Source organism: Populus trichocarpa, chromosome 2, assembly GCF_000002775.5.
Source record: "Populus trichocarpa isolate Nisqually-1 chromosome 2, P.trichocarpa_v4.1, whole genome shotgun sequence".
Taxonomy (NCBI): domain Eukaryota; kingdom Viridiplantae; phylum Streptophyta; class Magnoliopsida; order Malpighiales; family Salicaceae; genus Populus; species Populus trichocarpa.
This window is the reverse complement of record NC_037286.2, coordinates 11,027,727-11,087,319: the sequence shown is the minus strand read 5'-3', so window position 1 is coordinate 11,087,319 and position 59,593 is coordinate 11,027,727. Positions and strand designations below refer to the sequence as shown.

Here is a 59,593-nt window from a genome sequence, read left to right as displayed (position 1 = left end):
CTCTAGGCTACTGTAGGCTTACATGATCGTTAACTTTAGGGCCCGTGAGATTAATCGCAATACGCACAAGCTAACCCGAATACTCACGTTAATAAAAATTAAAAATAAAATGGTTACATTTCAAATTATTATTAGAATAAAACACCTTAAAACGTTTAGAGAATTAAGCGATTACCGTAGTTGTTAATTATTCATAATCATAAAGAAATTATGATCTATATTTTACTACATATATCCATGTAAACCTAGAAAAATCATCAATTACCACTACAAAATAGCTAGATCAGTACGAACATATGCAGGCCCTAAATATTAGAGTGAATTAAATAAAAAAAGATCGGATGACAATGATTCACTATTATTGAATATAAAAAGCCTTTTGTCTTAATTAAGTTAACAATAAAAATTAACACGGGTTGTTTTGTGGAATGATCTGATCGTTTACTTTTATCAATAACTGTCTTGGAGAGAGAAAGTGCTGTTGAAATTACTTATTAATCTCAATTAACAAACCCATTAATGACTTACGAAGAGAAGAAAAGGACAAGTTGTTGCCAAGATTATTCTATATAAACCCCCTCTCCTTGCAGGATTGTATAGCTCCATCAAACATGTCCTCAAGACCATGCTCGAATCTGAATCCACAATCCAGGAGCTTTTTCGACGAGAGGCCGCATTGTTTGTAACCTGTAATGTCCTTCAAGGACCTGTACACAAGAGGGATGTAAGGCTGGAGAGATACAAGGAAAAAGGCCAGCTAATAAAATAGAATGGACTTTCTTCATGAATCAGAAACATATAATTATACAAGAAATGCGAACTCACTCTTTTGTTGGACTTTGAAGATCTGGGTATCTAGCAGAAAGAAATTCGGACATCCCATTCAGTGATATTCTATCTGATGAACAGATGTACCTCCCTTTCGCACCAGGATACTCGAGAAGGAAGATATGTGCCATGGCCACATCCTCCACATGTACCATATTTGACTCCATAAGAAGTCGATATAGATTCCTGTTGCCTGCAAATTTAACATGAATGTTCAAGTATCTTTATAGTCTAATGATACTGTAGCAAGGATTTAGCCCATGATTGCTGAAGGAGTTCTTGTTGATCAGGTGTGCTAATAGGGTGTTTGGCCCTGCCCAAACCGCAGAGGTTTTTTTTTTAAAATGATTTTTTTAAACTGTTTTTTAAAAATTAATTCAGTATGATTTCTTGTTAAAGAGAGTGATCATACCCATGATCATAGCCAGCCCCACGTAGAACGAGGCTGGGATTCTGGGACTATTGAACGGACCAAGAACAAGAGAAGGAATCAAAGTCACTAGATCCAGTCCATGCTGCTCAGCAAATTCTAGAGCAGCCCTTTCGGTTTTTGTCTTCGAAGCCGTGTAAGAACGGGCAGTCAATTTTAGATCCTTGAAGTAATCCATGTCTGTCCATGCACTCTCATCCACCACTTCTTGACCATTGCCACTGAACAGAATCGCGGCTGCGCTTGAAGTGTAAACAACTCTCTTCACTGTCTTTGAATTCAGACATGCTTTCAGAATTCCTAAGGTTCCTTCCAAGGACCTTTTGGTGGCTATTTCTTCTGGTTCTCTGTCAGCAAGATCGAGGGAATGAGCCAGATGAAGGACTCCCGCGCACCCTTCAATGGCCTCATTGAAACTCTCTGGTTCGTTGAGATCTGCTTTGAAAATCTGGAGTCTCTCCTTCGCTCCCGGTAGGCCTGTGAGGTAGCTGATGTCCTTGTTACCATCTGGCCATATAATGTTAAAGAAGAATCGGTGCTCATAAATGTTAGTCAGCATTAATTAGCAAACAAATCCTACTTAAATAGGTTCTCTCCATATTTGAGAGAATGTGTGTGTGTGTGTGTGTGTGTGTGTAGGAACAGGATTCATTGCTTCATGAATCATGCCTGATCACGAGGCTACTTGAACAAGGTTATGCAGTTCGAGCCACTGTTCGATCTTCTCCGGGTGAAGCTATTTTCGTGATATTTTCCATTATTCACTGACCTTTTTTCATATGTCAGTGAAATGGAAAATATCACGAAAATAGCTTCACCCGGAGAAGATCGAACGGTGGCTCGAACTGCATAACCTTGTTCAAGTAGCCTCGTGATCAGGCATGAAGCAATGAATCCTGTTCCACCAGTTACACAGACCGTACCTTTCCCTGAACACCCTTCCATTTGACTCCCTTTTTTACGCTACTATGAGAGACTATTAATCTCACCATGAACGAGGCTCAGATCTCTCATTTCCCCGTCCCCGAAACCCCCCCCCCCCCAACCCAAAACATATATAGAAAACTTACCAGGGTGAGGTCTGACGGTGGTGTTAACAGAGTAGCCTTGCTCCAGGAGCTTCATGATCAAACACGAGGCCAAGTACCCAGTGCCCCCTGTAACACACACTGTTCCTCTTTCTCCTTCCATTTCTCTCTCCCTCTCTAATGAGTTCGAATGAAATTGTGGTGGTGAGTCTTCCTCCCTCTCTGGTTCATACTCATATATATGGAAAGAGACGTGTCAACTCCTCTTTCTTTCTTTTTTTATTAACGTGGTGTCAACTTCTCTTTTTTTTTTTTTTTGATCAAATGTAAGAAGTCAACTCCTCTTTCTTATTTTTAAAAGTGGCTACCTCTTGACATTCACAATGAAGCTACCTAACAAAAAGAATTTTTCAAGCAATACTCAGCTGCTGGTATTGCATAAGCGATTCAATTTAGGGGTTCTGTTTAATAGCTAAGACTAAAGATTCCGATGGAGAAGGGCTTTCTTTTATTTATTTTTTATTTTTTTAATGAAATGTGTGTTCAAATAAATTGCTAACACATTATTATCTAAAAAACTGATTTTTTCAATTTGGCCCTCACACATTTCTTTTATGCGATTGCATCCTTTCTAAGGGAAATTCAAGGGAAATTGAGTTGAGTTTGTTGACTAAAAATAAAATTGAAAGATAGGGAACTAAAGTAGAAAATGCACCACAAACACATGATAGTTTCAAAGTTCACATAAAAAGTTTAATTTAGTTATTATACTTTAAAAATTATACATATGCGGAACCTAATGACACAGATACAACAAAAGAATAAGAACTCAGTCGCCTAGGCCTTAATAAAATGAGCTAGACTTGCTAGGCCCGGAAGCACCGTAACTTTTTTTTATATTATTTTTTTCTAATTATTTTTTTAAGTTCATACTTTTTTATATGTTTTTTTTTCAAAAACTCTTTTATTTATATTTCGATTAATATCATCCTCTCTTTTATTTTATTTAGATAACTTTTTTTAAATTATGATTATTTTTTTGTTATGGATTTAAATTTTGAAGATTCATCTGTTATTAGTTTTTTTTAATATTTTGCATTAATTAGCTTTATTCTTAAAAATAAAATTTTTATTTTCAAATAATATTTATAATATGTGCACCATGCATAGTATTGTTTTTTAATTTTATTCAATCAATTTAATATATGTGTTTATTTCTATTATCGTTTGATTGAATAAAAAAATTATTTTAATAAAAAAATTAACAAACATAACCGGATAAAATATTTCATCATGTAAGATTAAATATTTTAATCTATATCTATCTCTCGATTTTTTTGGTTTTTTTTAGTTATTATTTCTGGTTTTTTTAATTTATTTGATTATATGTATACATAAATTTTTTTTATTTTCACTTAATTTTTTTAATACTATAAGGTATTGAAAAAGTTTATGTATAGAATTTTTTTGTTGCAAAAAACAAATATCTGACCCACGAGTCAAATTTCAAGTACAATAATAAACATTAAACTTTTTATAGCTAAACTTATTTTCACGAAATGAGTGCTCAGATAATTTGTTTGCACTTCCAATAGCAAATATTATGTGGAAAAACATTGTTAGCCCCACACCCATAAACATGAACATTGTGGATTAACGTTTTGCTTTTTTTTTTTTTTTTGTAATTTGATCTTTTTTTATTTGGTTACTAAATTTTTATCATAAATTTCAATAAAAAAAATTGATATTAATATCAACAGATTTCATTTGATAAAAAAAATTATATTTAGGTATTATATGGCTGAACCTTACTTGAAAGGGTAGATATAGGGTTAAAAATTATAACGCATGGGTCGGATCTTTTTTAACTGAGCCATGTGCGGTGCGCAGACCCAAGTGCCTATCCCCTGTTTTGTGGAATGATCTGATCGTTTACTTTTATTAATTACTATCTTCGAGAAAGAGAGTGCTGTTGAAATTACTTATTAAACTCAATTCTCAACACCCAACATCTTTCTCAAGCTATTAATTATCCCTCTAATTAACAAACCCATTAATCACTTTCAAAGAGAAGAAAAGGACAAGTTGTTGCCAAGATTATTCTAAATAAACCCCCTCTCCTTGCAGGATTGTATAGCTCCATCAAACATGTCCTCAAGACCATGCTCGAATCTGAATCCACAATCCAGGAGCTTTTCCGACGAGAGGCCGCATTGTTTGTAACCTGTAATGTCCTTCAAGGACCTGTAAACAAGAGGGATGTCAGGCTGGAGAGATACAAGGAAAAAGGCCAGCTAATAAAATAGAATGAACTTTCTTCACGAATCAGAAGCATATAATTATACAAGAAATGCGAACTCACTCTTTTGTTGGAATTTGAAGATCTGGGTATCTAGCAGAAAGAAATTCGGACATCCCATTCAGTGATATTCTATCCGATGAACAGATGTACCTCCCTTTCGCACCAGGATACTCGAGAAGGAAGATATGTGCCATGGCCACATCCTCCACATGTACCATATTTGACTCCATAAGAAGTCGATATAGATTCCTGTTGCCTGCACATTTAACATGAATGTTCAAGTATCTTTATAGTCTAATGATACTGTAGCAAGGATTTAGCCCATGATTGCTGAAGGAGTTCTTGTTGATCAGGTGTGCTAATAGGGTGTTTGGCCCTGCCCAAACCGCAGAGGTTTTTTTTTAAAATGATTTTTTTAAACTGTTTTTTAAAAATTAATTCAGTATGATTTCTTGTTAAAGAGAGTGATCATACCCATGATCATAGCCAGCCCCACGTAGAACGAGGCTGGGATTCTGGGACTATTGAACGGACCAAGAACAAGAGAAGGAATCAAAGTCACTAGATCCAGTCCATGCTGCTCAGCAAATTCTAGAGCAGCCCTTTCGGTTTTTGTCTTCGAAGCCGTGTAAGAACGGGCAGTCAATTTTAGATCCTTGAAGTAATCCATGTCTGTCCATGCACTCTCATCCACCACTTCTTGACCATTGCCACTGAACATAATCGCGGCTGCGCTTGAAGTGTAAACAACTCTCTTCACTGTCTTTGAATTCAGACATGCTTTCAGAATTCCTAAGGTTCCTTCCAAGGACCTTTTGGTGGCTATTTCTTCTGGTTCTCTGTCAGCAAGATCGAGGGAATGAGCCAGGTGAAGGACTCCCGCGCACCCTTCAATGGCCTCATTGAAACTCTCTGGTTCGTTGAGATCTGCTTTGAAAATCTGGAGTCTCTCCTTCGCTCCCGGTAGGCCTGTGAGGTAGCTGATGTCCTTGTTACCATCTGGCCATATAATGTTAAAGAAGAATCAGTGCTCATAAATGTTAGTCAGCATTAATTAGCAAACAAATCCTACTTAGATAGGTTCTCTCCATAGTTGAGAATATATATATGTTCTAGGCATAACATATTAAAAAAGGTCAGTGAAATGGAAAATATCAAGAAAATAGCTTCACCCGGAGAAGATCGAACGGTGGCTCGAACAGCATAACCTTGTTCAAGTAGCCTCGTGATCAGGCATGAAGCGATGAATCCTGTTCCACCAGTTACACAGACCGCACCTTTCCCTGAACACCCTTCCATTTTACTTCCTTTTTTACGCTACTATGAGAGACTACTGATCTCACCATGAACGAGGCTGAGATCTCTGTATTCCTTCCTTGGTTAGCACATCTTTATGTATACATCCGGGCGAAGAAAACGATGCAGAGTGATTTTAACTTTCATGTCCTTATGAGTTATGTCCAAGTAAGAAGAAGGTATTGGAAACAAGTAAAAAAATGTCAGGACAAAAATCGCCCCTCTTAAGACAAAAATAGTATTTGTACATGATTGTATGTCTTTATGAGAAAAATACTTCAGGTGAGTTAACGAATATATGTTCGGATTTCTGAAGTACCTTCGGAAATGTCAACAAATTGGATCTAATTTTAAATAAATCCAAACTAAGTGATTGTTAATTACGTATCAAATTAAGTTAGCAATAGGTTTTGTTCTTTCAAGTTGTTTTTGAATCAATTTTTGTTTATCAGAACCAAATTCCCCTCATAAGATATTAATATTAATGATATTATCTAAATCAAAATTATTAACTTCGAGAAAATATCTTTCTCCCAAACTGTTCTTGAATAAAAATCCAAACCGATAAGTTAGAAGGAAACTCACATCCGAAGCTCATAGGATATCCATCATTGCTCATGATAATATGATGGGAGGCGGTCCGACGGCCGCCAGAGGTTGCCGGAGACCGTGGGCTTTCGATTGAAGAATTTGTATATTATATGATTGTGCTTGGACCGACCCCTTTGATGCGATCATTCTTAAAAGAAAACTCTCGATGTCTCACGAAAACAATGCTGGATAGGCAATGAAAAAGTTTCTTATTAATTCAATATATTAAAAATATAATTAACTAGTTTCTCATGAAGTTTTTTACCAAATTCTGAATATTTATCCAATTCTCATCCTTCCCATAATTTTTTCAGAATTAGAATATTCTTAGATCAACTTTTCTGAATTGAGATTAACTCCTCTTTTAGACAAACCATATTAAGGTATTTATAATAAAATTTCCTCTTATATTTATTTAATACTCATCCATTCTATAATTAAATCTAAATATTTTTAGATTGAAATCCTAACCGCAATGAGGATCCTAAAATAATTTTATGACTTGAATACATTTTTTTCCAGAAATTATCATAATGCTAAAAAATCTCATTAGTGTTTTATATATATATTTGCAGGGAAGCAAATCAAACTCATTTTCAAATAAATAAAATAAAAAATAAAACTAGAAGCCTAAAATGAAAACATTGATAGGCTATTTTTAATATTAATTTATTTTTTCTATTATAATAAGCTATAGGGGTTGATCTTTGTATAATTTTTAAAGATTAAATTTTTTATACTTAAAAATTATAAATATAAAATTTCATTAAAAACATCATTAAATTTGTATTTTGAGAGTTGTTAAATTACTCCACGTTATCAAACCCCAAAAATTTCCCTCTCACTAACACATTAATTACTAATTGACAAAATCAAGAAAAAAAACAAACAAACACACAGATATATATATATATATATATATATATATATATATATATATATAACCTTCCCTGTCCCCCTTCTCCCTCACAGAACACAACCATCCTTTGTCCCGTGTACCATGGATTCCACTTCTTACCTGCCCAAGGAATCCTCAAATTCCCAAATTCGGATAACCATATAACAATTCACAAAAAAATCACTCGAAAAAACCAAACCCACAGGACAAAAAAACCTTCCTTTTGTTTCCTGTCTAGATTTATCTTTTAAGTTAATTTCACTTAAAATTCAGTCTACTAGAAACCCATCAAAGAAAACTTGAAAAGTTTGAGTCTTTTTTTATTATATTATTAGTATGCATAGATCTAGAGCTGTTATGGCTTGGAATGTGTTCAAGTTTTGTACGGCCTTAAGGGGTTTAGGCTCGATCATGATCTTGTTGGTGCTCGGTGTTGTTGTCGTCACATATTATGCTGTTGTTTTGAATAATTATGGCCCTGCTTTATATGATGGTGACATTGATTCTCTCGTTTCTCTTGCTGTCTTGATCACATTCCATTCTTTGGTAAGATTTTATTAAGAAAAGTGATGTATGTTTGTTTTTGTAGAGTTCTTTTGCTTCTTAGATTTGTGCTTTTCCCTAGTTGTTTGATTTAAGTTTTCGAAAGTGGGTTTTTAAGGATGGTAGTATTTTTTTTCTTTTTTAATTTTAAGTTCAGAGAATTTAGATGGAGCTAAAAGGGGGTCTCTTGAGAAACTTGGGAGAGAAAAAAAATAAATTTTCAGCTTAAAATAGTGTTAAAACAGCAATTTGTTCGTTATAGCTGTTGCTTATGTGAGTATTTTGTCTGAATTTTGCAGCTAGTGATGCTATTATGGAGCTACTTCTCTGTTGTTTTAACTGATCCTGGTAGTGTGCCTCCTAATTGGAGGCCTGCTATTGATGAGGAAAGAGGGGAGGCCGATCCATTGAATGGGTCGGAATGTAGTGGAGTGCAGTCTGACCAATTAAATCAAAGAATCCGGTATTGCAGGAAGTGCAACCAGCTGAAACCACCTCGTTGCCATCATTGTTCTGTCTGTGAGCTTCTATGCTATGATTTCTTCTGTAGCATTCTTTAGCTTTAGTTAGTTTTTCCACTAAAGAAGATGATTTGGCGTTCTGTTTCCTTTCAGGTGGGAGGTGTGTGCTAAAGATGGACCATCATTGTGTATGGGTTGTAAATTGTGTTGGGGCCTTAAATTATAAGTATTTCCTTCTATTTTTGGTTAGTTGGCTTTACTGCCTCACCCCGCAGAAGCTTCCTATTTCAAAATTCTTGTTTAACTTAAACAATGTGATTTGCTTCTTTCTATGCCTTTTGGCAAAATGTCGGTTTTTTTAATTGATTGTTGATGTATCCCTTGGGTTATAAGGGAGCTGTTTATTGTAATGAAGATAGGCTCTTGTTTTGTTTAAATGGTAAGCATAAATGTGGTTTGATGTTCTGTTTCATGTCCCAATGGGTAGCAGAGGGAGTTATCTATGGTTCCATGTTTTCATCCAGGGCTCATCATAAGAAGCTGAAAATATGTTGTCTTACCATATCATATTGTCTAACATTTAGGAAGTTTGGGACTTAACTAGTTGTCTAAATGTCCTCCTGGTGTCTTGAGTTTTGACAAAGTTTGAACTGCCTGCCTATATATATATTAGCACACAATCTATGCTTATTTAGTGACAAATTTTGTGATCATACCAGCAACGTGCTCCTTTCCTGTATAGCTTGGATGATATAGCCTAGGCTGTTTGACAATGCGCCAATTTTTGGTTGAGAGTTTGGTTTAACCTGGCTAAGATTTTCTGTGGACTGCCAAACACCAGCATCATTAATCTCAGTGTCTACCTTTTGAACCTGATGACTCAGAGGTCATTATTTATGAGTGTGTTGTTTTCATTTTTCACTTCTTCTTACTTTCTTTCTCTTTTTTTCATTTGTAATCCAAAGGTGAAGAAATTGTCTTGATTTTAAAACATTGTTCACCTTTTGAAGCTTTGATAAATATATAATCAGATAGAAATGCTTGCTGTAAGAAATAGTTTGTTCCTTTTTATTTGTGAGGTTGTACCAAATTGTCGGTAGTCTGACTTGGAATATCCTAATTAATTGCAATCTTAAATTTTTTATGCAGTTCTATACATTTCTTGAGACAAGTCTTGTAACTTTATCTCTTCTACCACACTTTATAGCATTCTTTAGTGATGGAGAAATTCCTGGCACTCCAGGCACTCTTGCAACCACATTTCTTGCCTTTGGTAGGTTCTACTGAGCTTAGCTTTCTAACCTACTTAATGGTGAAGTCTGCAGTAGTCTAAAACTATTATTGTTGTTTTACAGTCTTAAATCTGGCATTTGCATTGAGTGTTCTGGGATTTCTGATCATGCACATATCTCTGGTATCTGCCAATACAACAACTATTGAGGTATTTTTTTTTTCCACCTAAGTTTGTGTATTTAGACCAGATGTCAATTTGTCAGCTTTTGCTTTTTTGTTCTGTGGCATTCGGCGAGTCTCTTTGCCTGCTTTGTGGATATGGTATAAGAAACCATGGTGACTCTTTTTGTAGTTTCAATGTCTAATAAAAAGCTTTCCATGCTTTGTGGACGTGGTATAAGAAACTATGATGACTCTGTTTGCAGGGTCAATGTCTAATAAAAATTGGTAGACAAGTAGGTATTTGTGGAATAGTTTAACTACTGCACTGTAGGGTCTTCATATCACATCATTGTGTTGCTTTGCCCCATGCTTGTGAATGTTCACAGCTCTGGTCTTTGGTACTCAATTTCCTTGGTTTTGTGTGGATCTCCTGATACACAATAATTGAAAGTATGTTTAGAATTGCAGCCATTTCTGTTAAAGATCTGCTGATTGAGCTGCTATTGTCTTGTTTTCAGGCATATGAGAAGAAGACCACCCCAAAATGGCGCTATGACCTTGGTCGAAAGAAGAATTTTGAGCAGGCTAGTACTTTCTACAAATTATTTTTGATGTTTGTTTCTTTTCTTTCGTGCCTGTATGAAAGCTAAGAAAGAGTAAAAATTAATGCTGTCGTTGCTTTAATGAACTTGTGATGTTATTTCCTTTTGAATTATTTCTTGGCAGATTATGTGTGAAAGGTGTGAGAATCCTCATGGCAGGATGGCTATAAAATACAATACTCGTTTCATACTCAACAATCTCACTACATTGTCAAAGTGCAATATCATAGCACTCTTTCACTGTAAATCAGAAAAACATCATATTAGCATGCCAATGTTATGTAGCCATGATAAATGCCTATTAGCTTTAAGGAATGCGTTCAAGGTCTGCAGTTATCTTAGGAAATTGTTCCTAGCGTGCTTGATATTTACCTCTTTTAACATGCATATTGTCAAGCTGTGTTGAAATGGCAATCATCAGGCCTAATAATGATATCAAGTTGTTGCACCGAGGCTTGTGGTCCAGCGGCAGAGGCAAGGTTTCCTTGCCTCTGTCACCTGGGTTCGAGCCTCAGCGTGCACGCCTGTCACCCCCGCGGTGTCTTACCTGCCTACTGGGCTTGCAGGGTGTTCAGTGGGTCCGGGGATTAGTTGTGGTGCGCGTAAGCTGACCCGGACACCCCGGGTTACCAAAAAAAAAAAAAAATGATATCAAGTTGTTATAACCATCTCCTCTGCTGAATATTCTTGAATGTGTTGTGCTTTTGTTTCAGGTGTTTGGAGCAGATAAGCGATACTGGTTCATTCCAGCTTATTCAGATGAAGATACAAGGCGAATGCCTGCACTTCAGGGTCTTGAATATCCATCAAAACCTGATTTTGATTCCCAAGAATTCTAGGCAGCAGTTGTGCATCCATGAACTAGGGTTTTTTTTTTCCTGTACAATAGATGTTCGATTGCAAATTAACCAGTATACAACTTGCAGCTGCTAATTCGCCCCTAACCATTCATTCCCACGGACATATTGTAGAAATAACCAGAGAGAGAGAGAGAGAGGGAACAGGGAGCATTGCATTGAGAAGCTGATCAGGTGAAGCAATACCTAGGTTGCTTGAATAGTGGGGATGGCATGAAAGGCTGATGTTTTATATATTGTTCTGATTATCAGGAGCTTGAGAATTGTAAGATAAGGAATGTGGATTCTTTAGTACGTGGTGCGTTGCTGATGTTTTTGCAAGTTTTGTTGTACCATTTGAATGGAAATATAGAAAACTAGTCTGGTTTGCATTGCCGGATCTTTCCATGCTTGTTTTAAATGGAAAATATACTTCAACGCTGTGCTTGTGTGCCATGAGTCATAAACTAGGCCTTGTTGAAGGAGGATCAATGATTTATCATCTTACTGGCTTATGTGAAATATGTGTAGTCTTCCCAGTCAAATTTATAGTGTGAGAGCCGTTGGTGATTCCAATCGCAATAATGTTTTCCTTACTTATTATTTGTTTGACAGAGAGTGTCTAACCCGACTCTTTTCTAGAGTGTCCTTTGACTTATAAAATCATCGGCATGAAAATGTTTGTTCTTGCTTCTCTTTTGTTACAAGTTCGCTAAAAATTGTTCTGATCGTGAAGAAGAAAGAAAAAGAAGACAATAACCAACATAGTGAAATAAATAAATAAATAAAACAAAAATTGTTCTCTGAAGACGTGCTTCAAAGGATTGAAGTAACAACTTGGTAATAAAGATTTGACATTAAATTTTGTAACAGAGGGTGTAAATAACAGCCTGTTCTTGATGTGATAACTTTGGATTTTTAAAATTTCTAAGATATCTAAAATTCGTCTTGAAGAAATTTAGTTCTGATGAATATATATTGATCCGAGAACATCATAACTATTAAAAAAAGATTCCGTAGTATAACAGAAATGAAAAGGAAAGAAGGAATAAAAGGGATCGAAAAAGAAAAAAGCCAAAAAAAAATCGAAGAGCCCGGGAAATGCAATTCAAAATTCAGACAAATGGGCCGAACATTGGAAGAAAACAGAAACTAAGTACGTGTCGTGTTCTTTTTTGAACTACACGTCTCCAGTTCTCGGTAGTTATAATTTCTCACCGCGAAAACAGAGGACTGGGCCTTTTGGGTTCCTTCTCTCCCTCTCCTCTCTGCTTAAAATGGCAGTTGGAGTTATTTTTTAATTTTTTTTAATTTATTTTTATTAAAATATTTAAAAACAAAATAAAAATTAATTTTTTTTATTAAAGATGTCCGGGTGAGCTTGTACGCACCTCGACTAATCTTACACATCTTAAAATTAACAACCATATAAACTTTCAATAGTTTTAAAATTTATAAAACTTGAATTAATAATTTTCAAAAAATAAATTTAACATCTCAGCTACATTACTCCACTCCTAGTTGAAAGTTGAAAAAAATATCAAATTTTTGATAAATGTGCAGCCAGCTACGTTGGTCCAAAAATCTCAATCGCTTCATTTTCCAGTTAACTCTCTCTCTCTCTTCCACTTTTCTTCAATTTCCCTCCTGCCAAACATAGTAACATGTCCTCGCACTGGTCAGTGAAATTATAGCAAGATTAAGCTGAAAACAGTTTTTCTTTCGGCTTTCAGTTTTCAGTTTGTTATTTTGATGATGTATTTATGTGATCAGATCATTAGAAGTTCCATTGTTTATCCGTTTTATGCTACAAGATAGAGTATGAAAGGCTCTTATAATTGTCTTCCCCAGAAAGTCGTTTCTTCCCTGTTTTTTCAAGCCTTTGTATATTACTTTAGTAATGTTGTGAAGGCATTTTACGTTACATTATCCAAATCCTTCTCTTCCTATCTTTTCATCCCAAATATATATAAAAAATGGTTTTCTTTAAGTGAATTTGAAAGTGCTAAATGATTATTGACATTTCTTGGGAGTTGCTATATTGGCAATAGCATTGAAGACGTATTTGGCATAAGAGGTTTGATGGTTTGTGGTTTGATTGATTAATTATTTTTCCTTTTAAAATTGGATCATCAAGAGCTTATTAAAATTTAAATTTTGTTGTTATTTATCTCTTACAAGAAAAGGTTTAGAACTTCATTTGCCGTACTTAAGAAAATAATTGTAAGAATCTTGTCTTCTTGTGCCCCTTGTTTCATTGGTAGAAATTGTAGTGTTCTCTGAGTAATTATGTTAATGCTCTTGTTCCAGCAGTAACATTCAATCGGCTTTTCTGAATTCATTTACTGTTTAGCTGAGTTGTGCAGTTCATGGACCTTTTTCTTTTATGCTTGGTTTTGATGACCACCAAACCATGAATCCATTTTTTGTTTTCCAGTGTTTAGGAGGATAGACCATAAAAAATGCAGAGGGAAAGGCAAGGTAGAAATGATTTCTTTGCTATGGGTGACCCTTTTGGCAATTTCCGGGGCTTTGGTTTGATGCCGAGCCTATTTGGAGGGAGGGATCCATTTGATGACTCGCTCTTCACTCTCCCTTTTGGTAGCATGTTTGAGTCTAGCAGGTATGATCCTCCAGTTCTACTAGCAGGGACGTATTGCAGACCGATAGAGCGAAGGCGTTAGTAATAGAAGAATTAGCGTCTGATGATGAGGGTGAAAAAGAAGATGTGCAAACTGGGGATGCGAAGAGTGACCATCAAAACAACATTGGTTCAAGCAAAGAGCCATCAGTTGAGCATCCTGATGGTAAAATAAAAATTATTATTGGTTTATATCTGCTTTGTGCTAGTGAATTATTGTTCTTGTGTATCAATGATTGCAACTGTGGTTTGTCTCTTAGAGAGGGAAAACAAGAGTGTGAATTATAGGAGTGATCATAACAGAACTGAAGGAACGAAGCCACAAATCCGCAGTTCCATTTTTCAGACTTGCAAAGCCACATATGGAGGTATGTATGGAGCATATTATACTTCCACTAGGACCAGAAGGACAGGCGGTGATGGAGTAAGTGAATTGTTCCTGGTCATGTGGATTTGTTTAACCAATGCCTTCTGTTTTAATTTACGATTTCTGTACCAGGTGGTGATTGAGCAGAATTTCTAATTCTTCAATGAACACCTCCCTTAGTTGCTTGCATGCAAATAATTAATGGCACACATGTATATCTTATGTGGTTGTCGCTCACCCCAGCAACACATGAAACATACTATAATTCATTTCGGTACCAGAACACTCTAAAGCAAAACAAAGAAAATATGGCTAGTTGGTCAGATGAAAATGCCACCACAGCTTATCTCCCTGCCCTGAAAATGGTAAGCAATAGCATCTTATATATCAAATCTCCTACAAAATTCTCAAGTTTTGTGAGAAGAATGTTTTGCGTACTGTTTTCTTTTTTTCTGATTTTGGGTGCTTTATTTTATAGGGAAAAAGAGAAAAGGAGCTTGATGTAGCTGAGTTCATATCAGCCCTGGCTGCTGGGAAAAATGCACAACTCGTGGTGATAGCGTCCGCTAGCATTGATGGATCCACCATACTGTCATTAGTAGCAGCTGCACATCAAACTGGTGGCAATGTGGTCTGTATTTTACCAACAAAACCCAATATTTGTGCATCAAGAAATGCTCCAGGACCTTATGCAGATTGTGTTAAGTTTGTCATAGGAGATGCCAAGATCCTATTATCAAAGGACTACAGGGGCAGATTTTGTACTTGTAGATTGCGATCTTCATGATTGCAAGGAGGTGCTTAGAGCTGCACAGGACTGCTCTTTCTTTTATGATTAGAAAGGGAGCTTCAAGACTAATAACATGGATGTTAGTTGATTTGATGTAAAGACCACATTGCATGTAACAAGCATCTGACTTGTGCTTGAAGAAGGTGGATGTTCTCAATGAGTTATTTGTGTTTTCCCGAAATTCCATATAAAAAGAATGGCTTTATTTTAAATTTTGTTCACAGAATAAATGAACAGGCTAAACCGTTTCACTTTGTCTAAAACCAAGTGTAATCTATAGAGAATCATAGAATGGAGCAGAGTGTCTGATTCATTAGTCAGGATAACAGAAGGCCTAATGTTTCTCTTCTTTCAATTTGAAATCCGAGGATTCCTCACAATGCTTTTGCACAAATTCCGAAAGTATGTTGATCTTAAAATGTCTTTTCTATAATGGCTATACGACTGCTTAATTTCCTGGAACATATTTTATGATACTTCATTTAGCCAATCAATTGCAATTGCGAGGTCCGTCCTTTTCCTACTGGACTAAACTAGAAAGTGTTTGAGTTCGCCAGCAGGACTATCTGAAGAAGTAGCTGCTATGGCATACCATACCCATGAGCCTAATGACTACCTGTAAGCCAATGGGATCATTCAATGGATGAAGCAAGATGTTGATTTCTCTTTTCATCGAAAGAACCGCCGAGTAGCTCGAGCAGCTTAAAAGCTGAAAAACAGAGGGCCCTTTTAACTTTTTTAAAAGTCTGGGAAACCAGAAAGCGTTCCCAAAGATGTACTTTCGGTGTCAAGAGAAGATCCTGCTAAACCAGAATCAGGGGATCCGCTCAACGGAAATTTCTATTTTAGGTACCGTGCCCGATTCTAATAAATAGAAGACCCGAAGGCTCTTGCCTTGTGACCTCCGAGCCAAGAATGAAGAAAGAGGGTCTATGTTAATAGAGCTAGAGGAGGTATCTAGGAGAAGCGCCATTCCCATACCATTAACAAAGTTCTTGTCTGAGAGGAAATCGGCGGGCTATACAGTAACGGATTGCGGAATGCATCAAGGGGGCGTGGACCAACCATACATCTACCCGTTGCTTAGGTCATTCACTCAAGGCCACCAGCTTTGGTAGGAGAGAGAAGTAGAAATTCAATCTAGATATGAATTGAGACGAAAGCTTGACAAGCCCATTCATTTAAGAAGGAAAGCGAGAAGTTAGTCGAGCACAACCTTCCAATTACGCAAGGGGAAAGCCCCGTGAGCAGCCACCAAGAAGAATGGAACCGTTGGTCCAAGGATCTTCATTATTGGGCTTTTAGCTTATGAGTTTAGTTTCAAATCCAGATGCGAGGGAACCATTATTCAAAAAATCCCGCCTTTGATAATTATACTAGTTCCATCTTGTGCTCGGCGGAGGCAAGGCGGATAGAAAGAAAAGAAAGAGCAGGCCTTACCCTTTAGCTAGCCCCTAGGCGAAGGAAAGAAAGAGGCTGGATAGCCGACTGATCTTCGGGAGGGGAATCCATTTTCTTTCTTCAGATCATGATACAAAACATTGAAAGGAGAGGTGATATTTTCCATCACAGATTCTGATCGTTCAGATATTAGGACATCCGCTTGAACGATTAAGATCATGACTGGGTACTTTCCTCGTGGCTGGAAGGCTTTATTTTCTTTGGAGATTTGATCAGCCGACGAGGTTAATGGAGTATTATAATAGTTGTTTTTAAAAGTATTTATATTTGAAAATATATTAAAATAATAATATTTTTTTAAAATTTATTTTTAATATTAATATATTAAAACAATTTAAAAATAAAAAAAATCAGATTTTAGAAGTTTGATTGGACTATGATAACAAGCACCAAATATAATAATTATATATAAAAGCTTAAAATTAAAACAAATCTTTTAATTAACTCTAGGTCCTTTAAACTTGCACATTTTTTTTTTTATGAAAAAGATATATATTAATATATTTATTGAATATAACACCTGATGTTTCTAAAAAAAACACAATGCATCACATTTTTTAAATTTTAATAGCGTGTTTAATTTAGAGATTGAGGTTGAGTTTTATATATAAAACCCATCAAAAAAGCTAGAGAAAAACAAGAAAATTAGCTTTTGTGATTGAGTTTTATGCATAATTACATTGTATCCAACCTCAACCTCAACCTCAACCTCAATCTCTAAAGCTAAAACAAACACATAAAGTTTCAATCAAGAATAAAATAACAATACTCATCTTAACCAACCATGATCAATTAGTGTATATGAAAATTCTAGTAGATTTTCAAATAATGAGTTTATAATAAATGAAAATTATGGATTATTAATGATGCATCAGTGCATTTTATACTACAATCAATTTTCTTTTAAGGTCCATAGCTAAAGGAACTAGAGAAAGAAGACCCAACAAAAAAGTTCAAGAGAAGTTAAAACCAGTGAAAAGAGAGTTTGTCAAGATATCAAACCCAACTTCTTTGGATTCTGCTATACGTCAAGCTCAAGCGCCTGAGTCTAACAAGATGCCAGACTTAACCCCCTTAAACTTGGCTACGTGCCAGGCCCAAACACCTGTGAGTCTGACAAGATATCAAACCCCGTATCTTTAAGCCTAGGATTACTTAAAATCCAAGCACACAACATGAAAATCTAGGATCATCATTTCTCTACACCCTAACCGTGCAAAAAAATCATCTAAAAGTCATTCATACGTTAATCAATATTGATGTTGATTATAAAAGTTGATCTTATTGACATTAATATTATATGTAGAATGACACAGGGTCGCTTTCTATAGATACGTGATACTCCCATCAACATTAATATCGTATAAGATGACACTGACATCAACATTAATATTGATGCAAGGGTTTCTCTCTCTACTTAAATGTGAAGAAGAGAAAGACTTATGACTCCTCAAGGTACAAAAATTATAAATATTCTCTGAACAGCTCAAGTAAGAGGTTCACAAGCTTCACTCTTACAACATATTCTCAGCATTTGTCATACATGAACTAAAAACAAAAAAATAAACATTTTTTTTTTTAAAATTTAGTACTCATTTATTACAACTTTTTATTATGAAAAAGTTATTCACTTAATTATCAGAAAAACCCTAAATTAATCACACCAAAAAAAATTAAGTTGCAAAAACTCATATCTTTGTATCGTAACCAACCTTATGCACCCTTAGTTATAGAAAATTGAAGATTAACATAAACATATAATCATTCTTTATTCAAATACTCAAAAAGTCAAGTTTCTTAACATTCTGGATTCCAAGCATTATCAATTATGAACATGACATCAAGGGAAAAAATTAAGAAATTTTTGAATGAAATTAAATGAGTGATGTCAGGAGAGGCATATTTTCCATCCAAAAAAGCTCTAAGACATTATAATTAAATTAAGTACAACTATATTTTATTTTAGTACATACATACTCATTTACTCTATATACTCTCGTCACTACCTTTGTGTTTCCCGTAATTACATAAAGATTTTATTCACGAAATACATGTTCCTCACCTGATTTTCGATCGATATGCTTAATCCAACGGCTAGGACCACCTCTTGAACGCTTATCCCCACCATTACTCCCTATATGAGCCATATCCAATCCTTGCCCAACAGGCAAATACGCAGTTTTAACAACACGTGTCCCTCTCTCAAGCACCCCATGCCATTTAAACCCAGAAACAGACTGTTGAAAGGCATTCTTGCACGCCAACACGGCACCTTTATGGCTCAACTTAGCAAACCTTAAGACCCTAACAAAATCCCTCCGCCTACAATCCGCCACCAGAAAATCCACCCCCACAAGCCCTGCCATCACCTCTTCTGCTTCTCCTACCAGCACCTCTGTCTCCCTCATGCCGGCGCCATGCATGGCCTTTACATACTCCGATCTTGACCCTTCATCTGGGACCACACACACATGTCTTCCACACGTATGCTTAGCCGCCACGGCTAGGCCGATGCTCGTCGCTATCGGGCCAGCCTTGGACCAGGATTCAACTATTAGCTTTGCGTTCCAACCGGCAGCCATGGCCGAGAGAAGTTCTGCTACACTCGATTCCTTAAAATCCTCACACTGCAATAAAAGTAAAAAAAATAAATAAGTAAATTACAAATGAAATTGATAGAGAATAGACATAAAAGATGGAGTTGTGCGTTTAAGGTCGGGATTTTCTTACTGTTTTGACAGTACAAACATAAGCTTTCAAAGCTGTATCTGGGGTCCAAACCAGCTTCATAATCTCTAGTTTACTCTGATCTCCTAGTATTTCTTTCAGCTTCTCTCCTCTACGTTTGGTGTTCTTTCTGTGGGGTGTTGGGAATTGAGACCGAGTTTTTGGTGGAGGCGTTGGGTCTTAAAAGGGTATGAGAAATATCTACAAACCGCGTTGGATCTTAACCCCAAAAAAAATATATAGGGTTACATATATAATCCAAGAATATAATAAAACCTCCACTTTTGGCAATTGCTTAAATATTAATCAGCAATTTAGCTGAAATAAATAATTATTATTATTATTATCTTGCATGCTTGTAATTAATTAGGATCGCTGCGAGCTTCAGACAGTTGTTGAAACTAGTGGGATCAGAAATTTTTATTTTTTATTTTTTTCTTGTTGATTAAGCAACGAAATGGATATAATTGCCAGCGGTGTTAAAGTCATCCTCACAGAATATAGCCACCTGTGACAAGCTAACCTCGCCACGAAATAAAGAGGCCAAGTTCTTAGTTCTTACTGCATAAACTAAGAAGATAGAAATGCATGTAGTCTAAAGAATGGCTATATACAAAATCAAAAATACCTAAAACTAATACGAGGATATATATCATGCTACATAATAGAAGAAAAAAACTATATATGGAGCATTCTCACTGGCTATTAATTAATTTGTTTAATTTTACTGTAAAAATATCACAAAAAAACTATATAAATATGTTATAGACTAATTAAGACCTAGTTCGCATGAGATATACCTAAATAGTACGTGAATAGTTATCAATAATAGTGAAGAAATTATATAAATTAATGTGTTATAGACTAATTAAGATCTAATTCACATGAAATATACCTAAATAGTACGTGAATGGTCATCAATAATAGTGAGAAAATTATATAAATTAATGTGTTATAGACTAATTAAGTACGTGAATAGTCATTAATAATAGTGAGAAAATTATATAAATTAATGTGTTATAGATTAAGAATTAATTAGTTGCAAGTTTATAATTAAGAGTGAAAGGTAATTAAGAAAAATTGTTTAGATTAAAGGGCAAATTATAGACACTTATAGAAAAGGAAATATCAAAACTAACACCACTAGATTGAGAAATAGCAGTTGTAGGAGTCGGTGGCACCATCAAGTTAATTAATTTTTCTCATTTTCTCTCCTCTAGAATTAATCTTCTGGTTAATTATTTGAACTCAGTTAATTTCTTAACTTATTTAGAGTCACGACTAGCTCGCTAGCTTGTGATTTTCTAAATCAGAGGCTTACATTTGCTATTTTGGCAATCTATTAATGTTATTGTCAGATTTAATCTGTCACATTAAATTTTTTCTATCTCATTTTCACAATATCTTTACTCTTTTCCTAGAAAATTAATGCGGGTAGCCGATTTATTACCCCCTATATTTTTTTTTTTTTAGTTTAACGTAGGTGTCCGGACCAGTTTGCGCGTACCTCGACTAATCTCACGGGCCCTGAAGTTAACGACGATGTAAGCCTCCAGTGGCCATCATATGAGCAACCACAGGGCTTGAACCTGAGACCATAGAGGGAGCAAACCTCTTGGTCCCAAGCTCTTACCACTGGGCCACCACCTAGATGGTTCCTACATTTCTTTCTTGATATTTAATGAAGGGGAGGAAGAGGTCGTTAGCAGAAAAAATATTCTAATTTTCATTTTTATTTTAGGCTATCGAAGCAACTTTTCAATTTCTTGTTAGCATTTAATTTCTGTCAAACTGCAAAAAAGATAATCTATCCAAATAGCACTTATTGGATGATAGGATACCAAAAAAGCTCTAAATTCAAAAAAAAAATTTGCTACAAATTATTATTTTTATGTTTTTATATTGTTTTGATGTGTTAATCTCAAAAATAATTTTAAAAAATAAAAAATATTATTTTAATGCAATCGCTACTACAATCTCGAATATGCCTTAAATAATACCAAAACAGCTAGCCTATTAAATGATACCAAAACAAACAAAAAACTAACCAAAAAAAAAAAAAAAAGTAAACAATGTGGCATACTTACTATGGATGGTACTGTGAAGCTCCTTACATGTCATTGTGAAATTTAATAGCATTATGGACTTTAATAAAAGACCAAGTTTGGCCCTTGTATTTCATCTTTGGTCGTCCCTTAAGATGTGGCAAAGCTTCATCCATGCTTTTCTTTTCTTTCTTTTCCTTCTTTTTCCTTCGTTGTCATTTCTTTTTTGTGTGAAGAATAAAACATAACATCAGAGGAGATCAGAGGAAGCTATGGGCATTTATTTACTTGTTAACAAATATCGAATTGAAGAGATTGGGAGGGGGTTTTTTGGAACAGATCTTGGGCTGGAGAGTGACCTACTGGAAAGGGATTCTGATATATTTTGGTTATTGATTTTTTGTTCATTCTTTTAAGGATATTGATAAATAAAAAAAATAAAAAGGGATTCTAATGAGTGGCAATTATTGGGTTTTGGCTATTATAAAAGTTATGCATGCAATTTCTTTAATCAATCATTAAAAAGTGTCAATCTCATAAATTAAAAAAAAAAATACAGAGAAAATAAGATGGAAGTCCAAACTAAATAAAATTAACTCCAATAATAAAATCAAATAAAAATTCAACAAAATGGGTTTGAACGTGTTCAATCTTCCTACCACAAGGTAATTAGTTGAGCTATATAATCTATGACGCAGAGCTCACCACGACATTTCTATCTATGGAAAACCAATAGTACTTTGCTGCCAATAACATAATAGATTGAAGTGGCTCTGCAAGGTCAGGTCATTTTGTGTCAATGGTGTTTGATTCCTGGAATAGAGGAAGAGAACCCCAAGGATTTGAGGGCGAAGAAAAATGCATGAAAGGGTTTCCCAATTCTCATGCGCTACAACATGCATGGAGTAACATAAACCCGCAAGAACTTTGAATGCAACTAAAACAAACTTGGTCTGCTTATTAAGAAAACAGAATACTCACTTGTTACATGACTAAATTCATTTCAGACAACCCCCTAGGATATTACAATTGGCTCGAAGGTAGGTCACAGATACGACGTTCACGGGAACTTGAGTCCTCAAGACAACACAGTGCAGTTAGATATTAGTAAAAGGAGTTTCGACATCAGCTAGTGGTTAGTGACGCATCTACAACTTCCCTCTTCTTGTCCGAAAATTGGGACAAAAAGACCATAATTTCAAATAAATTAAGCAGCGACAATAGATTCGCTTAGTTCTAGCATCACAGTTTCCGCGGTTGGCCTGTGAATAGGAGATTCATTAGTGCAACGAAGGGCTATTCTTCCAAGCTTGTCTGCCTCTGATTCTGAGAAGTTTCCTCCAAGATTTGCATCAATAAAATCTTCATACCTGCATGACTCAGCTGCGTGGAGAGTCAACTGGGTGATGTTACGTTTTCCACTGAGGATTTGAAGTACAATCATGCCAAATGCATAAACATCACTCTTTTCTGTGAAACGGCCAGTGGTTGTGTATTCAGGAGCCAAATATCCCATGGCAGCACTGGCTTTGAGCATGGAGAAGACAATGTCATCCGCAAGGAGTTTGTGCAGGCCTGAATCTGAGATCAAGGGATCATACGGTCTGTTGATGAACACTTTCTCAGCCGATATATTCTGATGAACTAGAGCATGTTTATTTCCTTTACTTCCATGCAAGTACGCAATACCTGGATAGGAAGGAACAAAACTTCAGTATAGGCCAAAGGAGTTAACATATTATGTGCTCAATACTGCACAGGTATTTTGCAACTTCATGCAAAAATCATTTGTAATGGCCATTAGAATGATCATAACTGGATCTAGATGACAATAAAATAACAGTAATTCCAGCTTCAACAAATGCATGTCTCGATAAGGTTTGCAGTCTATCTCAATGGATCACAGCCTCCATCATCTATGTCAATCATATGGTTAACTCAGCCTTTGCCTCGATTGCCTCCAAAATCCAAACCCACATAAAACCCTCATATACAGTAGTATACTTGAAAAGACATTAGTAATGGCCACTTCTAAAACTTTAGCAGGAAGTCAAGCTAACATCAAGATAAAATGAAGGAAACAGTGAGAAAACAAAACAATTACGGCAACTTCTGCAATCAAGAAGATACACTTGCCTGTAGCAATGCCATTTATGATAGAAATTCTAGCCGACCATTCAAGAACCTTCCCACTACCATCCTTTACATCAAGATACTGCACCAAATTTCCATTGGGAACAAAATCATAGATGAGGAAACACTCCCCTCTTCCTTTTGAGCAGCAGAAACCTCTCAATCTCACCAGATTTTCATGTTTCAGCGAGGTCAATATCTTCAACCCCTTCAAAAAATCAGCTTCATCAGACTTGCAACTTGTTTTGGTGATGCACTTTATAGCAACAACTGACCCATCTCTCAGGATCCCTTTGTAGGTAGCTGAGAAATTACTCTTCCCCAACAAATTCACCTCCGAGAAGCACTGAGTTGCACGCTCCACCTCTTCTAAATTAAACATGAAGCTCTCAAGAACTTCTTGAGAAAACCCACTTTTGCTTCGATCAATGGCCAAGGGGTCCCACCCATTGGAATATTCTAGGCTAATAAGCGGGGAGACACTCTTCCTGTAAACCTCCTTGGCCTGGTCAGTGCTAAGACGGCTATCCAAAGTGTCAGAAGCACTTCCAATTTTCTGTTTATGGCGACGGTACCATGAAAACATCAGAAACCCGGAGACAGACATTGCAATGAAAACTCCAATCACCCCGAATATGATACCATATCTTGGGGTTTTTGTCAGATGTGAACAGTCACTTTTACTGCAATTAGAAGGGTTTGCAGACTCTGGGATGTCCTTTGGCAAAGCAACATTAGGTTTGGAAGGTTCAGGTTTATTAGGATCAGAAGTCACACATGTTTCAAGGTTAGAAAACCCAACGCCACATAAGTCAGGGTTGTTTCCATATTGAAATCCAGTAGTTAGCCTCTTCAAAGCTTCATTTTCAACCACAAAAACAGAAAAGAAAAGAAAAAAACAAGTCAAATCAGAAGTCAGTTCCACCCTTACTTTCCTTTGACATCAACAAGCAAGTAATAGAAAGCATAAATTAGGATATGCTATAGTTGAAGAAACCATTTTACCTGGAGGTACATTCCCGGAGAGACTATTGTTACGAATGTCTAGAGTTTTTAGCAGAGGAGCTCTAGCTAATTTTACAGGTATCGGACCAAAAAGGCCATTAAAGCTCAAAACCAACGTTGACAAGAACTCCAAATCCCCCAAGCTCGCAGGAATTGCACCAGTTAGTTGATTATATTGCAGAGCAAGGACACTGAGCTTCTCCAGAGATCCCAGTTGTGTTGGTATACTCCCAGCCAACTTATTGTAGCAAAGCTGCAAAACTGTACGCGGAGAGCAAAATTAATACTCAGTTGCAAAAGATCCCCCATTTGGTAGCAGTAGCGTCCTTGAAATTCCATAAGGTAGCTTATGATAAGATGTGCTAAAGCAAAATAAGCAATAAATCAAGAAACAAACTTAAAGTTCTCTACAAGCTATAACTGTAGAGCGGGAGATATCAATTGTTGGAGCAAAGATTCCAGGTTCAGGGGTGCACTGTTTCAAAAACACTGACCCCGCCATAAGCCACAGCAATGAATCTTTAGAAAGGAAAGAAGCAATAACTTCTGACCATCTAAATAATAATGGAAGTAATCATTTACATATAAATGGAAGGGGAACTTCTTCTATTCTTTGGCTCTTTGCTTTCTGTTATTGATCAAGGAGGACATTGAAGTGTTGTTGAATTCAAAAAATAAACAACCCAAAATCAGATATCAATACCAAACCTTTGTTCCATTTTAATTAAGAATGTAAGAAAATCTATATGCCCAAAAATGGAAACCCAATGCAAGCAAGCTGTATATTTCAGAGAGAAAGAGCAGCCAAGATGTTAGCTTCCAAGGAAGTAAATTCAATCTTTGAAATGCTGAGATAAAAATAACCTAGAAAACAATTAAATTATGAAAAAAAAAAAGAGAAATGAAAATGGACTGATTATACTACAAGATTGAAACTTTTCACACAACAAATATTCCCAGTATATTTCCATTAATATATATAATAATTTGCAACGTTAAAAGAAAAAAAGGTTTAACTTTTTAACTTACCTTGAAGATTAGACATGTTACCAATCTGGGGTGGAATCTCTCCAGACAAATTGTTAACATTGAGATACAAGTCACTGAGTTCACTCAACTCAGCGATCTCTTTTGGTATCGCTCCATTCAATGCATTAAAATGCAAGAACAGGCCACTCAAACTCTTTAGGCCACCTAAAGCTGCTGGTATTTGGCCTGAAAGACCCTTCCCTTGGAGGGAAATGTTAGCCACGTGGCCTTGTTCATTACATGCCACACCTTCGAAGGCACCACTACACGGGTCTTTGTTGGGCTCCCATGATGTCAACAACCTGTTTTGCGGGTCTAAAGAAGCCTTGATTTGCATTAGGAGTTCAAGTTCTGTTGGTGAAGCGAGAGTTTGAGAGAGGGAGAGGGAGAGGAGAAGGAGATAGAAGAAGAGATGCATGTTTGGTTTGGGAGAAAGTGAGGGAAAGTGAGGGAAAGCGTGGTGATTTTGAAGTGGTGTGAAAGAGAGAAAGAGAGTGAAGGGGTTAGAATCTTAGTTGCTGGTTGAAGTAATAAAGGTACAAGAAATCCTTCTTTTCAGTGAAATCTTTTTGCAGGTGAAGTTTATTTTTGGTAAAATATATTTTAGTCTTTCCAGTTGTAATGATGTTTCATTTATGCCCCTGTAGTTAAAGACTTGTCAATATTCTACGATTTTTAGAGTTCCGACATGATCCTTAATTCCTTTTCTAGCTATAGAAGGTAAAAGTCATTTTTTTAGACTAAATGAAGGTATTTTTATCTTACTTGATTGGTTTGTCTTCCACTATATATCGGTGAGATTTGTTAAGATAATAATTGTCTTTTCTTTTTTTTTTATTAGATTTTTACACTAGGTGGGGTAAATTTGGTCATGAGTAGTTGTTTTTAAAAGGAAACTTGTATGGTTTGTTTATAATTATATCGTAGGTTGGTTATGGAGTTGTGGTTTAAGATTCTTGATCATTGTTTTATATATATATATATATATATATATATATATATATATATATATATGTGTGTGTGTGTGTGTGTGTGTGTGTGTGTGTGTGTGTGTGTGGGGTGGGGGGGGGGTAAATTAAAACATTTTTATTTTATTTCTTTTTTAAATGGAGTTTTTCAACAAAATTAGAATAAAAATCATGTCCTACTTTTTTCAAATTAATATTAAATAATGTGATTAGCCATGAAACATATCTCACGTGTCTATGTTAATAACATGTTATTTTAGTGTTTCTCGAGGTCACACGAGCTAGTATAGTTAGGACTTAGAACTAGTCTATTGATATGAATCTTGTCACGAGCTGGATCAATTTTTTAAAAATATAAAAATAAATACTAAAAGTATAAGGTCTTTTTGGTAATGCATTAAACCCAAACAAGCAATTAAATCTTGAAATCCCTTAACTTGGCTCCTTACCTAACACAAGTTTCCAATTAAATCATACAAGAATTAACTAGATGTGAATTAATTGATTTCATGGATTCAAAGACAACCTAAATGACCGGCAAAATGATGAATCAACTTTATAAAAAAAAAATTCAAGTAATGAGACAATGGCATATCAGATAACTTCAATCACACGCAACTTGGTTCATTGACTTAGTTGAGTTTAATAAAAAAAATTAAAATAATTTTTACTTAATTATATGATAAAAATTAGATACTCGCAATTTCAAGCATCGATCCTAAAATATATATTTGTTTGAGATCGTAATAATCCTAAACGAACAGGAAAAATAATTATTCATGAAGTCTATTTCTTAACCAGTTTAACATCGAACATTAAAATTAAAAAAAAATAAAGCAGTTTTTTTAATTATTATCAACATTAAGTAAAAAATCGAGTTATCTCTAAGATGATGATTAAACCTCTAAAATAGAGCTTTAAAAGTTATTTTTTAAAAAAAAAAACTTAGACTCAAGTTAGGTGTTTTTTGTATTTATGAGCATTCTAGTAATGTAACTTTGCAACAAAAAAAAAGCAAAAAGATAGTCGCCTCTCTCAATTAAAAAATAATTAATTCACAATAATTGAAATAGGAGGAGTATGAAAGCTATTGTAGGAAAAACTTGTAAATTTATTGTTTTAACCAATAATAATTGATTCGGATGAATATGTAGTTATTTGCTTTTAAAAATAATAGAATTATTATAGTGTAGCAAAAATATGAAATACCAAAAAAGATCTTAGACCACAATTAAATGATTATTTACTTTTAAAGGTGAAAAAATCATTTATTGTACAAAATAATAAAAATACTAAGATGTCCTTTAACAATTCTAAAATGAATCAAATAAAAAGATTATTTTATCCTTAAAAGATAGTTTATCGTGAGTTTTTTTATCGGTAAAATCATCAATTTATTATTACAACCCATAATAATAATATATATATATATATTCAATGTTTTTTTTCATATTTTTTAGCTTTTCTTTTTAATTTTATTTTTTGGTTAGAGAAGCTGGTTTCTCGACGCATTATCGTATCTTTTCCTTGTGCCTTACACATGTGTTGATTGTTAAAGAAAAACAATAAGTACTTGCAGATTTCAGTTTTGTTTTATCCTAAAATCCTATAAAAATATTCACCGACAATGATTATGGTTATGGATTTCCCATACATGCAATTTTATCACTAAACTATTTCTCTCTCTCTCTCTCTCTCTCTCTCTCTACTTTCCTTTCTTTCATTTTATTTTCATATTCCTTCCATTCAAACAAGCAAGAGGAAAATCACAATGACTCCCTTTTTTTCTCATCCCTCTCAACTCTCTCTGCTCACGTAGAGCGTCTTAGGAAATTTCCCGACAAAGTTAAAAAATGGCCCAGCAATTAGTCACCGTCAGCAATTTACCCATGCTTGAATGTGACAGTGAAGCCTTACTGCTCCAGGATGGATATGGACAAGTCTCAAGCTACAAGGACCGAGATGACATATCACGGGATCTCCATATAAGTCAACACTCGAATCTCGTAAGGTTTTTCTTAAGGCAAGAGGGCGGGCCCCGAGATCATAAGGAACCGACGTTGTGTTATAGAGATATGGGTGCAATGGCGATGTACCGGTGGATATTGGCCGTTGGATGAGTGTAGAAAAATGGTTCAGGTTCAGCTTGATTGTGAACTCAAAGCGCCGTGATTCAATCAAGGAGACCCTTACCCTTGAATTGCCCAACTTGGACCAGTCTAAAGGACACCGAGGAGCAAAGAAATTTCAAAATCCCTGACTGAAGAGAGGACATGTACCAGAAATTGTTAGATTCTTATGGTGTTCATAACGGTGGGTTCTAGTCACTGAACAGACAACTCTAGGTTTGAAAATAATGTCACCCTATATTTATTAGCCCATTATTTTTATGTTATTTCTCAATCAGAGAAACCAATTATTCAAGAAAATAGTGTATGGAATTACTATATGCCGTGACTAGTCGACGGGACTAGATCCAAGAAAATGTAAGATGTTCGAAAAAACAAACCATCATATAAAAAGAACACTCTCTGTATGGAATCAGAAGGGGTCCAATGTTGTAAGAAAAATAAAGTAGAAGAACAAAAACCAGTGTTAAGACATTGATCGAAAGCAAATCTTGGAATGTTGGAGCATACTGTTTTAGTATAGATCCCGAACCCTCGGTATTGTATTGAAACAACTCCCCGGTGCTAGAGAAGATGATGAGCCCTATTTGAGCATCACGAGGCAATTATAATGCAGTTGTAATTTATAATGTAAAGGTTTCTTACGGAGGAGGGTACCGGATATAATTAGATTTATTTTATTTTAATTCAAGTGAAAAATCCGAGATATTTATCAGGAGAAAAAGAAAGAGAGAGAAATAACATAGGGAAAGAGAAGAAATTTTAAAAATCTTCAAGGTGTCATTTCAAGTTTCAACATTAGGTATGCCAGGTGTAAAGTAGATATATTATTTTAAGATAAGGATTAATTATGAAAGTTAGAGATAAGAAAAAAACAATATTGATAAATATTAAGTCTAAAATAATAAATAAATCAAGTATGAAGTGGTAAATTTATCTTGAATTTTTTTTTTTTATAAAAAATTACAATTTCATCGTTGTTATAGTAAAAAACTTTAAAAATCATTATTTTTTTAGGAAAAATCCGTTTTTTTTTTTTTGTAGTAATTAGTTTCAACAAAAGCCTTCGCTTATTAATAAAGGGAATAGTCGTCCGTACATTACCATAATAAATAACTGGAGATTAATACACAGTAGGAAGTAGTTTTTTTTTTAAAATTTTTTTTTTTAATGTTTAGAAGTGTTATAAAAAATAAATCAGAATTTTTTTTTTAATATATCAGAATAAAAAAAATAAAAGAAAACTAATTAAAAATTTAAAAAATTTATCATAAAAATAAACAAGGATGCATGCATCTACATTAGTCAATGAGTTGTTTTATTGTTAACCATGGGGATATTTTTTTAGCACGTTTGCTGCAACCCAATACCAAATTTTAAATAGATTTTGTAGCCATTGTATAAGGCGAGTCAAGATTTTCTGTCTCGCAGTTTTCTGTATCTAATTTTGAATTGTGGAAGTCAAAGCAGGTCGCCAAGGTAACTTAAATTGCGAATAAACACGATAACAGACGATGCGAGATTAGATTGGAAATTAAAGCACCAATAAAAGAACAAAATTGTAGTTAGGATGATGTTGTTTTCAAAAGAGAATATGATGCCAACCTTTGACAAATGACGTTGATGATTACTCTCCTTTCCTTTCCATGCTCGGACTTTAATGGCGAAGGACAGAGAGGGAAAAGGCGATGGCCCATAACAACCACGATGACAGCACTGCAGCCTCCCAATCAAAGTTCGAGCAGGAAAGGTGGGGGCAGTAGGCTGAAAGAAAATTCAGAGCTTCTGGAGCCCTCTAATCATAGAGATCCATGGAGTATTTCAAAGCACCATGCCAATATTAAAATTCAGATTTTTAATGCCTCTGTTAAAGACTGGCATCCCACAGAGGCAGGAGAAGCTGGCGGCACTACTATTAATTTTGGCAAGAAACAAGGAGATCAAAACTTATCCAAAGAGCACAGAATTAATGGGTAAATTCTGTTTGAAGGACAAATGGAATAACCTTCTATAGCATCATTGTTCCACTCTTATGATAATTATCTCATTCTGTAGTACTGTTTAATCTACGTTTGAACAAGTACTGTGATTTAATTTGTTCATGTTCTTAATAACATCTTGTTGGCATGCATGCTAGTTTATCTTTTTGCTTCGCCTACTTTATTCTTTGCAGCTCGTAATTTATTAAATTACTTGATCTAATATTTAGATTTAGTCACTAATCACTATGATTTAAGACTTATATTTGGTCTGAGAAGGTGCTTGATCTCAAGTGATCTTGCATGGTCGGACACCCTTGACTATGGACTCAATTAAGAGCAGCATGTGAATTTAGTATTCATGTTGTTTTGTCTCTCACTTTGAAGAACGAAGGGCCCAATCTCTGTCTATCAGAGCATGTGAAACCATTTTCTGAAAAATGGGACCTTGTCGCTAGGTGTTAAGATCATGCCATGGTAGAAATCAAGGTGAAAGATTGCACAATGTTTGCAAAGATTAATGAAATGCCGTAGCATCCAAGGATAGTCCTAAATTTATATATAGATTGAATGCTAACTAATCCTGTCAATAAAAAACACAGAAAAGCTCGGAGTCTCGGTGCTAATAATTTAGCACCGACTCCTGACAAAGGATTCTAATTTCTATGAGTAATTCACATCCACCCACAAATTGTTTTATTCTATGATCACTAGCTGTTCCCTTGGTAGATTAGACATGGCTAACGATGAAAGTCCAACGAATTCCATGCAGAAAAGCTTCCTCACCTACCACAAAAAACAAATCGGGATCGACAGCCATGATTTGATTCGTGACTCGGGAGGGTTAAAATCATAAAAATCTTTGTCTCTGCTTCTCGATTCAAAATCTCGGCACAAAAATGATCACAAGGGTATCTCCTTACAATATTTCTATGAAGAAACTGAGCTACACCTCACATCCTAGCTGGATTGCTCATTGGAAACCATTTCTCATATCTCCATCGTTTCAGCTTTACATCTTCCTTTATTTCTCTGTATTGCAACTCTCTCTCTCAAAAAAAAAAAAAAAAAAAAAAAGAGGGCAAATTTGATGATAGCTCGTCACGGAGTTGCAGGGGGAAGGGTTTTGATTCTATTCCACACACAAGACGCATAGGGGAGACAAATTAAAGCACTTTAAATCTTGTAATACTTTGGAATGATAAGGCAAACTTCCTAGGTAGAATCAAATAATGCTTGATGTCGCCTGCCCCTTTTTATGCCCCCCGATGGACCATAATATATAACAAAACAACTAAAACAAAAGGGTAAATTCCTTATAACTTTAGACATGTTTTATTATTCACCACTATAGTCTATAATTTAAAAATTGATTGGTGAATAACACAAACGTATCCCTTTTCACACACATAAAAAAATAGCTTCTATTTTAAAATATAAAATTAAGTGTTGTATCACACAACGCATAGTTTTCCTCGTGTGTGTGTGTGAAAATAAACCACAAAGACTAAACTCTAACAAAAGAGAGACTCGTGGAATCTCTTGACAAAATAGTATTTATGCATTAAGGGGAGTCTCTTAAATTTAAAGCGAAACATGAGAATTAGCACTCTCTTAGCATAAAAGAATTTCTACCTACTCACTTGTTTGGTGATTTTAAATGGTATAATTTAACTTATTAGATCTTGAATTTGTTCTCTAGAGGTCACCAGTTCGAGTTCAACAAACTTCAGAATTACTGAAAGCTTACATGATCGCTAACTTCAGGACCCATGAGATTAGTCGAGGTATGCGCAAACTGATCCGGATACTCACATTAATAATAATAATAAAAAATAAATTTATCCTTTAAATTAAAATTTGTTTAAGTGGGGTGCAGGTGCTTTTCATATTTTATATTAGTTTTTAGTAATAATTAAGTTGACTAAAATGTAATTTAATATTTTAATAAATAAAAAATATAATTTTAGTGACATGTACAATATCCAAAGCCAGCCTACTTTTTTTTTTTTTAGTTTAACGTGGGTATTCGGGCCAGCTTGCGCGCACCTCGACTAATCCCACGGGCCCTGAATTTAACGACCATGTAAGCCTCCAGTGGCCATCATATGAACAACCATAAGGCTCGAACCTGAGACCACAGAGAGAGCAATCTCTTGATCCCAAGTTTTTATAACTGGATCACCACCTAGATGGTTTCAAACCAGCCTACCTTGATATAGTTAGAGTTGTTGTTTGATGACCCTCCTTTCGGCTATGTTCGGATTTCAAGTTTAAAACTAATATTTTTTTGATTTTTTTTTCAGTCATTTAAATTTTCTAAGAAATTAATCAATTTATTTTTAAATTAAATTTATAATTCTTTTAATTATTATTTATTTTATTTAAAATAATTTATAAAAATAAAAAAATTCAATTTCATCACCCTTAAATTTTATTCTTTATTGTTATTTATTTTATTTAAAATAATTTATAAAATATTTTTTTTCAATTTCATCATCAAATTATTTTTATTAATAAAATTTTATCCTCATTATTTTAATAAAAAAAATTTAAAAAAGTTTTTCTTAACACTAAGTACTCGGGAAAATATTTTCTAACACCCGATAACATAAAAAAAAATAATACACTACGCTGACCAACTCAATTTATTTGTCAATTCCAAGTTTCCAAAACGCAGAAACATTATGTAGAAAACTGATCTTTCACCGAAACAGCAAGGCTGCCTCGAGCACTTTGCAGAAACTAAGAAGTGGCAGTTTCTCGTTCGATAATCTGAGATGCAGTTCACTGCATTTTAAAGGGCCAGTTTCGTAGATCCAAATCTTAAATTTGCTAGGCATTAACAACCAGGTTTCGAATTCTGCAAATGTTGACAAGGATCAACTTAATTCAGCATCTATTCAAATTCAGAATCCCGACATTACTTGTAGCATCAAAAACATCAAACCAGAAGCTGAGATTACGAAAAATAAAAGGTAATATTCATGAATAAGTTCTGAAAAAATGAGAATAACAAATATCAAAAGGCTGAGATCAGTTCATCCAAGATTAAGTTCAAGGAAGTTCCGACAACTAAAACCAAACATATCTTGCCTAAGCCACAAGAGTGCTGGCGGTGGAGGATTCACTGCAGGAAAAGAAAAAAGCTCAATCAGCAATTCAGGCGAAGATAATGAAGCTACAAATATTACACTATGAGAGTGGTTTATAAGCTAATCCAACCCTCAAGTTTACTACAAGGACTTTTGTGGACAAAAAACAATAGCATTCACTATTTCTCAAGCCTTCAATCATACAGGCATGCAGTAGCATTTATAAGCTAGTAACCGACTGTGATTAACAAAAACAGAGCTCGTGCCCAATTGTGTGCACAATTCCATTATCACATTTAATATTAAGGGCATAAAGCGTACTTAACCCAAATAGTTGCATATAAACTCGATCCAGTTTAAAAGAGGGCAGCAATACTCCAAATTGAAATTTAAAGGAAAAAATAATAACTGATTCCTGGAATTGGATACATGCCATGCTATTACCAAGACCCATCCTGTAAGCAATTGACATATCCACCTACTTACATATGTTAGGATCCAAATCATTGTGCCAAGTGAATCCATGATAACAAATAATGACTAATCCCAATATTATCAACATTAATTATAAATGCAAAAATGAACACATATACTCACTATTTCCAGACAGGTGGAAGCTTCTTGGTCTTCTTGTAATAGCGAGCAAGGCGGTGAATCCTGCTCTCAACCAAAATCAACCTAAACTTGGAATCTTTATCCTTCCTGTTCCTCTCTAGATGCTTCCTAATAGCAACTGCTTTCTTGATGAGGTGGTACAAATCCTCAGGAATTTCAGGGGCAAGGCCTGAAAAAAGTGCAATAAGCAGTGAGCTCTTAAAAAGAAATGTCAAAACATTTCTCATCATCCATTAGTGTCTTGCTATGATAGAAAGTATCAATAAATATGTACCATGTGCCTTCAATATCCTCAAAATCTGGTTGCCAGTGACAGCTTTCACCTGAGCAATACCGTGAGAATCACGAAGAATAACACCAATTTGAGATGGTGTCAAACCTTTCTTGGCAAACTTACAGATGTTGTCGTCAACCTGAAAGAATTAGAAGAACACTGAGTACCTGTCTGAATAACAACTACATAAATCCAATCGCAACCAACTGATGACTAAGGTTAAAAGCTTGGAAACTGAAATTTAATTTTTTTCATATTTATTGTATTACTATTGTCACGCAACACTTGAACAGATCACTCAGTAACACGGTTCTATTTTCAGAAAAAAAAAAAACAACTGTTATTGTGCAAAAAATGGGATTGCAAATACACAAATTTAATCTCAATTAGCATTTTAAAAAACAAAATACACCCAAAAAACATGATATCTCATCGGTTTACTATATGCGAGGACGCCATAGTTTTCAAAAATCCATTAAGAAACAATCAAAGAGCAAACAAAATATTGCAGTGTTATTGAGGGTTACTCACATCTTGAGGAGAAATCTTGAGCCAACTAGGTGGGGTTCTCTTGTATGGCAAAGCAGACGCTGAAATACCCTTACTGCAAAAAAAAAAAAATCAAATGGATTCTTGAGTTAAGTTTCAAAGTGGTGATCATGACATTGTTTAAGGGAATAAGTCGAGGTATTGAAACACACCCTTTACTGTGCATACGACCCATGGTGACGGACTTCGGAGATTTGCTGCTTCTATTGCAGTCACTTTAGCGCAGCTCCTTGGTGGCTCTGTGAAACCCTAGCGAAAGAAGAAAGGGGTGTGGGCTTTTATAGTTCCGTTAATTTGCTTTTTACTCCTCGGGAGTTTTCGTTTTTTGTGTCGTGGACTCTTTTAGATTGGTCCAGGCCATGGTTAGTTTGGGTCGGGCCTTCAATGGACCGAGATTCCAAATGTGGGAGCGGTGCTCTGACGAAATTTGGCAGGTTTTTTATTTATTGGAGGAAAAATCTGGCAAGTTAATGCCAAAATTAGTCGTAGGATCACACACCCCGCAGCGCTGATAAAAATATCAAAAACGCAAACGTACAGCGGCCCAATAGAGAGAGACAAAACATGAGATGGGCCGTGTAGATTTGATTTGGCCCACCAAAATTACTGCAAGAATACTATATATATATATATATATATATATATATCTGTGCGTAAAAACCACCGAGGACCGAATCATATTTTGTTTTGTTTATAGGTTTCAGACTTGAGATGACGTGATGACGATAAAAATAATAATAAAATATAGTAATGATGATGGTTGAAATAGTTAGATAATATTATAAGTATATTATTATTTATAAAATATTTTATGAGTTAAAAATATTTTTTAAATGAATTATATTTGAAGGTTAACTGTAAAATAATTTTTATTGATTATTTTTTTTATAAAATATTTTATAGAAAATATTTTTATATTCATTATTTTATGCAAAACATCGGACCCAAGCAAGGTTGTTAAAATCGCGATTTGACTCGTAAAATCGTATGATTTTACGAGTCAATATAGGCTTAACGTGCTAAATCGTTCATAAAACTCGAAAATGGATGAAATCAGGTTAAAATTGGGTGAAATCGTTAAAATCGGGTGAAATCGCGATTTTAACACCGTTTTAACGATTTTGGCAGAAAGTATATACTGCCCATAACCCTTGCCTCGCTCCAGTTGTCCAGCGACTATTGGGCCTGTTGTAACCCATTTTTGGGTCCCCACAAATAAAAAAAAATATAATAATAATAATAAAAAAAAAAAAGAATTTGAACAGTGTCGTTTTGACACTGTTCCTCTACCCGCCGCGCGCCCTGCCGAAATCAAGGGAGCCGAACCTCGACAGTCACGCCCAATAGCCGACCAGCCGCAGCATGATTTGCTCCCAAGGCGCACTAGCAAAAGGGACCAGCTCCTTTCCCCCCTATAAAAAGGAGAGGCCCCGAAAGAAAGAAGGGGGAGGTGAGATGGGAGGGACGAGAGGTAGAGTTTTGAACGAGAGAGAGGGATCTTTTGAAACTGAAAGGGGAGGGAAGTTTTGAAACAAAGAAAGCTACTGTGAGAGGATGGGAAGAGAGGAAACGAGATAGAAAAAGAGAAGGGGAGAAAACGGGGAAGCTTTGAAACAAAGGGAGGGAAATACAAACACATCAACACTGCCAATAACAGCGGCACCACCACTGGAAAGAAACCATGCAGAACGCAGCAGAGAAGAGGAAGAACAACCACAGCCAGCCGCCGCGACACCAACGCCACTTGGAGCGGGAACCCAGCAGCAGCAGCAACACCAGGAGAAGAGCAGCAGCAGCAACAACACCAGGAGCCGCACCAGCGCTGCCAACGACCTCATCATCTCCTCCATCCCAGCAGCAGCAGCAACACCATGAGAAGAGCAGCAACAGCAACACCAGGAGGAAGAGCAGCAGCGGCAACACCAGGAGCCGCACCAACGCTGCCAACGCCATCATCATCTCCTCCATCCCAGCAGCAACAACAATACCAGGAGGAGGAGCAGTTGCAGTAACACGCCAACTGCACCAGCATTGCCAAACGCCACCACCATCCTGCCTCAGTTCATCACCTTCCTCCCACCCGGTGTTGCTGCTTGAAGAAAAAGGGAGCGCCTGCCTCGCGAGCAGCAGGGGAAGAAGAAGAAGAAAACAGCTGCTGTCATCGGGCGTCCTCTCCATTGCCACCAGCACCATCAAAGCTGCCAAACAACAGCAGAACCACCGCGAGAGGGAAGAGCACCGTGAGAAACAGAAGAAGAAAGGAGAAGCAGAGGAGAACAGAGTAAGGGAAAACACAGTGAAGAAAGGGAAGAAAAGCTCACCACCGTCCAAGCCATTCTCCGGTCAGCAACCACCAGCAGCACCGCCTTAAGAGCCACCACTGGTCAGCCCTCTGCCCCTTATCTCGTTTTACTGTTCATCTTCTTGCATGCAGAACGTGCAATGTGCACGTTCTGCAAGCAAGAAAATAATTAGCCGGTTACTGTACATGTGCACAGTAACCAGCTAATTAATTAACGGGTTGCTATGCGTGTACAGTACCCCCGGTTACTATGCGTGTACAGTACCCCGATGTACAGTGACCCCGTTTACTGTTGTTTTGGGCTGGAACCCCAGCCCAACCCATGCTGCTGGGCTGAGTCCAGCCCTGTAGAAAGCAGGCCCAATTTATTTTGGGCTGATTTCGGCCCAGTTTCCTTTTGGGCCGGGTCTGGCCCGTTCGAACAAAAATTCTTCAAAAATTATTTCAAAAAATATGTGATTTTCTGTAATTTTATTACTGTATTTTGATCAATATCGGTTTGTATTTTTATACTGTAAAGATACAAATCCGGTATTAAAATACCTGGTTTTTGTCAAGTTTTTAAAAAAAATGTTTTGTTTTCATGCATACGGCCTAGTCTCTCCAATATATATATATATAAATATTATAACATCATATTTTCACACAACAAAAGAAAATTTCAAAAACAATATATGTATTAGCATGCATTTTGGCTTTAATAACCAGTTTATTCAAGCCATGAGAACTAGGCCAATATTTCAAAAATTCTAAAAAAATCTTTTTGTCTTCTTTTAGTATATGGGATTACGAATTTATACATAGAACGTATTCCTGATATTAAAAATATGTTTTTTACATAGACGTTAGAATGGTTAGGTTTTACCCGATAAGATAAGGACCTCCTTATTGAGGAGGACTTTTCTTGAACCATCAACGGACCAACAACTAGAAATACAATAACACCTTAGCTTTTTTTATCAGACAATTAAACAATGCAGCTTACCTTAGGTAAGGCGTATTTGGGGTGCTAATACCTTCCCTTTGCGCAACCAGTCCCCGTGCCCGATCTCTGAGACCAGTTAGGGTTCCTAGTGACCAAAATATTAGGTGGCGACTCCCATTCCATTTTTCACTGCTAAGAGACAAAGAATTCCTTGTCTCCCCATATTTACCAGATATATATTCATACCCATTGAGGGTGGACGATCGCCGCGACGTCGCTCACGTGCGACAGGGCCATTGACATTGCGATTTGCGTGTTCTTTCATCTTTCTTTCAGCTTTTGATACACATACACAGAACAAACAAAATCTAAATCCCTAAGCCTAAAATTATCTACACAAAATCGTGCATCTCTGAACTTTTTTGAACATCTCAAATTCTCAATGCTTCTGTTCTGCTGCTCTCGTTTGCCACTCGAAAACAAAGGTAGAAGGCGAACCAGGAAACGCAAAACTGTGTGAGTGAGCTTAACTCGGGCAAGAAGGAAAGAAAGGCACCTTCGGGCACACAACCGATGAAGTGGAGGTTTCAAGTCTCCAAACCGGCCAGGAGAGAATAGATGCACGAAGCAGCTGGTTTGCATTTTAGATTTAAGAATCAACGAGTAAAGAAGCCAGTTGTTCTGAGCGATCCTGAAACAGGGAAGAAAGAGCTCGATATAAAGTTGGGTGAAGTGAACTTTCAGCATTTCAAAAAGGGAGCATGGATCCAGGAGATTGAATGAGAGAAGGGCCCGGGTGGAGGAGAAACTGGAGAAATTTCCAGTATTCGTTCATGAGGAATAGAGGATGAAATTTCTAGTATTTTGTATCCTCTCCCTGATGCTGTTTGTTTTGGGTTAGTGGAAGGTAAGGAAGATGATGATGTTTATAAAGGCTGAGATATGGTGGAGATAGTTCACGATCTGATGGGCATGGTGTTAGTTTGTGTTTGAAAGGATGACTATGGTGATGTGGGTCTCTGAATCGGTTGAAATCTGGAAACATTTCCAGACTTCTTTGTTGGTCCTCTGTTGTTGATTATTGGTTTTTTTCTCTGGTTCCCCCCATTTGAATTCCCCGGTGTCCACCATTTCTTTGTAGGAGAGAAAATCTGAAATTAATGCAGTATTGAATGATTTCTGGGACTTGATTCCTGGAGATGGAATTAGGAGATTAGAATCTGGGTTTATTTTGCTGGGATTTGGGGTTTAATTTGAATCCTTGACTAGATTGAATCAATTGGACAAAATCAGACCAAAAACATACTTTGAATGGGCTGAATTGAATTAGTTCAATTTAATTGGACTAAATTGATTGGAATGAAACAAATGAGACTGGAATGAAATTATAACTAAGATAATTGATCCTCATAATGTTTCTTACTTTTAATTACAGTCCATGGCTTTTGAGTTTTTCAATTCCATTCAATTAAGATATTTAATCTTATAATTTCTTTCAATTTATATCCTAAAATGTGTCAATTCATCTTTCCAATTTCAAATTTGTCTTGAATTATTTTTTGTGTTATTTTTTAATTAGATTTTTTATGATTTTACGATCTGTTTTTACGATCCGAGTTTATTTTGTATTTTCCGTGCCGTGTCAAAAATGCTTTTTTAACAACCTTGGACCCAAGTATGTGTTTAGCATTTGCTATTATAGTTTGAAAATACAATTTTAAGAAAAGCTATAGATTTCTTACCGCAATTTAAAATAAAAAACAAGTTTAAACAATAAAAACAAAATAACTTTTAAATTATATCAAAACGTCAAACAGATACTAAAACCGAGAGGTCAATAGCTGTTTTGAATGTCTTCATTAATTCATCCAGGCGATTTTGTTTGCCTATCATCTTCCTAGCATTTATTCATCTATGGAATACTTTAGAAAATCGAATACATTTGCTCCAAACATAAACATTTGCTCAAAACATAAAAGTTTATATTCCGTGTTATAATTTTGCTTAATGTGTGTTGGTTACATCTTTCTAAGAGGCAATTTTATGGTGATGTGGTTGGCATCTGTTGCGATTGCAGAGCTGGTTCAAATCCTTGTTCCACATGCATGCTTTCAGGTGACAATGCCTCCGAGCAATGTGTCCTCTCCTCCCGACCAATCCAGCTTCTGATCTTTCGCCGCCCAAATAGTGTCTCTGTGTATCCCATTCAGGGTGAGAATTCGCAAAGACAAGTTGATGTATTCTCTCTCCCTTTGTACTCTATGCTCCACTCGAGATTTTAGTGTGCCTTTGTCTTCCACTCTTCTTTCCCCTCTATTTACCCAGATGAGTTCATTACAATGTTTCTTTCCTCTTTTTTTCTTTTAGTTTTGCTCTCTGATTCGCAGTCTTTCCCATTGAAGTAAGATCAAGAAACTGTATATATTTGATTTATGATGAATACCATTTATTAATTCCCTTTTCAATCTTTGTGCTGTCTACGTAGACTTTTGTAGAAACGAGGCTTCAGGAGCTTGCTCAAAACCTGGGGCATACAAGTCATTACATCTTCACTAACTCGGATATAGCTGTGGTTGATGACCTTGGACACACGTGTTTAACAATCACCCAAACTTTCACCTGGCTCTTACCTTCCAGAACAACAAGGAGCAACGTTTTAATTCGAAAAGCATTGATCATGTTACTGGGGGTAGTATCTGATTTCATTCAAAGTACTGAAGATGAATTCTGTGCTGCATCATGTCGGGGCTATCGGCTGGCTTGCTCTCTGGGTACCTAAGACTCACTACTAATGAAAGCTCAAATACTAGTTTTGGTACAAACTCAGCATTGTTGGCTGCAAATGCCACTGATAGCATGGAAACTGGAAATTGCAGATTTGCTTTGGTTTTGATTTCTCTCCTTCATTTTAACAGAGGACTGCTTGGCTACCATAAATTCTGGTACTGCAGTACATGCCACTGCTATCTAGTTTATTGTTTCCAAAAAATCCATGCAACCATGATGACAGAGCTACAAGAAAAAGTTGCTTGACAAGTATTTCACTTAGTGACAGAAATACAAGTGCAGCCCGTAACTTCTCCTTTACCATCCAGCTATTTTGTTGATTATTTTTGCTTCTTGCCTTGTACAGTATCTCTTTGAATTACAAATACTGCAGCATGCAAGCTACTTCATTATCTGGACACGTTTCATGCTTATACAAAGAGGGTTTTTTTTATGACAAGTTCTAGTTGTTTAGTCGATGATCATCAGCAGCACTCTTTTAAATTTGAGATTACCTTTCGCTTTATTGCTTACTTCCAGGTGCCTTGTAATTTCATTTTCATTTTGAAAGCTACAGGTTTGGAAGATATGTAATCTCTGGAGTGTAATTCCACAACTCATAGAAGACCATAAGACTGTCCGTTTTCGTGCAAATGCAATCTGATCACCTTTTTCTGGAGATTCTTGGCTTCCTTAAGGAGACAATTTATAACAACAGCAAATTTTTTATTTTAATCCCTTTACTAGATTTTCGACATGCAGGCAATTCTTACACTTCCACTTTGTATAAATTGAAACTGTACCTGTGCAAGGGTTGGCGTGCTCACAAGTATAGTATAGGATTTACGGTAAACAGAAACAATAGAAATCAGCCAGTGAGTATTTTATTTGTAGTGTTTAAACCCTAAAGAGTAGGAGTCCTTTTAGCCATAGAGACGGAGTCAAGTAGAAAAAGGAGCCGAAGAAGAGAGGAGAAAATTAAGGGAGAAAACCAAAAGTAAGAACTTTTTATCAATTCATCAACGACTATTTTAACAATAGAAAAAAAAAAGCATATAAATAGTGAAATTCTAGTTAGAGTTAAATTTGAATTTTAATAAAAGAATATAAATTAAAGTTAAATGATAAAACTAATTAATGACATCCAAGTTGGCTATCCTCCATCTGTCTCTCTATATACACAAGCGTAATCTCTACTTGTCTAATCAAGACATTCTCGTGGGGATCACTGAAGACACTGACAAAAATTCTAGTTATGATTCCACCATCACTTCAATGTATGTTGAATATGGTGTGGCTGTCGGGACAAAGGGATGCACTGTGGAGCAACTGCTAGGGTCTCTTCAATCTGAAAGCATTTGCTGATCATCTCAATGCTAATTCTTGGCAAATGGTTGATCTTGCAACAATTACAAGACAATCAAGCTGGCGGCTGGAACCAGTCAGTGGGGAGCAGCACCCTCAATCTTATAGCCAGTAATAAACCGCGAGCAACGGGAACTGTTCTTATCTTGTGGAGATCACCGCTACCCTCGGTTCCACGGTCACAGTTTGGTGATTGCCGTTTCCCTCATCCCCAGCCAATGATGTTCAGTGGGCAACAGGAATCGGCCTATTATGTTGGTGATCAACGGTACATCCAGCGTCACCAATGATGGACAACGGGCGGCAGAGATCATAAGCCTTTATTTTGGTGATGAACAGTTATCTCATTCTCGCAGAGCGATGCCCTTCAACCCGCGAGATCACCGTTATTCTCAGTCTCAGTCAATGATGATGACCAGCAGGCAGAACGGAGCAGTCGTGTCCTTTGTCAATGGACTTACGGATGGAACCGTTACCGGCCCTGTTAAACCTTTATTCCAGGAGATAACTAAAGATGTTTATCGCACAGAAGCCAAAATAGTCGACATGGTAACACAAGCATATGCGAAATTCTTAAACCACATCAATTTTTGTTCATTGAAGAACCATTATCATGCAAGAGTGTCCTTAAGGCTTGATGAAGCACTACCAAGATCTTTAGATTTACCGACGGAATTTTCCGTCGGTATTTGCACTACCATTCCGTTGGTAAAAAATTAAAATTACCGACGAAATCACCGACAGAAAATCTCCGTCGGTGAATCTTTCGTCGGTGATTTTTTGTCCGTCAGTAAGTTCGTTGGTAATAAAAAAATATTATTACCGATAGATTTACTGATGGAAAAAGCGAGCAAAAAATATATATTTCATTCCGTCGGTAATTTCCTCGGAAACAAACCGTATGTAATTTTATCAGTAATTATTTAAAAATATTTTTTAAAAAATATATTTTACAAAACTATAAAATAATTAAATTAATATTAATCAACACTCTATAATACTCAAAATGCTTGGAAAAAAGAAGAAAATCAACTCAAAAAAATTTGCAACAAATAAATAACACGAAAAAATAAATTCAACTAAAAAAATTCATATGAAAAAAAATTTAAAAATCCTATAAATATATCAACTAAAAATTGATCTCATATGAAAAAAAAATCCTACAACAACATTCGTACAATTATTAAGAACAAAAACAATTAAAAATAAAATAAAAAACAAATATAGTGAAAAAAACACGAAAAAAGAAGAATTTTTTTTTTTTACCTTAATGTAGTTGCAAGTGAAGCTAAGAACATAAAAAAAAATTCATAAAGTATACTAATTTTAAAAAACTGAGAAGAAAAAATAAGAAAGGAGAAGAAGACATACTTGAGCATGGAGAAGAAGAGAAGGAGTTGAGGAGAGGAGAAGAAAAGGAAGAAGAAAAAGACATACCTAAGCATGGAGGAGAAGAGAAGGAGTTGAAGAGAGGAGAAGAAAAAGAAGAAGAAGAAGAAGAAAGGAGACGGGTCTGTTGTGAAATTAGGGATTCTAGACTTTTTATTGGGGCGTTTACCGACGGATAATTAAGTATTAATATTTTTAATCATTTCATCGGTGATTCCGTCTGTAATATTTAATTTAAATTTTGAATTTAATAAAAAAATTTCAGAAACCGTCAAATATCACCGATGACTTTTCAATCCGTCGGTGATTCCGTCTGTAATATTTAATTTAAATTTTTCAGAAAACCGCTAAATAACACTAACGACTTTTCAATCCGTCGGTGATTTTGTCTGTAAAGAACAATAATTAACAGTGCAATTAGGAAGTGAATAGTTCCAGAGTTCTCTGTAAAATACCGACGGAACATTCCGTCGATGATTCCCTTTGTAATTAACATGATGAATAGTGTTGATAGTTTACCAACGATTTTTCTGATGGAATTACCGACGGAATAAATTATGTTAGTAAAAATGACACGTCGTCATTTTTTTTGTTTGTTTTAATTATTTTTTTCCCACTGTAATTCTCTCGGTAAATACCGAGGGAATATTTTCGTCGGTAAAATCCATCGGCAATTTACTAACGAAAATATTTTCTCGGTGTTTCCGTTTGTATTTATCGATTTTCTGGTAGTGAAGTTTGTTTAAGGTAATGGTCAAGCAAAGGAAAAAAAATATGATCAAAATATTTACTATTGTCCAAATGCAAATTTGTTTTGTCGCCTTTTTTCTCCTGCCCTGTCCCTATTGTGTTGCTTTCATGTTTGCTCCGCCTTGGGTTACCGACAGCTTCCGCCCTGATCCTTGTTATTTTGATCTCCCGGTTGGCTTCCTAGGTGTCCTCAGTTTGTGCTTTATGTTGGTGGTCTGTTTTTATCTCCCGGTCTCGGGTCAAGTCATGGAGCAGGCCGGGTTTATAACTATGGCTCAAGAACAATTTGCTAGTAATCTTCCACGAAAAGAATTGCCAAAGAAACCAAAACAAAATACATTCATGGGCAACACAATCATGGCAGTGAAGCTCATGCATATACCATGCCCTTGCATGTCCTAATGGTGCCCTAACATGCCCCTTTTTTTTTTTTTTTAATTTTCTCTTCTTCAAAAGATCATCGAAGCTTTACTTTTCCAAAAAAGATATGCTTTGCCTGATGTGGCGTTTTGTTGACGAGACATTTCAAAGTATGGCAGTCCCGAATCCTCATGTGCTGTAATTATTTGAAGCAAGAAGAATCCAAAATTAACGCATTATTTTCTTCATACTCACAAAACAATCCATGATTCTCGCCGATTTTTTTAAAATTTTTTTGGTTTCGTGGATTACTATAATTCACGTTGGATACAAGAAATTTTGTGCTCTTTATAATCAAGTTTTCCTCGTTTATGTTTTTTCAATAATAAATTTTAAATAAAAATAGTTGGAAGATTACATGGCATAAAATACTGGAAAATATGGTTTTTTTTTTTTTTTATTATTATTATTATTTTTTTTTTTTTTTTTTAAATATGCTACCTAGGGGGCGAGTACCAGCTTAAGGGCATTTATGAAAACCTAAAAAAAACCCAAACCTTATATATAGCTTGTTAAACACGAAACCCTAATCACAAAACACATCAATCTTTTTTTACCTCCTCTGCTTTACCCTAGCAACACTAGCCGTTCAACCCTAGCAACACTAGCTAAAATCATGGCTTTGGCTAAAATGAAACCTGTGAAGCCTGGTTTAGAGGAATATCATGATCAAGTTCAACGTGTTAGGATTACTCTTTCTTCGAAGAATGTCAAAAACCTTGAGAAAGGTGTGTTCTTTTTTTATCAATTAAGGTTTTATGACGTTCTGTTTATTTATGTTTGCTTATTCTTATTTTATTGGGTGAACTTTTTGTTATTTTATGTAGTGTGTGCTGATTTAATCCGTGGTGCTAAGGATAAAAGCTTGAAAGTCAAAGGACCTGTGAGGATACCAACCAAAGTTCTCCGAATTACTACTAGAAAAGCTCCATGTGGTGAAGGTATTGATTCAAAATTCAGATTTAATTGATTGGTTATGTCCTTTTTGTTTTATTGCTCTCAAAATTAAATATATTTGTGTTGATTTTAATTATTGTATGTTAATTGCCATTGGAATTTTAAAAATAAAATTCGTTTCTTTATATTGGATCGATCATGATAGGATCAATGTGTATATATATAGATGTTCAAAAAATTTATTTATTAATTTTCAGGAACGAACACTTGGGACAGGTTTGAGCTCCGCATTCATAAACGAGTGATTGATCTTTTTAGCTCAGCTGATGTGGTGAAACAGATAACTTCCATTACCATTGAACCTGGTGTGGAGGTTGAGGTTACAATTGCAAGCTAAAGGATCTGTTTTTTTGTTTTTATGATTTTCTTATGAATTGCAGAATGAAGTCTAGAAATTCTGGTTCTTGCCAGTTTTTTGTTTCTTTTTGGAACAGTTTTAATTAGCTCTATCGGATTTCAATTTCCTATATTTAATTGTTCTCTTCGAAGAACTATTTGGTGAATCTTGAAGGGTTTTTTTTCTTCTTAAAATTATGCCATATTTCTGTTGATTTTTATCAGCTTTGTTTATCATGATGAATGGGATTTTGACAGAAATTTTAAGGGTGCGTGGATGTATTTATATTTACAGCTAATCTCCTTCACGATAATCTCTGGATTTAATTGCTCTCAAATTCCTAGGGACTTTTGAACCTTACACTAGGGTCTCCAAAAATGGGTGAAAACATTTTGGATTCAAACTCCTAGCAGAATTGTTAGCCACGTTAAATCATTTTATGAGAAATATAATTAATTTGAACATTCAGTTTTCAATTTAAGTTATTATTATGTGCTTGTTTACACTTCGTCTTTCTGGTTATTGACTCTATATTTACCGCCTCAATTACCATAAGCTGTCAAAGACCAAGCCCTATTCAACTTTTTGCTAGGGCCTACAGAGAAGGGATTGGAAAAAAAAAAAAAGGATTTAACCTCTTAGATTTTAGTAATTGTTTTTTTTCCCCTTCCCTTTTCGAGAAGAGCATTTAGCGATTCAAAGAATAGAACGAGATGGAAGCAAAATGGGTCATGTTCATTTACTGCTTTTGTCAGTATGCAGCATGTATATTCCAGTTCCATGTATCTGAAAGCAAGAAATTAGTATTTATGGATGGTTTTTGCAGAAGATGCAATATGCTTCATGAGGAATTTAAATGCGAGTCACGTGCAAGATGTGTCGATGCTTTCTTTGCACCTAGCTGTTAGAATGGAATTGAATGTCCTGCGGTGTACAGCGAGTCAAAAGTTGATTTCACAATTGGAGTTTGTGCAGTCCAATTTTCGGATGTAAATCGTGTGTTAGCTTAAGCGAGTCCAGAGTTTGGGCCAAAGGGGCTTCCGCTCTGCAGTGAGCGGCGTTCAAATTATAATTGCAGTTTATGTAGTTGACACTGCCACCTCCATTCTATTTTATGGCTGGATCACTGCTACGATTCATCGTTCAGTATGGTCTAGGAATCCAACCTAACCTTGTCCTGAAAAGGTAACATTTAATCCCATGGACATCGAGTTGATGATTTCTCTTTGCTGGGATGCCACCAGGGATTGCAGTCTTCTACAATCCCTCAAACCACGTAACAAACGAGGGTGTCATCGAGAAGTATCTCTTCTAGAATTGGAAAAGAAAAAAAAACAGCTAATTGCAACAGCTTCCTGCATGCTAGTTTATCCAAAATGCTCAAATATTTGATGAGAAGAAACTATTAATCACTGAGCAATTTACAGCAGACAGTAAGGATTTATAGAAGATGAAATGGGGAATCAAACTAATCAGCAAAGCATATGCTTCAAACACAAAGCAAGTGCATCTATACACAGACACACACAACCCGGGATACCTTTCATTGGCATCCAAGAAAGTTTCTTGCCTTACAACTCAAAGAATCATATCCACCAAGCTGAGATCATCCATGCCATTTGGAATAATATTAAATTATATACTTTCCAGAAAGGGAATAAAGGCTATTCCAGCGCACAAGTTAGGATTATATGAAATGGAATATAATTGCACACAGAGCAATTCTCCAAGTTTAAGTCAAGGAACCAAAACAGTCCCCTACATGATGAGAAGAAATAGACAGAATACAGCAATGGAACAGAATACAGCAATGGAAATGGAGAGTGAAATTGCCATGCTTTCAAGAAAATACTTCAAAGTCTCAGGGAAAGATAAAAATAAACAATGATGGTTTACCTCCTCGAAATTCATTGCTTAATAACCAACTCTTGCCTATTCTGTCTGATGAGTAAAAATCAAATTCCAATGAAGAAACTCGACAAACATGCATTGAACTAGAAATTACCAAAAATTGCATATCTAGAAATGAAAAAAGGAACAGAAGGTTGGGCCAAGACCACAGTGGCAAAATTTAGTTTCGGAGAGATGGGAGCTTAATAAATTTAATCAGCCCTGGCAGAAATGTGTCCTTCTGCATCACATTCATCAACAGAACGTTACAACATCCTGGAATATATCATGTATGGAGAAGAAAAGGATAAAACTCTAGGTCAAATGCAACGCATAACTAATATCTATTGTTCACTCAGAACAGCAAAAACAAAGTGAGGGGCATGGTGGACTTTTGAATCAAGAATACATGCCCCAACACAGGCACAAGCTGGTCTAATAGAAACTAACCATCAAAATCATTCAAAACAAGCAAGAAAGAAATAGCTGTAGCTGAAAATTGTCATGGATATCAATACCAGACCGAGCCTTTGTACAAAAAAAACACAACTATACAATAGTCAAATGAATTCAATTTGTTCAGTAAGAAGACATAGATGTGAAATTCACGTGTGCTATTTTATTAAATGATACAAGTCCAACAATCAACATGTGCTCTATCAGTCATGAATTCTACAATGCCGAAACTACAACAATTACATATTCCAAAAAATAGGAAACAAAAGAGAAGGATGGTTCTGGCTTTGTTTTGATACAGTGCAGGAAGTGCCCAACAAAACAAAATCCACCAACCAAACAATCTTCTTCAACATAGGACACGATATTCCTCCTTGTACAGCATCAATTAAACATATATGAAAGACAATTTTCATGCAGTGAACAACACAGAAATGTTAAGAAAGCAATTATAAGAATCATAATGAACAAGGAATGTTTTCCAAGTTCTGAACCAAAAAAATTCAACTCATCTTGCAACAGCCTTCTTGTCTCCATAGTAACTGAGGTACCACCGCACAAATTTCTTCAACCCTGTCTGCAGATCCGTGGTAGGCTTATATCCAAATTCCTTCTGAGCATAACTAATATTTGCGTGTGTATATGGAACATCCCCGTTGCGTGGCAACTTCATAACATTCCTTTTAGCCTTAACCTTCAAAAGCCTTTCCAAAATACTAACAAGATCGGTAACTGGCACAGGAGATGTATTCCCCAAATTGAAAACCCTCAATTGTGCCGGCCCTTTCTTCTTCCCTCCACTCCCGGTACTCTTCTCTGCTGTATCCAACGAACCCAAACAACCCTTCACAATATCATCAATGTAGGTAAAATCCCTAGCAACTGTCCCATGATTCGCAGCCTCAAAAATCGGAATACTCTTCCCCTTCAAAATATCCTTGGTAAAAAAGAAATATGCCATATCCGGCCTCCCCCAGGGTCCAAAGACCGTAAAAAATCGCAATCCAGTAAGGGAAAGTCCGTAAATATGATTGTAAGTGTGTGCAATTTCCTCACCAGCTTTCTTAGTAGCAGCGTATAAACTAGCAGGTTGATCAGTCCTATCTTTCTCAGAGAAAGGCACTTTAGTATTAAGCCCATAAACAGAACTAGATGATGCCCAAACAATAGCTGGTTGTGGATTTGCATCTTTACAAACTTCTAACAAACTAACAAAACCAGCAATATTACTATGCACATAAGAGCCAGGATTTTGCATTGCATACCTAACACCAGCTTGAGCTGCCAAATGCATAACATGAGTAAAAGGCACAATGTCAAACAATTTCTTCAACAAAGCAACATCATTTATATCTCCTTCCACAATAAAAACACCACTCCTTTCAAGAAGTGCTTGTCTTGCTCTCTTCAAAGTTGGATCGTAGTAATCATTGAAATTATCAATCCCCAGAACACCATCTCCGCGGCGTTTAAGGGCAGAAGAAACATGGGTTCCAACAAAACCAGCTGCTCCTGTGACTAAAACAGAGAACCCATTTCGAGACCGGATTCGGGCAGATGTCCGGACCCGCTTTTCCCAAGCAGCTCCGCCCCAATTAGCGGAAGCAAGATAGCGGCGTGATGGATCGGAGGATGGAGGGTTGTTTGATGAAGAAGATGGGGAGCGATAAAAGAAGAGAAAGATTAAGGCAACAAAGAGAGAAGACCAGAGAGTAAGTTTGGCTACAGAGGAATGCCACCTTGTTCTTGAATAATATGGTGATTTGTCAATCTTGAATTTGCCTGGTGTTGACGGGGTGTGATCAAGATGAGACATTTTCTTGAAAAAACAAAATGTGGGTTCTCTTTGGTTTTGAGAGGTAAGGGTTAGGGTTTGAAGGAATGCAGATTGATTGATGGTGGTGGTGGTGGTGGTGGTGGTGGTGGAGATAAGGAAGAAGGGTCTTTGCTATTTTAGCTGTTTTTTCATGTTGGGTTTGAAGGGTATAAGGAATCTTTTTTTTCTTCTTTTCTTTCTGGTTTCGTGGAAGGATGGATAGGTGTTGTTTGGTGACTGTCTCTTTGACAGGAATAAAGAGCAAAGTTTCTTGTTTTCTGTTAAAAATGGTGATTGGGTAGAACGACGAGGTATAGATTTAGAGAGAGAGAGAGAGGGGTTTTCAAATTTATGTAACGGGAGATCAAGAAACTGGTTAATTTTAGTTTGCTTTAAAAATAGGTGTCTGGGTGCTTTTTGTTTTTGTTGTTGTTGTTGTGGTTTGAATGAGAATCTTCACAAATGGGAAATGGAGAATTGAGGGATTTGTAACTAAAATCAAAGCTTTTCTATCTAATTTCTATGTGTAAGACTTGGATTTGATTGGATGGGGAGAGCTTGGAACAGCCAAGATCTGCAAGCCCTTCCTGTTTTTATGGCTAGCTCGTGAGGCGGTTTCTTAAATTAGAAGATGGGGAGGAAATGTATGGATAGAGCACGGATGTTGTTGGGCATGGTGTAGATGAGGTTCCGAGGCTAATTATGATGCCTTCACACCATTGAAATGAGAGTAGGATTTATGGGGGCTTTCGAGACTGAATTTTATCATACGAGTGTAGGAGCATAAACTACTAGGTTTGAACTGTCATTACTCACTGCATATGGTAGTAATTCCATCAATTTAGGTCTCATTAGCTCCAATCTTCTTGCACTGATTAAGGATTCAGGAAAAGCTTTGCCCCCGGTTTTCTTCCGTTTCACTCAAACTAGGGAGAGGGCCACACCCAGAATTGTACAAGAATAATAATAGGAAACTAAACCATACTTGTAGCATAAGAATAAAACCTCGAAATAATCACTGTCACAGGGATTTTTTTTCTTACAAAAAAGGGTTCACCATTTCTTCTTATTTTTTTCAGTATAATAAATCGGGTAGGTGTGAGTAATTATGTACAGGTGGGTCTGGAGTGTACTGCTGATACTGGTTCCAGCTTGCCACAATCACTAGCAAGATTTGCACAAGACTGTCTCTGAATTAGAGATTAAAAAAAAATAAAAAATGGAGCACAGGCTTTTCAGATAAAATAGATCGCTGACACTTTTACCAGAAGATTAGTGGCTTATTACGAATATAGTGAGCATTGGTAGTGCAGCACAAAACTTGAGATGAAGGCAAAAGCATTAAAGCACCTTTCCAATGAATCTTTATTGATATCTTAGATTGCAATTTATGTTAGGCTAGCAGTAGCTATGCATCATGTGGATCGGTGTAATGTAGAGATTATCGAAGAATCACAGGCCAAAAATCCACTTTACTTCCTTTGAAAGCTCAATGTTGAAGAAGATTGATGTTGAAGAAAATTACATCCAAGTTTTTGTCCCATATATTCCTTGCAATATAATCACCATCCTTGCCTCCTCCAACTAATGGTGCTCCACAAATCAAATGCCACTCCGTTGTATTACACAGATCAGGTGATCCTTGTCCATTCTGCCATTGATTTATTCTTGTTGACTGCATTCGCAGATTTGTATTGGATCCATATAATCTAATCAAAGCTTGAATATATATAGCAAAAATTGCAGGGTCCCAAGAACATGGCTTTGCTAGACACTAATGAACTGGCATTTTTTTTAGATGAGATGAGTAGTTTATATATTGAATGAAATGCAAAGGAAAACAGTAAATTTCCATAGCCACCACCCACCAGTAACACACTATACCCACCACCCCATGTGAGATTCTGATAAAAAAAAAATTGATAACAGGGGAACCACCTAATTAACAATCTTTACATGCTTTGGCAACATGTTCCGTGCCAATTCCATGCCTTATAAGTCGGTTTCAGCTACGCTTTGGAGGTGTGATTTCACAGACCAGTGCCTTCTTCCCAGTTTCTTTAGTGACTGAAGGCACGTGAAGGTCATCAAGGTTAAGCGTTGGAGGGATGGCCAGAAGCTATAAAAAAATCAGAGCAAGACAAGTATCTCATTATTGATGAAGCTGCTAGGAACCAACCAACGCTGTGAGTATTTATATGTTGTGATCAAGCATGGACTAAAGAATATAGTTACTTGTCAAGGCAATTCTCTTTATTTTTATCTTTCTCATGAATAGCTCGACCCTTAATGGCTGTGCATAATCGAGCTACGAAAGCTAAGGTACGAGGCTGGATGTTCGCTTTAAAGAGGCCAAACTAAACAGGGGAAACGATGACCTTTATTCTTCACAATCTTGCCCTGGAGAGTGGAATTAAGTTCTGCTGGACAAACCTGCTCAACTCAAAGTCTGTTCTTTGGATCATCCCAGATATATCTAATGCGAAAACAATAGAAAATATGAACATTTATTGATTTGATCACTTCAAGCATTCATTGATTGATTCATTAATGGAAAAACAAATAGAACTATTTAAGTTCATAATTATTGACTAGAACTACACTCGCTCTCTTGAGAGTAAAAATAATTAAATGAACTAAGTCCGGCTTTTCCTTTCACATATGACCAGTCTCCAGTACAATAACAGCATCAACCTGCTTGCATAAGTAATCAAATATTACACCACGATACATTAAAAACTTGGGTTGATTCAGGACTACCCATGGTTGCTAATGGTAATGGATAACCTCTCTCTCTCTCTAGTACACATGGATGAATGGTTTGAGTGCAACTCAATGCTTTGTGTACCTCTCAAGAACCTCAAAGTAGTCTGGGAAAGTTTTTCGAGTGCAACCAGGGTCCTTGATGGTGACTTGGACTTCTCCACAAGCAGCAAGAGAGAATGCCATTGCCATCCTGTGATCATCATAAGTGTCAATCTCTGTCACATTTAGTTTCTCAGGTGGAGTGATCACACAGTAATCTGGTCCTTCTTCAACTGTTGCTCCCAACTGAAACATAAAGCCCAGATGTCAAAATTAGCAAATTGTTTAACCAAGTACCTCGCTGGGGTAGATATTAAAATGAGTAGAAAGCCACTAGAAACTAACCTTCCTTAGTTCTGTGCAAATAGCAATCATCCGTTCTGTTTCTTTCACTCTCCAACTTGCCACTGGGAATTAGAGAAGGTGAGAGATTGGTTCAAAGTTAGATAACAGTAAAAAATTGTGAATCCCAGAATTCATTGTTAGCATGAGCAGACAAGAATAAGAAAATCTGACTATCAAAATCATCATTGATGAGCCTATAACTTGTGGAACTTCAAGCCAGATAATGGGTATTTTAAGGATTTTGAAAGATAAGGTTGGCTTATGTTTATTGCGGTTTTCCATAGCCAGAAGTTCAGCCGCACCCTGACATGTTCTACTGATCTACCAAATAGTACTAATGAATGCATTTTTAATTAACATGAAATAGTTTGGGAAGTTTATGAGCATATAAATATGAAGTTCCTAGTATATAATGCAGTTTCCCTCACTGTCATCTTATTTAAAAGCTAAAAGGCACTCCATTGGCTGCATTTAAAAGGTCAAACCATACCATCTCTTATGGCAGTAGGACCATCAGCGAAAAGCGCAACAACAGCCAGAGTCATAGCAACATCTGGCATTTTGTTCATGTTTACATCGACAGCACGCAAGTGTTTCTGACCAGAAGAATCTCGTGGCGGTCCAGTGACAGTAACACTGTTCTTTGTCCAAGTAACTTTGGCTCCCATTTTCTCAAGAACCTCTGCAAACTTTACATCTCCCTTTATTTCCAACCAAAAAGAAACTTGAATTAGGTAGATAGGTGTGGAGACTGAATGTATACATATAATAAACTGTACTTGTCTGCTGCATTTAATAGTTAGATAGATTTTGTAATATTCTCTTCCTCCATGGAATTTATTAGGAATCAGGGAGTCAGTCAGGACTCTGGAAGACATCATGCAAATTTTGAGAAGGAAATATAAAAAAGTTTTTGATATGAGGAAAGTGACGGGTGTGGTCAGCACATAAATATTACATTCTAAAATTATTGCCAAGTAGAAGTCCAATATATATGGACTAGTGAAATACCTGCAAACTATCCATCCCACAACCTTCGACAGTGATGGTCCCACCAGTGATTGCTGCACCAGCTAGGAAGTAACTGGCACTTGAAGCATCGCCCTCAACAAAAGAATTTTTAGGAGACCTGGTTGAATTGTCAGCATGTTACTTCAAGTGCAACATTACTTCAAATATTCATACACTACATGTACTAAAGAAACCTACTTGTACTTTTGACCTCCTCGAACAAAGAAACGATCCCAGTTATCACTGTGTTCTACAAAGACTCCATAGCGCTCCATCAACTTCAGAGTCATCTCAACATATGGAACAGAAATCAATTTGTCAACGATCTCAATTTCCACATCTCCAAGAGCTAAAGGAGCTGCCATGAGCAAAGCAGTCAAGTATTGACTACTTATAGATCCAGAGAGTTTAACCTGAAAATGGAGACGAGGGAAATATGAACGGAGAATGAAGACTTTCGTTTCATCATTAATGACAACAGCACCGAGTTTTTATTTCAAAATATCATTCTAAACAAGAAACAAACAATGAAGTTGCAGGAAAAACCTAAACTTAATTCCCAATAGCAAATTCAAGTTCAAATGCAAAAAAAAACTGTGCTGTGATATGCCTTTTCAAGAAACCTCAGTAGGTGATTAACAAAGTGATGGGTGTTTCAAGTTCAAGTTTCTCATTTTAGATGAACAACCAGATGCACATGCATTTATCACACAGGAGAAAGCATATATTTTTCTAATGACAGCAGAAAGAAAACCCTGGCCAGTCACAAGCCACACTCAACTATCACCAACCAGGGTTACCAACTCATTTGACACTATGCCTCTGTAAAGAGGGATGCAGTAGTTGAGTTAGCAGTTACATAGGCCTCATATTTTCTAAACCTGTTTTGTATCAGTTGGATGCTACCATAAAATGTAAAATCACTTAATTGTTCAATATGTTGCAGCAACCCATACCTAATGCCAGAAAAACAAAAGGAAGAAACAATGATGGATCATGTTATACAACAGGAAAGATCACTGTGGAAGATGACAAAAACCACACCTTTCCCCCTGGAAGGCCCCCATTTGCATTTATGCGAACAGGGGGGCAGTTTGTAGGAGAACAAGAAACATCTGCACCAAGCTGCTGAAGACCAATAACCAAATCACCAATTGGTCTCTCCCTCATTCGTGGCACCCCATCAAGTATATAGCTGTAGTGTATTGAATAAGAACACCAACAAAAAATATAAGGAAATGCTGTAAGTAAAGAGTTCTGGAAGTAGTGGGATTGAAATGAAAGACATGGAGATGCACTCTCATAAAGTGAGCATCATTATATAATCGAACAAAATTGGGCCATTGATTTAAGTGCCAACTTTCAAAATACAGAAGACTGGGAAATTTAGAAATCTATTCTACTTGGGTTGTTTCCTATGGGGATTATACACCCTAAAGCTTATAATCTGAAAATTCAACTTTGTGATGGTGATTCATGCTAATGACAAAGTGATGGTTGTTGAGACCATGCCGAAATCAAGTTTGCATATAGTTCACCTCCACCCAACTTTGAAAGATCATAAGATAATATCTAATCAACCCCTCTAAATGGTCAGGATTAAATTTTACCGGAACAACTTATTTAAAAGGAAGAAAGAAAAGGCTGGGAGTGAAGTAATATAGAACAGACCTTGAATTTCCACCTGCAGCAGTTACAGCAGCTGTCAATGGACGCATTGCTGTTCCAGCATTTCCAAGGAAAAGTTCAACATCAACATTTGCTTCTTTTCCCACAGGAAACTGGCCACCACATCCTTCTACAATTGCTTGTTTGAGTTTCTTATTATCTTCCACATGTAGGCCAAGTGTTCTTAGCGCGCCAAGCATGTAATGAACATCATCACTATTCAACAAATTGTCAACAACAGTCGTACCCTGAATGAAAGAGATGAAAGGAAAAAATTAATAACTGCCAACAAAATTAACAGGCCTAGAAATGTGAGACAAGAAACACATAACTCCCCACATGTATGCAGTATTCAAAGTAACGTTTTTTTATATGAAAGTAATACAAACAAAGGTCAAAAGCATTCACTGTATAATCTTTTTGTTTTATGAATTTCATTATATAATCGTCACTACCAGAAGCCATTCTCCTCTATAGCATTTCTACCGAATATTGTCAGCAGCATAAAAATAAATCAATTTCAATTCCAGGTGAAAAATACAAACAATTACTAGAAACAACTACCAAAGAAATTATCTTTGTGAAACTAAACGATTAAAAATAATATATATATATATATATATATATATATATATATATATCTTTTCTTTTCCCTTTCAAGTACATTTTCTCAAATCTCTATAACAATCCACCAACCAAATATCATTTCCACCAATAAAGCCTCGATCTTTCAATTTATTCTATTTAACTCACATCTCAGACTGTAACAAGGACAACACGCACTCTAACAAAATAGCAAAATCCAAAAGTCTAAATCTAAACTTGATTTCATTCCTATAGTAGCTCAAGATTCAAAACCGAAAAAGCAATGAAAAACTTCAAGCATCATATATACATTTTTTAATATTACCTCAGAGAGAGCAGCAAGAAGGAGTATCCGATTTGACAGAGACTTGGAACCCGGTAAAGTAACAGTACCAGAAATATCTTTGATGGGTTGCAAAACGATCTCAGGTACAGTTGATGGCTTCTCTGCTGTAGCAATTGAAGCTAAAACCTTCAAAGGTTCAACCTTTAGCTTGCAACTACCCATTTTTTTACATTGCTTCAAACCAAAAGAAGACCCTTTAATGAGCTGTGATCTAAATGAAATTGAAGACAAAGATTTGGGTATTTGGGGTTTTAAAAGATGGATTGTTGTGTAGGTGTTTTGTGCTCCATTGCTGATTTTGCTCACTTGAGCCATGGCTTTCACTCTGTTTCTCTCCTATCTTTCTCTTCTCTTACACTACAGGACGACACAGTTGTGTTCAGTTTGTGGTTTTTTCAAGAGGTTTGGTTTGGTTAAAGGGGTTTTTGGTGGGCTTGGGTGTTCGTTGTCCTTGTTGTTGTTGCTGTAGTCTTCACCAACCAACTTTTTATTTTTTGGAAAACCTTTCTATGATTCCTAAAATATTGCCTGGGTCTTAGTTTCGTCCCGAACAATAATTTTTATCAATTTCGTCCCGAATCTAACCCAACTCTTACATTAGCGTATTTTCATTGCAAATCTTCCCTGTCGAGAAAAGAAGTTCTTCTCAAATATGTTCAACACTGGACGCTTTTGAACTTCTTTGCAGGAATTGTTATGTGTTTGTCTTGGTCGTGAAAAGGAAACCTGTCTGATTTTTAATGGAATTAGGATGAGACTGATAAAATTAATTTGATCAGGTTGAAATTGATAATTATATAATCTGTTAAAGATGATAGCGAGGTTTCCCTTCATTTAATTTTTCAGATTTTTGACTTGCTATTACTCCTTTCTCCTTCGTCCGGCCTTTTTTTTAATTATTATTATTATTTCAAAATGCTGGGTTTCGTGATATGGTTGTTTGTACCTTGTGCTGGAAATATTGTACAGTAGGGTTTTTTATTAATGTTTTATTTGGGGGTAGTTTAGAGATTTGAGGCACCAAAAATGGGTTGGTGAGAGGACGTGAAGAGTTTGATCTCGGAAATCCATGTGTCCTTCATCAACCTCCAGACCAAGTCACCAACCCTATGTTTGGCTCACATGCGGTAGGCTTGTGACCAAAAGAGTGGGGCCCGTGCGGTAGGTTTGATTTTTATTTTACACCAAAAAGAAAATGTGCTTCTATAATTCTATCTTGTGAGGGCCCCGGATGCTGGTAGGTAATGGCATGAGCAAAATTGCAAACGCCATGGTTATAGAATTTCGTGGTATTAATCAAGATATGTATAAATTAATTTGATATAAAAGTTTAAAATTAAAAAAAAAAATTATATAATTTCAGGTTCGAATTATATGATTATTAATATAATAATTATTAAAAATTTATATAGTTTTTAATTTTAAAATTCATAAAATTAATCTGGAAACTGGTCCGAACATTTATATTAATAAAAACAAATACAATTGCAAGCGCTGCATCATCACAGGAAAACGAAAAAGCACGCCATGACGAAGGAGTTTGGTAGCCCTCCAGCAACAAGTGAACATGATATTATCAAAGAATTGACCTAACCTACCACAAAAATTTTAAAATAAAATAAAAGGATTGACATTGATAATAATAATATAAAAAAAAATACAGTTTGATTGAACACAGTTCGGAGTCGAGCTCGGTTGGACTATGACCCCACCGAACACACTCTCTCTTCTCCCTTGGCTGAGCTCCAGGATTCAATTTAACCGAGCTACTTTAATTGATTTACTATTTATTATTATAATTGAATAATAATATGCTTGATATTATTCCTGAGTAGTAGTTCTTTTTCATCTATATTTCTTGAGATATTTTTCTAGATATTTTATAATACTATATTTCTCAAGTTTTGACAGAGAAAAATGAAGAGGATTTGATCCCAACAAAACTATATAAAGAATACATTCAATGAGAGAAAGAACACATATTTCATCATTTTGATTTTCTACATACTTGTAACTTGATAAAAAAAACTTAAATATTAATCTCTCGTTTAGATTTGTTTTATAGGATCAATGCAGACCCAAAACTCATTGCCAGGAGAATTTCATTTCAAGTTTTTCAACGAATTCACCGCGTACGGGCCTTGAATTGCTCGTGCTAGACATAAATTGAGCATGACTGGAAGAGAGCAGCCAAGCAGAGCCCAGATAGTTTAGAGGAGAAAGATCCATTTTGGGCCTCCTTTATGGATGATCTCCACATCTAGCCACTCCACCAATGAGGCAATGATCCATCCCCAAAGGGAGAATATGCTGTGGATATCTAAAATCTTTCATGCATGTGACAGACAATATAATAGATCAGATAAAACCATTGTAGATGTCGTAAAGGTAGGCCCTACCATACCTTTCCCCTACCTCTACCTGTGTGCAGACGAAACAAGTA

General features: G+C 36.0%; 10 protein-coding genes across 10 annotated transcripts; 3 read left to right on the top strand and 7 right to left on the bottom strand.

Moving 5' to 3' along the window:
* Positions 1 to 339: 339 nt before the first annotated feature.
* On the bottom strand, positions 340 to 2,499 carry LOC18110109 (vestitone reductase). The gene is made up of 4 exons (XM_052450847.1): positions 2,329 to 2,499; positions 1,241 to 1,765; positions 826 to 1,021; positions 340 to 707 (listed from the first exon to the last, which is right to left on the bottom strand). Exons 1-4 carry the CDS (start codon positions 2,447 to 2,449, stop codon positions 566 to 568), a joined length of 984 nt encoding a protein of 327 aa, XP_052306807.1. The 5' UTR covers positions 2,450 to 2,499; the 3' UTR covers positions 340 to 565.
* A 1,740-nt stretch (positions 2,500 to 4,239) lies between these two features.
* Positions 4,240 to 5,958, bottom strand: LOC7461717 (vestitone reductase). The gene is made up of 4 exons (XM_052450844.1): positions 5,761 to 5,958; positions 5,063 to 5,587; positions 4,649 to 4,844; positions 4,240 to 4,530 (listed from the first exon to the last, which is right to left on the bottom strand). The coding sequence occupies exons 1-4, from the start codon at positions 5,885 to 5,887 to the stop codon at positions 4,389 to 4,391; spliced, it is 990 nt and encodes a 329-aa protein (XP_052306804.1). The 5' UTR covers positions 5,888 to 5,958; the 3' UTR covers positions 4,240 to 4,388.
* Positions 5,959 to 7,417: 1,459 nt separating this feature from the next.
* LOC7461716 (probable protein S-acyltransferase 14) lies at positions 7,418 to 11,604 on the top strand. The gene is made up of 7 exons (XM_024594314.2): positions 7,418 to 7,919; positions 8,216 to 8,435; positions 8,531 to 8,622; positions 9,527 to 9,650; positions 9,733 to 9,818; positions 10,291 to 10,356; positions 11,088 to 11,604. The coding sequence occupies exons 1-7, from the start codon at positions 7,710 to 7,712 to the stop codon at positions 11,211 to 11,213; spliced, it is 924 nt and encodes a 307-aa protein (XP_024450082.2). The 5' UTR covers positions 7,418 to 7,709; the 3' UTR covers positions 11,214 to 11,604.
* A 1,182-nt stretch (positions 11,605 to 12,786) lies between these two features.
* LOC7453970 (uncharacterized) lies at positions 12,787 to 15,327 on the top strand. Its single transcript, XM_024595225.2, has 2 exons — positions 12,787 to 14,583; positions 14,697 to 15,327. Exons 1-2 carry the CDS (start codon positions 14,407 to 14,409, stop codon positions 15,003 to 15,005), a joined length of 486 nt encoding a protein of 161 aa, XP_024450993.2. The 5' UTR covers positions 12,787 to 14,406; the 3' UTR covers positions 15,006 to 15,327.
* Positions 15,328 to 18,371: 3,044 nt separating this feature from the next.
* On the bottom strand, positions 18,372 to 19,423 carry LOC7453969 (uncharacterized). The gene is made up of 2 exons (XM_002301247.4): positions 19,200 to 19,423; positions 18,372 to 19,096 (listed from the first exon to the last, which is right to left on the bottom strand). Exons 1-2 carry the CDS (start codon positions 19,257 to 19,259, stop codon positions 18,506 to 18,508), a joined length of 651 nt encoding a protein of 216 aa, XP_002301283.1. The 5' UTR covers positions 19,260 to 19,423; the 3' UTR covers positions 18,372 to 18,505.
* Positions 19,424 to 22,173: 2,750 nt separating this feature from the next.
* On the bottom strand, positions 22,174 to 25,936 carry LOC7461715 (LRR receptor-like serine/threonine-protein kinase GSO1). Its single transcript, XM_002301246.4, has 4 exons — positions 25,409 to 25,936; positions 24,380 to 24,640; positions 23,378 to 24,232; positions 22,174 to 22,930 (listed from the first exon to the last, which is right to left on the bottom strand). Exons 1-4 carry the CDS (start codon positions 25,824 to 25,826, stop codon positions 22,449 to 22,451), a joined length of 2,016 nt encoding a protein of 671 aa, XP_002301282.2. The 5' UTR covers positions 25,827 to 25,936; the 3' UTR covers positions 22,174 to 22,448.
* A 7,409-nt stretch (positions 25,937 to 33,345) lies between these two features.
* Positions 33,346 to 35,334, bottom strand: LOC7461714 (40S ribosomal protein S13). Its single transcript, XM_002301245.4, has 5 exons — positions 35,170 to 35,334; positions 35,000 to 35,072; positions 34,469 to 34,607; positions 34,177 to 34,363; positions 33,346 to 33,614 (listed from the first exon to the last, which is right to left on the bottom strand). The coding sequence occupies exons 1-5, from the start codon at positions 35,190 to 35,192 to the stop codon at positions 33,581 to 33,583; spliced, it is 456 nt and encodes a 151-aa protein (XP_002301281.1). The 5' UTR covers positions 35,193 to 35,334; the 3' UTR covers positions 33,346 to 33,580.
* A 10,108-nt stretch (positions 35,335 to 45,442) lies between these two features.
* Positions 45,443 to 46,451, top strand: LOC7453967 (40S ribosomal protein S20-2). The gene is made up of 3 exons (XM_002302494.4): positions 45,443 to 45,662; positions 45,762 to 45,875; positions 46,089 to 46,451. Exons 1-3 carry the CDS (start codon positions 45,551 to 45,553, stop codon positions 46,226 to 46,228), a joined length of 366 nt encoding a protein of 121 aa, XP_002302530.1. The 5' UTR covers positions 45,443 to 45,550; the 3' UTR covers positions 46,229 to 46,451.
* A 2,262-nt stretch (positions 46,452 to 48,713) lies between these two features.
* On the bottom strand, positions 48,714 to 51,227 carry LOC7453966 (UDP-glucuronate 4-epimerase 3). The gene has a single exon (XM_002301244.4). It carries the CDS (start codon positions 50,388 to 50,390, stop codon positions 49,083 to 49,085), a length of 1,308 nt encoding a protein of 435 aa, XP_002301280.2. The 5' UTR covers positions 50,391 to 51,227; the 3' UTR covers positions 48,714 to 49,082.
* Positions 51,228 to 53,014: 1,787 nt separating this feature from the next.
* On the bottom strand, positions 53,015 to 57,887 carry LOC7453965 (3-phosphoshikimate 1-carboxyvinyltransferase 2). The gene is made up of 8 exons (XM_002301243.4): positions 57,130 to 57,887; positions 56,223 to 56,467; positions 55,596 to 55,746; positions 54,750 to 54,964; positions 54,552 to 54,669; positions 54,031 to 54,241; positions 53,541 to 53,602; positions 53,015 to 53,441 (listed from the first exon to the last, which is right to left on the bottom strand). Exons 1-8 carry the CDS (start codon positions 57,463 to 57,465, stop codon positions 53,223 to 53,225), a joined length of 1,557 nt encoding a protein of 518 aa, XP_002301279.1. The 5' UTR covers positions 57,466 to 57,887; the 3' UTR covers positions 53,015 to 53,222.
* Positions 57,888 to 59,593: the final 1,706 nt, after the last annotated feature.

Excerpts from the sequence above, each read along its gene's own strand:
- LOC7453965 (XM_002301243.4), bottom strand. The coding sequence starts at position 57,465 with ATGGCTCAAGTGAGCAAAATCAGCAATGGAGCACAAAACACCTACACA. Across the intron at positions 56,468-57,129 it reads TTCTTGCTGCTCTCTCTGAG|GGTACGACTGTTGTTGACAA; the intron begins GTAATATTAAAA and ends TCTTTCATTCAG. Across the intron at positions 54,242-54,551 it reads GTGGGATGGATAGTTTGCAG|GGAGATGTAAAGTTTGCAGA; the intron begins GTATTTCACTAG and ends TTGGAAATAAAG.
- LOC18110109 (XM_052450847.1), bottom strand. The coding sequence starts at position 2,449 with ATGGAAGGAGAAAGAGGAACAGTGTGTGTTACAGGGGGCACTGGGTAC. Across the intron at positions 1,766-2,328 it reads CACCGTCAGACCTCACCCTG|ATGGTAACAAGGACATCAGC; the intron begins GTAAGTTTTCTA and ends TTATATGGCCAG. Across the intron at positions 1,022-1,240 it reads GGGGCTGGCTATGATCATGG|GCAACAGGAATCTATATCGA; the intron begins GTATGATCACTC and ends TTAAATTTGCAG.
- LOC7461714 (XM_002301245.4), bottom strand. The coding sequence starts at position 35,192 with ATGGGTCGTATGCACAGTAAAGG. Across the intron at positions 35,073-35,169 it reads GGTCGTATGCACAGTAAAGG|TAAGGGTATTTCAGCGTCTG; the intron begins GTGTGTTTCAAT and ends TTTTTTTTGCAG. Across the intron at positions 34,364-34,468 it reads GAGGATATTGAAGGCACATG|GCCTTGCCCCTGAAATTCCT; the intron begins GTACATATTTAT and ends CACTTTTTTCAG.
- LOC7453966 (XM_002301244.4), bottom strand. The coding sequence starts at position 50,390 with ATGTCTCATCTTGATCACACCCCGTCAACACCAGGCAAATTCAAGATT.
- LOC7453970 (XM_024595225.2), top strand. The coding sequence starts at position 14,407 with ATGCAAATAATTAATGGCACACATGTATATCTTATGTGGTTGTCGCTC. Across the intron at positions 14,584-14,696 it reads ATCTCCCTGCCCTGAAAATG|GGAAAAAGAGAAAAGGAGCT; the intron begins GTAAGCAATAGC and ends TTTATTTTATAG.
- LOC7453969 (XM_002301247.4), bottom strand. The coding sequence starts at position 19,259 with ATGAAGCTGGTTTGGACCCCAGATACAGCTTTGAAAGCTTATGTTTGT. Across the intron at positions 19,097-19,199 it reads ATGTTTGTACTGTCAAAACA|TGTGAGGATTTTAAGGAATC; the intron begins GTAAGAAAATCC and ends CTTTTATTGCAG.
- LOC7461715 (XM_002301246.4), bottom strand. The coding sequence starts at position 25,826 with ATGCATCTCTTCTTCTATCTCCTTCTCCTCTCCCTCTCCCTCTCTCAA. Across the intron at positions 24,233-24,379 it reads CTCCGGGAATGTACCTCCAG|CTTTGAAGAGGCTAACTACT; the intron begins GTAAAATGGTTT and ends TTGAAAATGAAG. Across the intron at positions 22,931-23,377 it reads CATAAATGGCATTGCTACAG|GTATTGCGTACTTGCATGGA; the intron begins GCAAGTGTATCT and ends CTTCCTATCCAG.
- LOC7453967 (XM_002302494.4), top strand. The coding sequence starts at position 45,551 with ATGGCTTTGGCTAAAATGAAACCTGTGAAGCCTGGTTTAGAGGAATAT. Across the intron at positions 45,663-45,761 it reads TGTCAAAAACCTTGAGAAAG|TGTGTGCTGATTTAATCCGT; the intron begins GTGTGTTCTTTT and ends TATTTTATGTAG. Across the intron at positions 45,876-46,088 it reads AAAAGCTCCATGTGGTGAAG|GAACGAACACTTGGGACAGG; the intron begins GTATTGATTCAA and ends ATTAATTTTCAG.
- LOC7461717 (XM_052450844.1), bottom strand. The coding sequence starts at position 5,887 with ATGGAAGGGTGTTCAGGGAAAGGTGCGGTCTGTGTAACTGGTGGAACA. Across the intron at positions 5,588-5,760 it reads CACCGTTCGATCTTCTCCGG|ATGGTAACAAGGACATCAGC; the intron begins GTGAAGCTATTT and ends TTATATGGCCAG. Across the intron at positions 4,845-5,062 it reads GGGGCTGGCTATGATCATGG|GCAACAGGAATCTATATCGA; the intron begins GTATGATCACTC and ends TTAAATGTGCAG.
- LOC7461716 (XM_024594314.2), top strand. The coding sequence starts at position 7,710 with ATGCATAGATCTAGAGCTGTTATGGCTTGGAATGTGTTCAAGTTTTGT. Across the intron at positions 9,651-9,732 it reads AACCACATTTCTTGCCTTTG|TCTTAAATCTGGCATTTGCA; the intron begins GTAGGTTCTACT and ends GTTGTTTTACAG. Across the intron at positions 9,819-10,290 it reads CCAATACAACAACTATTGAG|GCATATGAGAAGAAGACCAC; the intron begins GTATTTTTTTTT and ends TCTTGTTTTCAG.